The sequence below is a fragment of the Dermacentor variabilis genome, chromosome 9 (genome assembly GCF_050947875.1).
Source record: "Dermacentor variabilis isolate Ectoservices chromosome 9, ASM5094787v1, whole genome shotgun sequence".
In the NCBI taxonomy this organism is placed as follows: Eukaryota; Metazoa; Arthropoda; class Arachnida; order Ixodida; family Ixodidae; genus Dermacentor; species Dermacentor variabilis.
This window is the reverse complement of record NC_134576.1, coordinates 127,622,087-127,693,322: the sequence shown is the minus strand read 5'-3', so window position 1 is coordinate 127,693,322 and position 71,236 is coordinate 127,622,087. Positions and strand designations below refer to the sequence as shown.

Here is a 71,236-nt window from a genome sequence, read left to right as displayed (position 1 = left end):
CATCGAAATGGGGCCACCATGGCCGGGATTCGATCCCGTGACCTCATGCTTAGCAGCCCAACACCGTAGCCACTATAAGGAACCACGGCGGGTAAGCGTTATACATCACCTTCGTGTTCTTCGTGGAATCGCTGCGAAGAAGTCTCCACACTGCGCATCCGTCTAATTTTGCGTTTGCATTTCGGCTTAGCTAGTGCATAAACATGAAAAGTGACCTTTGCGGTCTATAAATATGAACATTGTGTGAAATTACACACTGCACATGATCAAAATAAACACAGTTGCACGCGTCACGGTTAGCTGCGTGGCATTCAAATAACCGCTTGTCAGAAGTTCCGACTCACATAGACGCCAACATGTGCGTTGCATCTGCATAACTTTGTTCGATGTGGACGATTCACTCATGAGTCATCCAGATTGGGTGTTTAATAGAGAAGATTGTTGCGTAGTATGTATGAACTTATGAACTTAAATGTTTCGGGTGACAGTACAAGACGCAGCCGGGAGTTTCTTACAGTGATACGACGAAACTTAGGGGCCGAGAATGAACTAACGAATGAATGAATGAATGAATGAATGAATGAATGAATGAATGAATGAATGAATGAATGAATGAATGAATGCGCTTGTCTTATGCGTGTGTCAAGCTAATCTTTCAGCTGCTTGTGCGGTGAAGCCCGCTTTTGACTGTTCTTCGCGAGCATGTATCATGTAGTCTGTGCACTTTCGCCATCTGTGCGCACGTTCATCACTACGACCGCATCGCCGCCTCACGTACGGGTTCCGAACTCGGTATTCTGTGTGATGCAACTTCTCCTCGCCTTTTGTATTTTTATTGGTTGCAGTGTTTGTGTGTCCAGGAGTGTATGCGCGGACTTTGTTCTTCTCGGCTAACTCCGCTATAGATTTTCCGTACCTGTGATGTCTTTTCTTATGTGACAATACTTTTCTAGTTAACAATACCATTTCGTGAAAAGGCGCATCCATTGCCTTTATAGACATTCATTCATTCATTCATTCATTCATTCATTCATTCATTCATTCATTCATTCATTCATTCATTCATTTGTGTACAACACAGCAATACAATACACAGCGGTGGTCGGACTCGTAGCCTTATCGGCTAGTCCGGGTCTACTAAAGAATAAATATAAACGCGAAAGACGTTGTACCACTATATCAATTCCATACAAATTTTAAGCAGACTATAGTCGGCGGAACTACGAATTACGCATTGTTGAAGTTCACAGATGAAGCTAAGAAAAATGTGCGAAGGGCAAACACACAATGTACACACAATAATACAAAACAACTCGAATATATGTTAAAAAAAACAAAGCGTTTCCAGCAACCTAAGCACACGTTTCTTTATAACGATAAAGCAATTTTTTCCTGAATTTTCAATTTTTTTTTTCGTATTTCATTCCAGACAGTGGCTTATTTTCATTCGAATTAAAACAAACGAATCAACAAAAATTTTCCCGTACGAAACTATGATAGAGTTTCGTTGAAGCGACAAGCGACGCACGTAGCACTGCCAGCCCCGTCGATAAAGCACGACTGGGCGTTTATCCGAAGCAGTAGAAATCGACACGCTGAAGTGGCCTTGCATAGCGAGATTGCGGGCGCTGTTTCTAAAGTCGAAACAAAAGGTTCAGTTCCAGCGCAAGCCAATGTTGTAAGGCTCGCTGAAATCCATCGTTGCACCCTTATGTGACGAGCAAGTGAGCTCAGTTGCAATGGGCTCTCTCGTCTCAAGAGAGAAAGAGAGAGAGAGAGAGAGAGAGAGAGAGAATGAACTTTAATGAAAAGGATGGCTCAGTGGCCTATGCACGGGTGCCGGTGACTGGTGGGGATTATAAAAGAAAGGAATACAAAAAGCAAAAGAAAAACAAAAGAAACAAACAAGCATGATATATAGGGTGTATAAGCGCGACTGAACGAGGACGTCGAAAAAAAAAAACATATACACAGAGACAGCGCTTCCTTTCAACTGTAGGTTTTTATTTTCGCATGCATCGATAAATATATACCGTACGAGCGGAAACAAACGTGACCGCAAAGAATATTCAGTGGTGCATTTCGACGAACCGTACACGTGTGCAAGGCTTGATGAAAGCATATACTGCAACGGTTGCAAAGATAAACTGAGATAAACTCACGGATCATGGATTCTAACCAACTAGCCCGCCGACGTGTTTTAACCAAAAACAAACAAAACACTACACGTTCATAACCTGCCGGCCAAGCCGGCCTCGCGCACGAACTCCTATAAAGTGTTAATAGTTCGCCGGGCGTCGAACTGAGTAGGTGGCATGGTTCATGCCTCCAGTGAAGTAAAGCCGCATCCTTTGTGTTTGTCTCGAGAAAGAGATGGACACACTTGGCTCAGTGGTCACCACAGTCGGTCATGTCGCGCCGTGATCGAAAGCCAGCTAAATGTGACGGTACCTTTTCTCGTACGATGTGTACACTCTTTGTCAAATGTGTACGTTGCATGTGACTGCCATGCTAACTGCAGGCTATTTAACGAAATTCCTTTGGTATGCCGAAAGCTCCAACGCCCTCAGGAACAAAAAAAAGAAGTCTTGTGCTTGCCAGCCAGAGGTCTGGAGTATCAGGATAGCGCCTCAAAAACCACTTTACAACGCGGAAAGACGTATATAGGGTGAAGGCGCTGAGTAGCCCCTATAATTTTGACAAAGGCTGTACGTCGTATTTTTTTTTTGTGTCACGTGCATAAATTGCCTTACCATAAACCCATGGTCCCACTGGCTCGGCACCGTGTTGTGACGCGGCATTCACTCCGATCATCATGACGATGGTCACGCGTCTGTGCTGCTACGTGGTGGGTTCTTATAGGCTATCGTTCCGGTGACTGTATATTCCGTCTGATCGGAACTTACGAATCTCATCAGCTGTGATCCACTCGTGTACTATAGCTTTGTCTTGACTTGAATGATCATTACGTTACTAACCTTACTAGATAAGAATCCTCAAGCCTGAACAGTTAGATCATCCTTGGACAACGTACACGCGTGAGCATGTCCTGGATAGACCAGGAACGAGGCCCGCGATGACCACGCCCCGGATGTAGGCCAGGAACAACACGGCATTCGGTTCACCTGGTTCACCCGCTTCACAACGTCGCGCGGATACCTGCAGGGAAGGATACACGGCACGGTCCACAAACGCGCGAGCATGTCCTAGAAAGGACAAGAACACGCGGCAGACATGATGGAGCCGCACGAGCGTGTCCCCGAGAGACCAGGAACAAGTCGCGCGACAAAAAAAAAAAAAAACGACGATACGCACGGGTGGTGTTGCAACCGCCCCACGTCGATCTCCCGAGCATTGTTCTTCCACCGAGGCGCGCCGTTTCCGCCTCCTCCGCCTCCTCCTCCTCGGATAACTGCGTACGTACAAAAAACGTGAGTGCTCAATATGCATCGCTGTCACGCCCACCGAAAGCCGAGGGGAAAAAAAAATATCAGCGGTACGTGGTCTGTACGTACAAAGAAAAGAAAAAGAAAACACGGAGAGAACGTGGAGAAGGACGGTCGTTTACACCGGCTGCAGCTGGGCGTACGTAGCCACCGTTTTGTGATATCAGCGATGCCCCGCAAAACCGCGTGGGGCGGTGAGCGTGAACGCCTTGCGCTTCTGCGGCCGGTCTATAGTTATTATAATATCGCGTTTATCTTACGCTGTTTTCTACGTTCACTGAGTGCGTGTGTGCGTGGCGAATGCGAAATTCACATATACGCTGTAAAATATTGTACATCCTTAAATATGAAAAAGAGGCGTACGCCGAATGCGTCCTCGGCTTCGTCCGCTTCTCTGCCTGGATTAGAAGCTGCCCAAAGAAAAAGCGTAAATCGGTCCACTGCTCACGCCCTTACGTTCGAGAGGGTGTCAGGGTGTGAGATATAAACAGACATACACCCTTATTCACTTTTAAGGGTGTAAAAAATTAAGTGTCTCAGACCCCGCAAATAATTAAAAAATGAATATGGAACTCCGGTGTCTCACGTACCGAAACTACGATCCGTTAATGAGGCACGCCGTAGTCGCGAACCCTGGAATAATTTTGACCACCTGGTGTCTATCGCGCTATGTGGTGGCATTTCTCAACGTCATTTGCGCTGCTTCTCCTGCTCTAGCGTGACAGCAGGGCGACAACATTCTGCTCTGTCTCAATGACTCAATAAAGTCACAAGTGACGTACTTACGTGCGGTACGGTAAAGTACCGCACGCCCCGTACCATACAGTATCGTACAGTACCGTAAAGTACGATACGGTACGTTACCGTACCGTATCGTTACCGTTATCGTACCGTAAGTCACAAGTGAGTTACGTACGGTACGGTAAAGTACCGTACATCCGGTACCATACAGTATCGTACGCTACCGTAAAGTACAATACGGTACGTTACCGTGTCGTTACCGTTACCGTACCGTAAGTCACAAGTGAGTTACGTACGGTACGGTAAAGTATCGTACAGCCGGTACCGTACAGTATCGTACGCTACCGTAAAGTACGATACGGTACGTTACCGTACCATATCGTTACCGTATCGTCAGTCACAAGTGACTTACGTCACTTGTGACTTACGTACGGTACGGTAAAGTACCGTACGCCCCGGACCATACAGTATCGTACGGTACCGTAAAGTACGATACGGTACGTTATCGCGCCGTACCGTAAGTGACGCGAGTCAGCTTTCGCGCGGTCTTCTCTTCCAAAGCCGCTCGACCAAAGGAGCCGGATTTCCCCGAGGTTGCGCAACAGGGCGCCGCTCACGGTGCATCGTTCTCCACATTCTGAAACGAGGTCGTTCCTGAGAGGGTAGAATTCTCTCACCCAGTTCGATCTTATTTACCGCTTAAAGGATATCCCAGTGATTCCTTCACGTCCGGGGGTGTAGCTCAGATGGTAGAGCGCTCGCTTAGCATGCGAGAGGTACTGGGATCGATACCCAGCACCTCCAACATGACATTTTTTTTTTTTTTGCAGCAACGAAACTGCACCTTTTCTTTAAATATTGTTTTTAAACGGTGATGACTGGAATGCTTACACGACAAATATTGGCCGGACGTTGACTGCCGGAATGTGTTTGTTAGGACGAAAGTCGAGCATCTTTTTGCCATTCGAATGAAACAGTTCAAAGTAAATGAGGAAAAAGACGTGTATCGCAGAGTATTTGCTGACTGCCTCAGGTGTAGCTCAGATGGCAGATGGCTCAGAAATTAGGTACGTGAAATTGTTTAGCTGGCTTTGAAGACAGTGGCACTTAGTGCACTCATTATTAAAACGTTAATCTTCAAAGTAACACTTTACGTTTGAATATATTGCGTCGAGCCATTAAAAGGGTACTTGTCAGCTAATTAAATATAAATTATGGGGTTTTACGTGGCGAATCCCCGATGTGATTATGAGGCAAGCAATACAGGAGGGGACTCGAGGATTGATTTCGACCACATGGGGTTCCTTTAACGCGCATCCAGCGTACGATACACGAACCCTTTTGTTTTTTTGTTTTTTCATTTCAACCCGATAAGAATTCGGCCGCCGCTGCCGGGATTCGATCCCGTACCTTCGGGCTTAGCATCGCAATGCCAAAGCCACCATATGCCACCAGGGCGGGTGTAGCTAATACACGTGGCAAGCGCCACACTCGGGTTTGAAAAAAAAAATAGCGCGAACATCCGGCATGTCGCGTTTACGTCCTTGACTTTTCATCGAGATCGCTTATCGTTTGTATAAAGGGCTTGTTTAAACGGCATGACTTTTCCAGTTAAAATATATGCATGTGTGTAATTGTTTCATCAGCAAATGCGGGTGTAAGAATAGTTCTTTTCTTCTGTCTTTAAAAGATATGAACGGGTGTGAAATTATCCGAAATGAGGATGGACATAGGACAGGTTTTGTTTTGTGCTCGTTCATAGCTTTCAGACATGTACCAACTCGCCCAACGACGTTAGACTGTAAGAATACTTTTTCTTTTATTCGAAAGTTTGCCCTGCGGCATAAAAAGTTCTGTGCGTCCAAGTTGCGTGTATACATGTACGGTTGGCTGTGTCCGATGAAGTCTAGCAAGTATATACGGAGCGGACCATGGGTCCATAGGTGCTAATCACGTGGGCAGCTTGGGTGTTGCCTGTCCACTTTGGGCAGGTAGTAGTGACACCTGGATGGATGCAGCCTGAGACTACTCCGCCAGAGGTGCGGTAGATCTGCAAGGGTGGCTCGGTGAGGGCGGACGGGACAGGTGTCCGATTTGCGGTAATGGAGCAGCTTAATGTAATAGATGCATACAATGCGAATAGCGCGGGTTTCCCTCCTTTGCCCGCTTGTTTCATAATCGCTCACAGTCGACTGCATGCTTCGTTGATGGCCTTATGAGTGATTAGCCTCTGAGGAGATTAGACTTCTGCATAGTTCTACTTTTCTTTTTCTTGCCTACCCTGCTTGGGCCCGTTGAGCTCATGTAGTATGGAGAAAATAAATAAATAAATAAATAAATAAATAAATAAATAAATAGTCGTTACGTCAAGTTTAACCGCACAACAATGTACAGCGACAGGTATAATACCGTCTCGTCAGCGTAAGAACATTGTTTTGCAAGCATTCTTAGACGTCGTGTCGGCTTTGAGATATTACTCAGCGCAACGGACTCCTCGCTGACAAGCTGAAATATATGTGTGTACCCGCTTATGCAGGTTCGAAATGATTTATTGCCACAACTCTTCGCAAAGGACATTGTCGCATACTTCATTACGTTCATCGATACACAATGCTACGGAAGGTCGGATGCTCGCGTGCAAACACGAAGAACAGATGAACGTCAGATTCGGCGTTATACGGCCGTGGGCGCTCGATGAAAAATGTCTCGCAGCTCCAACTGTACTCACGGATGTATTTTAACTATGCCGACAGGTAGATGTATGCGTGTTCAGCAGTATTCAGTCATACGCGTACCTATGTACACAGTTTGGCCCAGCTTTCTGTATTTGCTGGTTGTCCCGTGAAAAACAGTAGGCTGAACAAGGTGCTAGGAAAAAAAAAGAAGGTATTAACAAAACGAAAGGTATTAACAACAACAAAGAAAGCTAATTTTTACTCTAAGTGTAGCAACACACTTGGTGACATGGCGCGGCGTACGCGTTAAGGTCTTGTATTGGGATACAAGCGAACCTCCAGTTCTTCCAAATCAGTGACGTCAGTCGCACACTTAAACTCACACTCTCCTCGTATCAAGTTTATTGCCAAATACAACAAAAATGGAATTCGTGGACTCACTGTACCCATTTTATTTAAACGAGACAAGCTGTTCAAGGGATATATATTGGCTTGAAGCGATCAACAGGGGAAACAAGGGTTGATAATGATGATGATGATGATGATGACGACGACGATGATGATGATGATTTATTGGCAGCTCTTTTGAAACATGGCGGTTAGAAATAGCCGCTTAGCCCACTTGAGCTAATAAGATATTGTATACATGCCTGTCAATGTGGCATCCTGCCTAGGTCTCAGCCTGTCGCAGCCATCTTACGCTACTGAACAAAAAAACGGGTAAAAAGCTTTCCTGGATAAAAATAGCGCGATATTTTCCCTTTCCTGCTCCTTTTTATTACTTGAGACCGGTTATATCTTTGGTACCACTTTTGATGCGTTCCCTTGGAGTGGATCACACCCGCAACTTTTTGTTACTGACTCCTTATTGTGTGCTTTTGATGTGTGTCAGATTAATTTGCCCATTAATGTTCCACGCATACTGGCCACTTTCTATTAACTCCTTAAATCTTTTAATTTGCAAAGGATGTCTCACAGATATGCACTGCTCTATGACTGTTCTATGACACATTTAATAGTTTGTATGCCATGACTTTCTGCGCACACCCTTACACTAAACCCCATATATGGTATGTTTGGTGTATGGCAAATAAATAAATAAATAAATAAATAAATAAATAAATAAATAAATAAATAAATAGAATGTCGACAGTCACATTAACATACGCTAAAGAGGATGAAGGCGAAAGCTGGCGCACTCACGAAACATTAATTAAATTACGTGACATTTTCATTCGAATGCTTTGTTACTTCCTATTACTTGTTTTCGCCCACCAAAGGTCGTGCGTTCGAGTGCCCTAATAGACTCTGTCTTAACTAAGTGTGCCTTATTAACTTCGCGTTAATTAATACCAAAGGTAGTGGGTTCGACTTTACACCTTCGCGATGTCAAATGAAATCCAAATCCAACTTGGACACATGGCCGGTTCGCCCATATCTCTAGTGGGTTGGACTCCCAGCAAAGTTCGTGGGTTCGAGTGCCTTCATTAACTATATCTTAATAAGCTGTACATTAATTAGTATTGCCTTAATTAATTACCGCCACAGGTCGTGCTGACGCTTCTTCGCCTTGGGTTCACGCTTCCTTATACAGAAATTGATGGCCTAATTCGCCCTAATTAGCACCACTAGTCGTGGGTTTGACTCTCACCAATAGACGTAGGTACGACCATCAATGGTGGTATCATCAATTTTGGTGCCAATTAATTTTGGTCCCACCAAAGGTGGAGTGTTTGCCTCCCACCGAAAGGTCGTGGGTTCGAGTGCCTTACTCATCCTTGCCTTAATTAACCCCACAGGTCGTGGCTTCGACTCCCACCAACGGTCGTGGGTCATAATTAATTTCTATTTAATTAATACCACAGGTAGTGGGTTCGATTCCCAATTAAATTCGAGGGTTCGGTCAGCTCCCTATGAACTTTGATGGCATGAATTCTGGTGCCATAACGCCAGACGTGGAATTTCTCGTCCCATGACAGGCTAAGGCTTTCACCTGAATAAATAAATAAATAACTTTGAGCACGCTTAAGCTTCGTCTTTAAGGGTGGAACGCGATAGCATTTAAAGACCCCTGACTGCTTCTCACGCTTCACGGCAGCTGCAGCTCATGTAACGGTAATGTTTACGAGAAAAAGCTGGCGGCGAACGCTATGCACGAAGGCGAACTTTCTGGTGAAAATGCGGCCGTCTGCGTCGGCCGCGATGCGGCGGAGACGAGCGCCATCTGGAGGTGTTGCGAGGCCCCAGGTGTGCCGCTTTATGGCCTTTGAGATTTGCGCGTGCCGGCACGCACAGATCTCGGAGGCCATGGCCGCTGTGTGAATGTTAGGAACGCTGAAAGAGGGGTCTGTGTTTGGCTTTCCGCGTAACAGAATTATGTTTACCAGTATATTCAAATTACACACGGACGCTATCATGTCTGTAAGTTGCGTGTAAGTCATACTTTAAGATTTTTCTGACGTATTTTACCTTGAGAAATTCAATTTGTTTAGTACCTTCCTTGCGCTACATGGAGGGCCTGCGTGGTTAGGTATCCGTAACTAGAAAGGATTTTTTCGAAATGACGGTCGACGCAGACGCCGGTTTTTCTGCGACGCGGGACCCTTAACGCCGTCGCGTTAATAAATTAATGCCAGTGTGTGTTGTTCACGTAACCTGCGGCGGGTTTGACATTGCAGCAGTCGAATATAACCCTAGAGAACCTTAAATTTTATGCGTGTAATACATCCTAGTATGTATATATATATCGTTCATACTCGCCCATTCTACAGTGTGTCGCTACTGGTAACGCTGATGGATGCATTGTTTCCCGTTAATTTTTTAGGCGGCTTAGGACAACGGTGCCACTTCATAAACCGTGCACTCTATTCACCAGCCTTTCAGTTTTGCGGCAGCCAAGCACCAGGTCGGAGGTCTGCTCGTCAGTGCTTCACCACAAGGCACCAGCTTTGCATGCAAAGCAAAGCGGCTGTCGCATTAGGTGTGGCTGAACGCTATAGTGCAAGCAGGCGCTTGCGACACTCCCTATTGAAATCTCATGGAGTAAGAGAGCGTTAGGCCCTAGACGCATGTTCGCCTCGTGAAGCGGAGATCTATTAATTTGTACCTAGTGGTAATCAAATCTCGTAGTACAAGGCGCAGCGCCGCTAGAACGCAACCTGCCACCCGGAATCCCTTGACGCGAATTATCGTATAAATGTGCGAAGCTTGTTGCTCGTCTGTAAGGCTATTGCATAATGCCGTCTGTTGCGCGCTGGTTTAGCGAGCGGCTTTGGCGCAGCGCTCGCTCTTCTGCGCGGTGCCGCGCCTATCACGTGGCACCGCTTGCGCATGCGCAGCGCTGCCACCAGCTGCCTTCGAGGCTGACGACGCGCCGGCGCTACCTTGACGATAAGAAGGCACAGGCGCCTCTAGGTGACCCCGCGAGCCCGAATTGCCACTAAGTGTACTTTGGCACACTAGGGAGAATTATAACTAGCCCTAGCGCCGATATCTGACTCCTAGGTGGCGCCCATACTCCCCACCCGAAATAAAGCCCGTTTTCTACTCTAAAGAGAGTTTTAATTCGTTCTAAAAAATTTACGAGAGCACTTTGGAACGTGAAACTTGCCTGATGCATTTCTCATGACGAATATTTTTATACACTAGGCACTCTCTAGCAACTCTAGGTATGGCTAAAGTGGTTCTTTTTAGGCTGACCAAAAAAAAAAAAAAAGGAAAGAAGAAACCTCCGGATCCCGGAGGTTTCTTTCGGAGCCATATATAACGCTTCGCATTAAACCGTCGAACCTCAGTTAGGGCGAGGACATGACGCTGTTTTCCTTCGGGGCACGCAGCGCGAAGCCTCTTCGTCAACATCGATCGGCGTGAGCAAGCAAACCACACTCCATCCGGGCTCTGAGCCTACCCCTTTTTCGTATGCGCAAACGAAGTCAAATGTCTTTCCACTGGAATAGCGGCCGGTTTCATCGGGTCTCTCATAGGCCGCTTCGCAGTGACGCCAATCGGCCAGCAACGAATGAGGCCGCGAGGACTCACACTGAAGCCTCCAATAGGAAGAAGGCTTGACGGTATACGGAAGACAGGTTACGCAATTCCGTAACAGAAGAGACGTTGAGTGGGCAACTACTCCGCTATAGTAACGGGAGACAGCGGACACTGAATGGCACAATATTTCTTGCTCCCAGCGCATTGATAACGTTCCGCCCTCAATCGTTTCGATACCTAGCCAACAATGTCGAACAGCGATGGCCCAGTGCTGCGAATCACAGGAATGCACGTAAGCGATTGTGATTAGCGCTATGCCTTATGCATTTATCCTTCTATACAAATTGCTGCCCGCAGTTCATTCGCAACATAGCACTTAAGAACGGCTCTCTGTCTTTGCACTTTGCCCTGCGTGTCCAACCGTGTACCGTCAATGCACGTGACTTCGATGCGGGAACCATCTTTTGCATCGTCATCGTGCATGCGACAGAACAAATCTCCTTTTTTTTTAATGCAGAGCGTTTAGGATCGTGCATGTCTGCACCGTACTCGTCTGTGCGCTTGTCTGCACAAGATGCTTCTTGTGTGAAATTAAGCCGACGGGATCGCCACTGTGCCCCGCGTGTAATGCACGTGAGGACATGGCGCACTTAATCTTCTATTTCGACAATTAAACACTTAAGACGACCACCCTAATATCCTCCCTTAAATGTGACTCCTGGATCGCACGCTGAGTTGGAATATATGTATACTTGGACAGTGGACTATGGACTGGTGCAGCCTGTGCGGTCCGCGCTAGGCAGGCGCTTTTACCTTTTTTGCGTGACGCTGGTCTCAACGAGATAACTTTATTTATTTATGTTGCATTTGGTGTCGTTTGTGCGTGTTTGTGTCAGCTGTATGTGGGACGTCCTGTTTGCATCACTTCATTTATCGTCGCATTCACATAAACTAACCTGTTAAAGGCATGCCGCTAAAGGACATCTTGGGTTTTCAATAAAAAAACTCTCTCTCTCTCTCTCTCGCTCTTTCTTGTATATTGCATTAAAGGGTAGTTTTTATTTGAGTTTAATACAGATGCTGTCACAAGCCGTTAAAACATACAGGCGACGTGGATTAGATACCCAGCATGTTTCATTCATTCTTCTATGCAAAGGTATATGATATAGCCTGCTGTTCCTAAAGGCAGAGGCGTGAAAGGAGTATTTGCCGTATTTTTCATTTTGAAAGAACATCTCGACTGCGCTTATCAATGTAGTTTTTTTTCTTTTGTTCCTGTGCCTTGCTGATGGTCAGCAAGCATGATTACGCGCCGTGGTGGCGTTCCGACTTTGGCGTTATTTCTTTGGGTTAGGCTGAGCAGCCGTGCGCATACATAGTAAGCTAACGAGGGTTATATAAGCATCATCGCGGACACATTCATATAACTTTTGCACACATGTATATCCGCAAACACATTCGCTGAGATAGCGACCGACCTAACCGCCATCAGTCAGGCAGCTGGGTACCCACGCAACTACCCCCAAACCCAGGAATTAGGCAAATAAATCGTCGCTTTAAAATGTGGCATTGCCGTCCGAGAGACGAAGCTTCGATTGCGATAGCAAAGTAATAGACAGCTATACAAAGTAAGCATAGTAGCTTTATAGGGCGTACAAACTTGCAAACATTTCCTTATTAACTAAACTTAAAGAAATTACAGGGTTTTACGTTCCATAACCACGATCTGATGATGAGGTACGCCGTAGTGGGGGACTGCGGAATAATTTCGACCACCAGGGGTTCTTTAACGTGCACCTAAATATAAGAACGCGGGTGTGGTTTCGAATTTCGCCCCCATCGAAATGCGGCCGCCATGGCCGGGATTCGATCGGGCGACCTCGTGCTTAGCAGCTCAACACCATAGCCACTAAGCAACCGCGGCGGGTCTAACTAAATTAACAAGCGTGGCGTCAGTGCGCACAGGCAAACGCGAACGCATCACGCTCGGTGAGCGCTGACACTCACTCGCCGTCAAAACACTGGCGTGAGGAAGCGCGGCAGCAGCAGCGAGTGAAGTGACCTTCGTGCTGTTCATTGCTTCGAAGCAAACTGAGACGCCGCACGCACAGAGGTATGAGCCGTTGAAGCGCATGAACTCTGCCCTCAACGTAAACCACTTTCAACATACGGCGTGCGTGGCCGCGGAGTACGCAGCACAGTGGCGCCCCCCCTCTCCTTTTCTGATCCTGGAACTTAGCACGTGATGGAAGACGGCACGCTTCCTTCTCTCTTTCCTCCCTTGCGCGCGCGTGAGACTGAGACGCTTTCCTCTCGCACGCTTTCACTCGCACATACAGCATCCTGTGCGCGGCGATGGTATTATCGCCCCTGTACTTTATACGGAACATCACGCCGACGCCGACGGTAAAAATGCGCCAGGAATGTCCATATGATTGCTGTCGCAGTAACGCCTGCGTTAGGTGTAATCAGTCACAAAAGTGGCCATAAGAACCAGGTTGAGAACTATAATCATACTCCTGCGGTGCTTGATTGCAGCTGCGGATCGCTTCCGCTAATCTAAATACAGGAGCCAGGCTAAGCGTTGGTGCACGTTTCCACTGTGCCATTTGCGATTCGCTAATCCATCTGTGATCCTCGCGTCCAACTAGTTCCACGCACGAGGGGATTAGCAGCCGACGGTAGTCACTCCTTTCTCCTTCGTTTATTTCCTGAAAGGTTGACACGATCTGCAACTTTGGCTGCACTACAAGGGTTTGGTCAAACCGCGAGTCTGCTATTTACTGTCGTAACTGCTTGCAAGGTCAAGCAGTGCTGTTTGACCTGTATGCAATTTTAGCTCAGTGGTAACATATATACACTCAACAAAGAGAAAAAGAAGACAATTATCTATAGCCCAACTATTGTATCTGTCCTGACATACTGTGTTCTTGGTCGTGACCGCAGTGGTCTATACTGGACCCATTCCAGTAAAAAACAAAAAACAAAACGTAATGAAAAATTTGAGAACACGAATTCTGTTTGACGTAATAGTTCTGCAGAAGCCGGCAAGGAGGAGAGGACTTCTCTCCACCTTGCCGGTTCCCTCAGAACTATTACGTCAAACTCTTGCCTTCAATTGCTTCTGAGTTGTTGATAAATTCGACTTCGACCGCCATCTGTAGCCGCCTGGTTAGCTCAGATGATAGAGCGGCTGCCCCGGGAAGGCGGTGGTCCCGGGATCGAGTCCCGGGCCCGGACGATTTTTTCTTCAAGTGCGAAGCTTTTCTTTCGAGGAATCCGTTTGGGTTTCCTATGTAGCACTTGGCTACGTTTGGGTGGATGTCTGATTTTCCCTTTATACGAATTCTGTTACTGCTTGCACTTCGTTTCCGACGTAGTGCTTCCATCTATACCGCATGCACTCGATCCCGAGCCCAGCCATGCCTTCAGCCTCAAACAATGTGACAAATATTTGAAAACGTCTCAAATTTCACATTTCTTCGACGAATCGTCTCATGGTACGAAGGACGCGTGTGAAGTAATACAACGTTTCGTTTTCTCTTCCCCCCCCCTCCCCATACCCCATACATGCCGCAACAGCATCTTCCTCATGCAGACTTCTATCCGAACGGTACCATTAGGACGTACCTGTACGTTACGTCCCTCGTACAGCTCCTTTGGGATACAGCACGGAAGTTTAACGTCAGGTAATCTTTTCATGCATGCTATTCTGTCTTAAAAAGACAAATAGACTTGATTTTCACGTAACTACACGCATTGAGTTTGAAAGTACGAGAGGTAACGCTCAAGCAGTTACTTATATTCTCCACCTACCATGATGGGTAGCCGTAGCGCCGCTTTTCTTTTTTTAACTCATGGACAGGAGTCTTAGACTTGAAAAGCGAGCACATGTAGAGAACCATGAGCTGAGAACATATGCTGCAGCATTGGCTCTCGCCTCTGTCTGATCACACCGTCCGCTATTTAAAACTGCCGTGTAGAAAACACTCTGTGTATCTAGCCGCACATCAAGCATGCAGTGGTGCGTCGTTTCTGGCTGGGTCTCGGTGTCCAAACACTTGCAAAGTTTGAACTAAAGGTGGCCTTGAATATGGTAAAATTTAGCACAGAAGAGAATGCTCTGCGGAAATTGAACCTCACGGATTTGAAGATGCAGTGAGACCACACAGTAAATTAGAACCAGGTGCGTCCGGAAATGGGCCGTTACTGTGACGTAGAACCCATTTTGGCAACATTTTGTTGGCAGCAACAAAATTAGGGGTACGTTGCAAAAGAGGTAATTGACCATCTTTTTAGCATACGCTAAAGAGGATGAAGGCAAAGGCTCCACTCCCACCAAAGGTCGTGGGTTTGAGTTCCTTAATTTGCCCTAATTAGTGCCAAAGGTCGTGGGTTCGACTTCCACAACTGGTCACGGTTCCGGCTGCCACCAGTGGTGGCGGGTTCGACTGCCATCAATTTTGGTGCTGTAATGCCGACGGCCAATTTTTCGAAACGGCCGGACATCGGTTTTCTCGACCCTTGAGCCATTTATGGCTTTCGCCTTAATAACAGTAACGTGTATGTATAGCATATTTATAAAAGAGAGTTTAACAGCACCTGCGTACGGGCTAGACGGTGCATTGCAGATCGACGGAAAATGAGCGCACCAGAAGACACTCACGAACAGCCGAGAAAGACACAGGACAGGCGCTATCCTGACAGGACAGGCCAGCGCCCGTCCTGTGTCTTTCTCGGTTGTTCGTGAGTACCTTCTTGTGCGCTTATTTTCCGTGGATAAAAGAGAGTGTATTATATAAAGGCGGATTGGGCGCCCTGCCAATGTATATTTCTATAATTACCCCGATGAATAAGAGGAACCGAGGGGCTCAATTTCTTAGTAACAACGTCAATGCTCAATACTGCCAGCCACGGCACGCGTCTGAAGGCGGGCGGATACGCCAGTGCTTGATCGCGGCTGCATCAAAGCGCTTGGCTCGTACCACTACGTGCGTGGGCCAGTGCCAAATTAGGATAAAGTCAGCACGAGTCACTTGGTTCGGCATCGGTGCCGATGAGTTAATTTTCATCCCACTGCTACTTGTGGTAATCGATTGTTCAAACGCAATCGTCCACAGCACAAAACACTTAGTGCGGAGTTCCACGGTGCCGTGATCCATAACCCTTCATTTATCGAGGGAAGTCAACTAGGGCCACGATTCGGTTCCGAGTAGTGCTACTCAAGATGGATCGTTACCGATTAGCCCAATTTGCAATCCTAATGACATCGAGTTGTTGATTATTAGAACTCGGGAGCGGCGTGTAGTGGGGAAGATCAGGGTGTGTCTCGGCGCGGCGCAAAGGGGTAGCTAAATTGGAATATTCTACGTATGATTCCTGAGAAGGCGATTGTACTTCACACAAGCGCTTTGTCATGCAGTCAGAAGACTACCATTCCCCCGGTCAACGTCTGGGGGATTCGGCTGCCGAACGGCACCTGGACCGGCTTCCTCGGAGAACTTCAGAGAAACGTAAGTCTGCCTTCCATCGTGTACGCCGAAATCAGTCGCTCGCTCGCTCAATCGTTCGTTCGTTAGGTCAATCGTTCGGGCTATTTCACTTACATTCACGATCGTCGTCGATGGTTTCTGCATATTTTAAGGCGAAAGCTTGAGATGGCTCGTGGGGCGAAAAATCCAATGTCCGGCGTTATGGCTCCAAAATATTTGTGCCCCCAAATGGCACCAAAATAGTGTGCCACCAAAAAGTGGCACCAACCCCACGACCTTTCGCGGGAGTCGCACCTACGACCTTTGGTGTTAATTAAGGCGAACTTATTTAGGACGGAGTCAATTAAAGCACTCGAACCCACGACCTTTGGTGTGAGTAGAACCCACGACCTTTGGTGCTAATCAGGTAGAAGTTAATTAAGGTAGGTGTAGTTAAAGCACTCGAATCCACGACCTTTGGCGGGAGAAAACAAGTAATAGAACCTAGCAACGCACTGGAATGAGAACGTCAAGTAATTTGATCAAATGCCTCGTGAGCGCGCAGGCTTTCGCCTTCACCCTCTTTAGTGTATGCCACGGTGAGTCAAGTGACTCAACGTTTTCTCGAGCTCGTAGCACATTAGCGCCACCGGCTCGCAGCGGAGAGGACTCCGGTCACGGCTCCCAAGTAGCAAGTCGTCACGAACGTGATGCCACATGCTCTTGGTCAGTGATCGGCGATTGAAACGAATGTTGACTACGTTGAGCTAGCAGGCCGTGGACACTGTGCGTTCTTCCGTTAAGCTCCGTGCTTTGCAGCAGAGTGGTATTGTGGCGCCACGTGTGACATGCGCTTGGTGAATGACAACGGTTGCCTCCGAGATTTTGGGGCGCACCTTTCCGTCTCTTGCCACTTTCGAATTGTTTTATTGCGTAATTATACATATGACGCTTGCTAATGTGCTAGGCACTCGAGAAAAGAATTATGTAGGCAATTACGTTGGCAATCGACAACGATTGCCAACGTAAGTATATAGAATGAACGAGCGAACGAACGAGTGAACGAATGAATGAACGAACGAACGAGTGTTATGCAACATAAGGGTATCGTTACGTCATCCATAGCATATACTTGGTGAATGGCGACAGTTGCCTCCGAGATTTTATGCGTACCTTTTCGTCTCTTCCCGGTTCTTTGTTTTGTTTTATTGCGTAATTAGACATATGGCACGTAATGGTATGTTGATGGTGTTGCAAACGAGAAAGTGTATATGCTACACGGCTCTATGGTGGCCTAAAACATTCGCTGTAACTTGTGTAAAATTTCTATATATTAAAATTATGATAATGATATGTAACAATGCGATATTCCACGCATACGCAAAGTATATAACCTGCCATCGCAAGTAAAAATTCTGAGTAATACGCATTTCGGAGCCAAACATGATATGCAAGAAGCTTCAAATATGATGCTTCACACACGCCGCCGAAGCTTAATGCCAATGGCGTTGCCTGGTAAGCTCGAGGTCCCGTGCTGGAAGCCGGCCTTGGTGACCGCATTTCGATGGGGGCAAATTGCAAGAAGGCTCGTGTACTTAGATAGGCGCACTTAAGAGCAACCCTATTGGTCAAAATTAATCCGCAGTCCCACTCAATAAGGCGTGCTACCCTGTAACACCCCGTTTCAGTGTACGTAAAAATCCAAAACTTCATGTGTTTAACGAGGTACATCACGAATGATTGCCAACGATAAGTGCAGCTTGAAGTACTAAAGAACAGCGAAATAGTAAGAACTAGTAATTTTGAACGCCTTCACTAATGTGCTCATTCAAGCAATTGTGAATGTATTTGGGGAGCTCCACTGATAATCTGCTACGAACTCCTCGGAAAACCCAGCAAAGCGACGTGGCGTTCACGCTGTTCACGCCGACTGTGGAGCGGAACGTGTTGGCCGAGGCGAGCGACCCCGTCGGTTACGAGGAGCTGGTCATCCTGGGCGGCTTCAGCGAAGCCGCCGCGCACCAGATTAGCATCACCGGCTCGTTCACAGTGTTCGGGATGGAGGTACGTATAGACACATCCGGAGTTTGAAAAAAAAAAAAAAAAGGACCGGTAGCGAAAAAGTCACGGGCTTGCGTGGCGCAGGCACCACACAGTCACAGCGTAAGCTGGTGGAGCGGCTCCAAAGGAGCTCCGTTTTCGGCAGCACGCACTACGAGGTCTTCGCGGCGAAGTCTCTTGCGTCGTTTTCAACAGAACGAACTGAACTGTCCGCCCGCCGTCGGTCGACGGCGAAACAGCGGCTTGTGCTGCTCTCCACAGCGGTCTGCTGAGCCCGACGCTGTCTGGTCGCAGCCGCGCGCGTAGCCCTATGATTTGCATCTTCAGCAGCGGTTCGCACCTTGCGAGTAGGTTACATGTACCGAAGAGTAAACACAGGTACCGAGACCATGCGGCGCACGTGTGGCACGTGGCAGATACGATGTAACTGCTACGTGTCGTGACGCCTGGTGGAGTGCAACGCACTCGCAATCCAAGGCGTGCACGTATCGACGCTACGCGGCGCGTATTTCACATCGCGTGACTCCTCGCACGCTAGGACGCTCGTGTAGGGCATGTCTCCGCAGCAGCTAGCGATCGCTGGTGTGACACCAGTCCAGGTAAGCCCCACAGCTTTTCGCGTTGTAAAATGAGCGACAGGCGCACTGAACCGCCGCAAAGCACTCGGTCGTTTCTTCAGGGGATCTGTTGCCTACATTCGTAGTGTGTACGCTGCACGGGAAACAGCGCCGGACTGGATGCCTTTATTGGACGCTTGCACGTGCTTGCCTGACTTTTGAACGTGTTGTCAGTCACCTGAAATTTCTGTAACATCTTGCTTTTCTTCATTTGTTGAAGATTCTGCTCCCGTGTAATAAAGAAAAAAAACTGGCGGGGTGCAGTGGTAGAGTAGCTGATTCACAGGCAGAAGGCCTGGATTTCATTCTGGCTCCAACTGAGTATCTTTTTTTGTCATTCCTAGCGATAGCTGCTACGGACACTGGTGGCGGTGGGGGCTGCAAACATGGACAACCTAAACGACTATTGGAATGAGCCCATAACTGCTTACGCTGTGACAATAAAAGCTGCTGAACTTGGCGGTTTCAAAAGTGGCATAAAGTACTATATAAAGATTACGTGAACAGATGAATGACAAATAAGTGGCAGGTTGAAAAAATGTCGATAAGAATACGATCGTCAATTCAGTGAACATTCAGAAATGAAACACATGCAGAAGAAAACGCATAAGTGTTAATGTGTTCGATTTGACGAAGTTCTCGATTTAACGAATTAAAGTTCACATTGCTACTACTAATTATAATCACATGTTCCATGATGCATTAGCTAACGTTGTATAATTGCGAGCTTTATTTGTACGAACTGTACTGACTGTCTTTTTTTTCGTTCAGATATTTCTGTGTATATTGTATAATGACGAGCTTCATTTGTATGAATTAACTGTACTGACGGCTTTTTGTTCAACTATTTTTTGTATAACAACCCACTCCCCTGTGTAATGCCAATTGGCACTGAGGGTAAAATAAATAAATAAATAAACAAACAAACAAACTTCTCGTTTATATTCACTCCATTAAATCGAGGTTCAGCTCTACGTCATCTTCGTCTTGTTCGGATATGGTACGTGCTGTTCTATTCGTGTTCTTAACTCTCTAGGTTTGGCTGACGCTGCTTGGCTCTCTCGTCGTGGTGGCTCTGGTCGCATCCCTGGCACAGAATTCGGAGCACCAGTTCCTGTTCGACTTCAAGAACAACCTATTCCGACTATTCGCCATCTTATTCCTGGAGTGCAAGTATACGTTCACACGTCTGTGCAAAAAAAAAAAAAAAAAACGGAGATGTGAAACTCGGGAACTATCTCTTTAGGCAGCTCGCAAACTGACTCGAATGGGAGTTTTTACCTTTGTTTGAAAACGGCCGGCGCTGAAAACACCTACACAGGAAAATGAACTAAAAGGGAATCACAAATGACTTCCGTTGTACTATCGCGAATGTGGCTGTACTCATTAAAAAAAAAGAGAGAGGAGGGGGTTACTACAGGGGCCAAGGCTTCTTGATAGGCATTAATATATAGAGGGGAGAGGCGCGAATTAAAACCCCGAATTACGATATACAACACAAGCCACATGCACATTACGACACGTTTTTGAAGAGTCATTCGTGCCATCGGCAAGTGCCAACTAAACGACACTTTCATGCGTTGTTAGATATACGTCATTTGATGCTACGTTTACAACATCACTTGGTGGCAAATACTTGGTCGCAATAGTACTGAGGAAAAAAAAGTTCCTCAACAAGTACACTGTAAAACGAGTAATAAGGAAATCAAAGACTTTCACGAAAGAGGAAGCCATTCAGCTTCAGCCCCGACTTCGACGTCGTCTGCCCCTCCTTCGATGCAGCCAGCCCACGAACGCCCCGTCAGTCGTCGGCGCGCATCGTGATCGCTGTCTGGTGGCTGGCGATGCTGGTGCTGACCAACTTCTTCAGCGGCGAGATGAAGGCGGCCCTGACCGTGCGTCAGCCGAGCGGTCACCGCGTCGACTCGGCTGCCCAGCTGGCCGCCCGCGACGACGTGGACGCGTACACGATGCGGGGCACCAGCTATCACCTGGTTCTGGCCGTGAGTCCGTCGTTTGATAGGCAGTTTCGCTCGTCCTGCACCTCTCTCGCAGCACAGCACGACATTCGACCGTTACCTTTTTTTAACCCTTTCGCCACGGAAAACAAGCACAGCTCGTTCCGAGCGTGTTCTAAACGAGCCTAAACTCGTCCGGTACGGTTTTTAGTTCTCCTGCATCCCTCCAGACGATTTGAGTCCGCCCGTCTCTGTGTACTTGTTGTAAACCGCACCAGGTGGCGCAAAACAGCCGGCTGTTTTGCGGTGTGATGTTTAAGGTGTAATGGTTGCAGGACTTACTTTTGGAAAGGCGGTTGTTTGCTTTAAATCAGGGGTAAAATCAGGACTCGATGGGAACCAAAGGTCAGTGGGACGCCTCTCGCATCGGGCGCTCACGGGACAAATGAAGCTGTGCAGGATGATATGGGCTGGACTAGTTTTGAAGTGAGGGAAGCTCGCAGTAAAATTGAGTATGAAGAACGGCCGAGGAATGTGGAAGAAACTAAATGGGCTGGGAGAGTGTTGAGGTATCTGTACAGGAAGAACATTGATTCACAGTGGAGGAAATGAACTGGGAAGCTTACCAGCGAGTATGCGGCCTGTAGGGTGGTCAACACGGCGACAAAGAACGTCAAGCGGGAAGTCAGAAAGGCTGTGATAATCTCATGGGTGGCTGTAATGGAAAAGAAATCTGCTATGAGTAACTAGTCAAGAGGAAAAAACGAAATCAGGAAATAAACAATTTATGATAACTCAAAGGGAAGCTCATTACTTTTCGAAGCGAGATAGGGATGCCCTAGAACATTCAATTATAAATCGAGACATAAGAAGGAAGAAGAAGCATTTGCTTGTTGCGGTAAAGCTAGGGAAACGACAGAGCATGTTTTATTAGAATGTGAAGACGTCTACCCAGCGGTCGATTTAGGCACCACTGGCCTCCTTGAAGCCCTTGGGTTCAGCGAGAGCAGTGGAAAAGTAAACATGTCCGCAGTAGGGATTAGTAAGAGGCGATTGGAGGATTGGTGGAAGAAAAGTAAGGAAACGACAGAAAACGGAGACGTACAAAAATACAGTTCGCATTAGGGGATTAGAAAATTTGGTTGTGAGAGTTTATAGGGTTTTTTGTCTCTTTTTTTATTGTTTAACATAGGTAGGATATTAGGCAGTATAATAGCAAGAGCTTAGCGTCGTAACCCACCGTCCTGTTCCAAAGGGGACGCTCATAACATCCATCCATCCATCCATCCATCCATCCAAGGCTGCAGAGCAACATTGTGAGGCGCATCGCATAGCAACGACTAACTTAAACAAAATTGAGCGCGCGCATGTTATAGCTGACGGTGAAGAAAAAAAAAAGATGTTACGAAAGGCGTTCAGTTGATTGATTGATTGAAAACTTTATTGTTCCACCGAGCTGGGGTGCCGGCCTCTTAACCTACACGTAGGTAGGGGGGGAGGACGAAGCAGTCGCCGCGCGTTGAGGATGGTGAGTCTTCACGGCCTCAACGGTCAGGCGGATTGCTCGACGCTGGTCGTCTTCAGCCTTGTTCTGGAGCAAGGCCTCCCAGGCTTCTCTACTGTCAATGTTTTCCTTGGCCCCTGGGGAGCCAGCACACTCCCATATTATATGGTCTAGCGTACCTTTTTGCTTACAAATTTTGCAGAGGGCGTCGTTATAGTCCCTCGTCTGTGTTAAGTAGATCCAATGTGGTGATGTATAATTGTTTCCCTGGAGGCGTCGCCAAATGCGAGCGTCCTCCAGAGAGAGAGACCGATGCGGAGGCGGAAAGATTCTTCTTTCGGCTTTGTAGTGATCGACAATTTCCCTGTACGTGATCATGCTATCTTTTATCCCTGGAACTGGCTGCTCTAGAGTTGCCCGGTGGTAGAGTGCTCGGGCGAGCTCGTGAGCGGCTTCGTTGCCTGGGACTTCTTCATGGGCCGGTACCCAAATAAAGGTTATGTCCCTCCTGGGAGGGTTTTTTAGTAGAATGTGGAGGGCTTCTTCCGAGATTCTCCTTTGATAAAATTTTGGATAGCTAATTTGTTATCGCATAATATTACTCCCGCGTTTGTACCCGCACAAGCGAGCGCTACTGCAACCTCCTCGGCTGTACAGGCGTCCCTCGTGCACGTGGAGCACGCTATCTTAGCGCACCTGTCGCCATCAACCTCAAACGCTCACAATATTCTTCACAAACGGTTCTACCAATTAGAGAAATGCCCGCTTTTCAGTGTAATACAGGGTGCGCTCTGTGGTAGTTTGCCCTCTTGTTTATTTATTTATTTATTTATTTATTTATTTATTTATTTATTTATTTATTAAAGAGAAGGCCTTCTTTGGCGACTTCGCCCGGGTTTGGCGTATCTGAAAGTTAACATCTTCGTCAACAACAACAAAAAAGAAAACGACCTTTTCGCGCCTGCACAGTGTTCAAGCGAGTCGAGAAAGGTACTAAAATGCAGGCCAATACGAGACAAGAAGCGAGAATCAGTCCAGTCGCACAGCATTTAAGATCACCACTACAGGTGTAATTAGCGCTAATATAGAAAATTAATTTCATTGCTCCATAGAATGCACTATCTCCGGGATCTGCCCACCTAGCCTCTTGATCAAAAAAAGACGGGAGTGTCAAACAAAGTCGACGCGAACGAATACAACGCCGACATACATGCGTGTAAAAAAAAGCGAATGAAAAAGAAAACTCGATATCGCCTCTGCGATCATCATCATCATCATCATAGTCATGATGGCCCCTGTGTCAATACTGCCAAAGAAAACAGGATCCCTAGATCACTATTTTTTGTTATGTCGCCGATATGGATTATTAAGAAAAAGGCTTCTATAAATTCTGCTTGCCAAATTAGGGTTAATCCTAACATCAGAAATATTACTAACTTTCAGTGCGTCAGTTCATGGTTTTAACCACAGAGACCTCTTTGATACCGTTTGCAGTTACGTAGAATCAATAAAACGAACAAGTTTTTGAATGTTCTTGTTTTCTTTGCTTCTTTCTTTTTTAATCGATTATGCAATACTTGAAAACATTAAGTAAAAGTTCAAGCGAGCAATTCTTGGAGAATCACCCAGTGTGGGTACGAGCCATAGTATGAGATCATCATCATCATCATCATCATCAACAACAACAACAACTTCGCATGATGAGCGCTGGAGTTGTAGTATATGCAGTGCTACGGCTGCTGATGATGATGTCTTTGGTGTTGTTACTGTTGATGATATATGGGGCTTTATGGCTTAAGGGTTGTTGCTGTTGCTGTTGTTTTGTTGCTGTGTTGTTTCCGCCCCATTAAACGTGCACGGTACCCACAATGGCGGATGGGCCAGGAATTTGGTTGTCATTGTTTATTAAAATGATGAGGAAGCGGGAAAGTGTGCCACCGAAGGGCCGGCTATCCAATTTCTCAAACAGAAACTCCACCGACTGAGTAACGCAGTGAATAATGAAGACGCGAAAAAAAAATAGTTAGAAAAGGGAAAATAGCGGAGGCATAGAGTACCACATAACTCTGGCGTAGCCTGCTTACAATATAGTCAGGAGCGCATTGTATACCCGCGACATGAAAGCGCCCAGCATATAGGCATACCGAGAGTTACCAACACAGTCATGAGGTGCACACTTCCTACATAAAAAAGAAAAACACGTAGTGACGACTGGTGTATAATAAACATAATAGAAGTTTACAAGGATCGAGCTGTCGTATGCACAGTCAATAGCACCAGAAAAATGCAAGGGCGGTTCCTGTTTATACATTGGATCCTAATTAGAGCTGTAACCCTGTTCCATAAAGCCATCAGTGAACTAGCCCAGCTTTCAGCATTAGTTCATGCTCACACCGACTGCCACTTTCTCTTTTTTTTTCTTATGCTTATGTATCTTCGAACACTTACGCTTCCCCGTGTTTACGGTAGCCTACCGGGCGCGGTTTGTTTTTGTTGTTGTTGTTGTCCTAGCCACGATGGGGGATTGGCCAAGAAATTGGGGGATTCTTCCAAATTAATATGGAGCATAAATTTTTTAATATCTATGGAATTAGCATTGGATAGCGTAGAATTACCTGTTAAAATAAAATCAGGAAGGTCATATGGAACGAGTAATAATTAATTTAAATGTAAAAAAGAAGAGTTTAGCAGGGCATTCGTTTCGATTCTGTAAGGAGTGTTTGGTCAGCGAAGCAAGCATCCCTGTGGCTGAATCCCAAAGTGGACGCCCCGAATGAAAGAATAGCAGGTTCTGTCAAGTCCAAGCCAATTCTTCGAAAAGGTATTTCCAATAGTCTTTTTCTTGCCGCAGTAAAGTGGCTGCAAGATAGAAGAAAGTGCGGTATCGTCTCCTCCTCATTACAAAATGAACAGAGAAGGGAGGGCACCAAACCCGACCTGTGTAAGCAGAAATTCAAGGAGGGAATGCGGCAGCGTAATTTGCCGAGGCAGACCTCAAGCATCTTTGTGTAACAGGATTCGCTATGCCAGGGAAATGCCAGGTGCTTAAATTAGGCTTTGTTTAAACTCCCTGCATTTCCTTCTTCTACTCTACTCTACTCTAATCTATCTATCTATCTATCTATCTATCTATCTATCTATCTATCTATCTATCTATCTATCTATCTATCTATCTATCTATCTATCTATCTATCTATCTATCTATCTATCTATCTATCTATCTATCATCTATCTATCTATCTATCTATTATCTATCTATCTATCTATCTATCTATCTGTCTATCTGTCTGTCTGTCTGTCTGTCTGTCTGTCTGTCTGTCTGTCTATCTATCTATCTATCTATCTATCTATCTATCTATCTATCTGTCTATCTGTCTATCTGTCTGTCTGTCTGTCTGTCTGTCTGTCTGTCTGTCTGTCTGTCTGTCTGTCTGTCTGTCTATCTATCTATCTATCTATCTATCTATCTATCTATCTATCTATCTATCTATCTATCTATCTATCTATCTATCTATCTATCTATCTATCTATCTATCTATCTATCTATCTATCTATCTATCTATCTAATCTGCGTACGTACGAGAGGCGTGTGGTAGAATTCGTAAGACTCAGAAAAAAAATGCGTGCTTGTCTTCATCTATTCGCGGCGTCGTGTTCCACACACGCTCAGCACTCGCCAAGGGAGCACGACCGCCAGGTGGCGAGCAAGCTGAAGCCGAGCTTCCGGGTCCCCTACCGACGGCTGTTCTCGCCGGCCGTGCTGGACGAAGTGGCCAACGGCAAGGCGGTCATCCTCTCCGACCGGACCTCGGCCACGTACCAGATCGCCAAGGCCTGCCACGGCTACCCGGGCCACGAGTTCTATTTCGGCCGCGAGCCGCTGTTGTCGCACATGTTGGTCGTCTACTACGGCCGCCGCCGGGAGCCCGCACTGGAGAACGTCATGAAGCAGTGGAACAAGAGGTGAGAGGCGAAGCTCGGCTAAAGAAAAAAAGAAAGAATAATCGGTGGCGATTAAACGGTACATGCGAGGGAAATGCTTTAGCATTACGTCGCACCTCCATAACGTGTCCCAGATCCGTGATGTAAACCACGGATCCCCAGATTGCAAAGTGTTGCTCCGAAGCTCACTCGACATATGGCCTGCCTATTCGAGGAGCGAAGTGCAGCTGACGGTGGTCTGGATCCATTTAAGCCATTTATGTATAGCAAGGAAAGCTTCTTTGTCAACCTGCAAGTTTGCGCCCCATATATGTTGATACCAGTATAGAACCCAACGATTATGCACGTTTTTTCTTTTCAAGGACAGCGGTATTCTACACAGTCCATACTTTGAATGTTAGTTATTTAGTGCATACCTTCATACAGTACGTCCATGTTTAAGACGCGACCACAACTGCAGGATGAACTGGCTGACCGAAGCGGGTGTGGTTCGCAAGTGGCACGATGACACCGAGTCCCTGGCCGGAGAGTTCTCGCGCTGCCCCAAGATCCGCATGGGCGAGGCGGAGCAGCTCGACTTCGAGCACCACCGGCCCATCTTCGTCCTCGTCCTGGCTGGACACGCGCTCACCTTGGTCGCTCTCCTGGCTGAGACGCTGCTGGCCTGGCGCACACCAGCGCCCTCTGGAGCCTCCCGTAGTCCCGCACGCTTACCTCGCACACACGCGCAAAGAAATAAACGTTAGGGAGAGGGCCTTGAAGAGGCGAGACGTAGGACAGTTGATACCAGACTTGTACGCAGTGAATTGCATGTAATTCATTACTCGTCCTATATTACATTTTGTGGTGATTTTTTGTGACTTACCGATTGCATTTCGCACTCGGTAACGCTCGCTGTTATTCAGTTACTTTTCTCAGCGACCGATCACACTTATAGTTAGTTACTTTATCGACGGGATGAGGAGAAACAGGTGACGCAGTTTTAGGAACCTGATCTTGTCTGGAACTGCAGTAGAACAACCTGAGATCGTGCCACGTAGCAACCTCGCGCATGCGCATGTTCAGAAAGGCAAAACAGGAAGTTCAATATGATATGCTGGCCGACGTGTAGAACCGGTGCTGGTATGTCTCGACAGCGACGGGGCCACTTAGGACGTTCATGCCATTCACCTGCATGCACAACTTTTAAAGCTTTTCATTGGCCCAACCGCGTTGAGCGTCTTCTTCGAGTCCGAGCAACGGTGAAGCGCTGCGAGTCACAGAGGTGAATCCTGTTAGCGGGATATCTGTAGCGCTCAGCACGCACATCGAAGCGAGTATTTTTAAGTGTCGCTGCTGATGTGTTCACGACGAAAACGAGGGAAGACGACCGATGAAAGAAGTCGCAGTTCCGCCGGAAAAGGCGCAGTATCGATTGCGATAGCAGATTACTGGACAGCTATAGGAAGTAAGGGGAGTAGTTTTATCGGCCGCAAAAGCTCGTAAATATTCGCTTACTAACTAAATTACCAAGCAAGGTGTGCCGCGCGCACGAGCACACATGAACGCACCTCACCTCGACGGCCGCTGTAACTCGCTGTCTGAACGCTGGAGTGAGGAAGCGCGGCAGCAGCAGCGAGCGAATTGACCGTCGTGCTGCCTCTCGCTTCAACGCGAACAGAGCGGTGAAAACACAGCGCACACGAAGCTATCGGCACTCGGTGCTCTATGTTCCTATTATTTGGAGTCAATGCGTAATGTGCGCTAGGATTCAATGTCCAGATTAACAGCGTGGCACACACACAGTCGCACGTGCTCGTCTACCCAAAGTGATATCCAAGAGGCTGATGGAACTGTGGCAGGTGCCTAGTTTCACGTACCCAGTAATACAAGTTGGTATGAACGAGGTTCAGGTAACGGCGTCACGTAAGTTGTAGCACACCCCCCAGTAACATAAGTTGGCGGGAAAACGCAGTGTCAGCCGCCCGTGATCCAAGTTGGCCCGACGATTGACTTCAATACCGGATCCCTGATATCAGACAGCTGAGCGATTCTGTGACCCACTAGATAATAGACTACCCAGTGATCCAAGTTGGCGGGAAAGCGGTAGAGACACAGACAGAAAAACAGGCAGCCATACATGCAGACATCCCGCGGAAAGTGCTTGAAGTGCCCCAATGATGCTAATCGCAATAAAATGACAATGGCGTCAAAACAAGCGTACGCAGAGTCCGATCGTCCTACGTCTCACTGTACAGGCGCAACCTGCTGTTCCTGCTGCAACGGTCAGGGATCAGTTCACCCAATCTAAGACCACTGACACAAACATATACCTCCGCTGACTATGAAGTGGTAACCAGCTTCGTGACAAGATGCGATGAATGCTTCTTCCTTCGAATATGGGAGGTGGCGGGTTCGAACACCCTGCGGTGTATACTGTGAACCCACTACCGGTGAAACCGTGATAACGTGCAGCTGTACTTGGTGTCTCTGCGTGGAGCGCGTGATCAGCCGCACGGCGAACTAGCCCTGGAGATAGTTAATCATAGTGGAGGCTGTTCGACACGGCGTCACTTTGATTCCGGCTGCGGAGTCGAATCTCGGCAGAACAACGTGCGTGGCATCAATATGGGCAGGAGAGACTTGGGGTGGGAAAAGGTGTTAAGGGTTTGGTGCCACGCGAACGACAAACGTCTCTGTTGAGAAAAAACACGCAACAACAAAATAATTTGGCTCGCTGGTTCTCCCAAGCCCCGCCAGCGACACACAGGCTAAGTTTGTACGCAAACATTCCAAACGCGGTCTGTTGTGGTGGTTAACAACCGCGCCATTTTGTTTTAATGCGTTAGCATTCTTAGGATGCTTCGTGTATTTTACAGGGGTAAGCGTGCACGCTTGTTACTTTATTTGTTTTGTGCACTTTGGAGGCCACGCTCCGGTTTAGTTTAGTGGCGGCAGCCTTTGTGCTAGATGCGAATTAACAACTGTCATAGGGAAACGTAGTTCCGCGATAGACAGCGCCGCGCAAACGACAAACGCCTCTATTGAGAAAAAAACCGAGTGTTAACCGCGTTCGCCCGTTCACTCTCGTACGCGTTCGCTCATACCTCACGGCGACGGCGACGGCAACGGCAGAAATCCGCCTGTAGTGTCCATATAATTGCTATCGCAATGAAAGCCTGCGAACCTTCGAACTTTTGGAGGAAGTCGAACGCACGATGTTTGGTGAATTCAGGCCCCGTTAATTAAAGCACTCGCAGCCCGGATCTTTGGTGGGAGTCGAACCCACGACCTTTGGTTTTCAATAAGGCAAAGTTAATCAATGCACATTTCATTAAAGTAGTGTGAATTAAGGCACTCTAACCCAAGCCATTTAGTTGGTGTCGAAGTCGAGTGCAAGAACCCTTACTGGTCAAAGTTATTCCGGAACGGTCCACTGTCCCTCAGAACCCACTATCGAGTTTGGGGGCTATAAACTCCACTATTGTCCTTTTTTCTCACGCTGCAAAAAAGAAAAAAAAAACAGTGCTCCAGTAGAGGTGCTTGGTATCAATCCCTGTACTTCTCGCATGCTAAGCGAGGGCTCTACCTCCTGACGTACACCCCTGATTTTTTTTTCATGATTTTTATTGCAGGCACTCCTGACTCCTGCGGGAAACAAACAGATAAACGAGCTAAGAAGTCTATTATAGATGCACGGTGACAAAGAGAAATACACGGAGCACTGTATAGTTCCTCTGAATTTTTGAAATGAGCTGCTCACGTCGCGGTCAATATTCACGAGCAGCACTAATATGAGGCTATGATACGCTCCTTACCAATACAGCATACCCATCTGGACGAAATTCGATTTGTTCGTATAGACCTTTCATCTGGACGATCGTCTGAATAAAATGAGTTGCTGATGAAATTATAGGCTCGATATTGCTATTCAACATGCTTGTTTTTCAGTTCATGCGTTCCAATGACTATTTAAACCTGTCAATCGTGCGATAGAGAACGCGTGGGATTGGAGAGGTAGATCCGACGCTTTCTATATTTATTTTATGAATACTGCGGTGATTTTAGCGGGGTGATGCAGGCTTAATTAATACATATTTATGTACTAAAAGTGCACAGGTTAATATAGTATTATATTAATAAATACAAGGCATAGAGGTTGGGCACACACAAAGTTGCACCAAAGAAGTAAAGCACTCACTGAAAACATGGTAGGAAGGAAGGCAGTTAATGTTGGCGCAGGCACGACGTTATTTCTCAGCTGATTCCAGCCTACTATTGTGCGCGGTGATAATGAACACTTCAACGATTTGCTACGCGAGGAGAAGGGAGGTATAGTGAAATTCTGTCTTTGCCGAGTAGCGTGTCCGGACGAGAAGGATACGATATCAGTTATGTCAATCTTGCAAGGCTCTGTATTAGTGGATATAAGAATTTAAATCGCGAACAACGATTTCTTTCGGTTGGAGAAGGAAGATATGCCCTTTTTAAAAGCTCTGTAACTGACGTTCTCCTAAATGTGTTATAAATTAAACGCAGCGCTCTTCTTCGTACCTGTTCTAGATTGGCGATGTTGGTTTTCGTAAAAGGGTCCTATATTATTGCAGCATAATTTAAAGTGGGCAGGACAAATTATTTGTAAGCCAAGAGCTGAACAGAAGGGAAGAAAGCTTAAGTGCTCGCCTGGGGAAAAAGAGTTTACGGTTCGCATTTGCAGTGACAGAATTAATATGAGTATTCCAATTGGGATCGTTCGAAATCCACTAACCTAAATATTTACAGTTACTAACTTCAGAGAGGAAAGTGTTATTAATACTGTAGTCAAGATCTTTTATGTTTTATCCTTATGAAAACCGTTCTTTCAGTGTTTGTCACCATCTGCGATTCTCGACACCAAGAAGCAATTTTCTGAAGAGAGAGAGAGAGAAATTTATTTACAGAAAGACAGAGAGGTCGGCCTGAGCTATAACTTGCTCTGGCCTACTACTCTACACTGGGGAAAAGGGACGGGGAGGGAAAGGGCTGATGAATGATGATGGTATAAGGAAGAGATGCGTATATACAAATTCAGAGAGTTGTGGTATCTGTAAAGCCGTGTCTCCAGCCCAGTGGCTTGGAGAAAAGCTACAGCGGCTCTTGTTACTAGGGCTGCGCTGTTTGCATTAGGCCAAGGACCTAAAGGAAGCTCGTCTGATAGCTGTCTCTCATGGATCTTTGCAATCGAAGAGACAAGTTGCTGTCGTTCTTGCGCGTACGCGGGACACACACAAAATGTATGTTTAAGTGTTTCTGGCACGTCACAGCATTCACAGTTTGGGCTAGTATCACTGGCACCTATCATGTGTCTATAACAGTTGGTGAATGCGACTCCAAGGTGAATCCCGTGCACCATGCTCGTGTGGCTTCTTTTGAGTTTGTGAGGCATACGAAATTTCATTTCCTGGTCCCATTTGTGTAATCGCTTGTGTCGTCGATCTGGCTGGGCCCAGTGTTCCAACGTAGAGTTGCGGTTTACGCGACGAAGTAGGGCGTTTGTGTCTGTTCGTGAGAACGGAATGCGTACTTCACATGCATTATCTAAAGCAGTTTTCGCTTCAGCGTCTGCCTGTTCGTTCCCGATCAGGCCACAGTGTGAGGGTATCCACTGAAAGGTGACATTGCGGCCATGTGTAGTTGCGGGGTCGAGACGCTCTGTAATTTCTATGGCCATCGAATAATACGGGCTCCGTCTGAGGACAGAGTCAATCGTTTGAAGAGCTTGCTTGCAATCGCAGAATATTGACCATGCGCGAGGAGGCTCCTCGGAGAAAAATCGAAGTGCCTCCCGGATAGCAACAAGTTCTGCCGCAGTTTATGTTGAGCTATGGTCCAGTTTAAACCGCCGAGCGATGGTCATATGTGGAATGACGAAGGCTGCAGTGGAGGCATATGGTGTGACAGAGCCATCGGTATACACGTGTACAGTATCTCCGTACTTTGCAGAAATGTGCAACAGGGTGAGTTGCCTGAGGCCAATAGATGCAACGGATGACTTTTTAGTAATTCCATGGATCTGCAATGTAACGACAGGTTTAGGCAGAACCCACGGGGGTATGTTCTGAAGGGCACTGTTCAGCAATACTTCATTCGATTTGGCATAAATTTCGGAGTTCGAAACACAATCGTTGGAAAAAAGTTTAATACGAAATGCAATACCTCGTACAATATCAATTGTATATAGGAGGATCAAAAGTGGCCCTATCACCGAGCAGTGGAGTGCTCCAGAATCTACCGTTACTGATGCAGATATGCTCTTACCAATGGAAACAAACTGTTTGCTGTGGGTTAGGCATACATCATCCCATTCAATTAGCTGATTATTTTTGAAAACATTATGTAAAATATAGAGTAGTTTTTTTGTGAGGAACCTTGTCAGGTGCTTTTGAAAGATACATGAACATAGCATCAATTTGTGTAGCATTGTTTATTGATGTTTGAAGATGGTTGATTCTTTCTGTCAGCTGAGTACTCGTCGAGAATCCTTTTTTAAAACCGTGTTGTTGTTTGGCTATAAAATTATGGTTATCAAGAAAATTTTGCATTTGATTATGTATAAAGTGTTCGAGTAATTTGCAAGTTGTGGATGTTAATGAAATCGGGTGATAGTTGGTAATGTTGTTTCTCCTTCCACTTTTAGTTAGCGGTTTGGTTGTGGCTATCACCGACTCATTGGGTAGTTCACGGTCGTGTAATGATTTATTAAATAAAACGTGCAAATATTTGGACACCCACTCGTCGTATAATTGAAGAAACAAATTGGGGTTGTTGTCTGGCCCCCGTACGTGACTTCTTTACATTCAGTTTTGAATGTAATTGATTTGGATATTAATTCAAAATCAGTTACTTGTTCCGCGTTAATTTCGAAGGTCCCAGTACAAGGATTTAGGCGAAATAGTTCTTCAAACTTTTCCAGTGATGCTGTAATGAAACTAGGTAATGATTCCCGTAGTAAAGTGTTTTGTCTATGCCCCCTTGATTCTTAATTTCAGAGGACAAACCTGAAATTAAATTTTCACTCGTTGGAGCAATATTTTTCTCTTCTTAAGTCTCTTTAGCCCCATGCGTAATTTCAGTTTCGCCCTGGAAGTGCACGGATTCTTACTTTCGGTTTGTTAACAATCTTTGGCACAAAACGGATACAGCTGTATGAATGCGGCTGTACAGCTGTGCGCTTAATTGAGTTCGAACGGCTGAAACGAAGAAGCTGCGCCCAGACACACGCGCTCTCGCTGTCCGATTTCAAAATCCCGGAAACGGACGACGTCTCGGCGCTGTTGCGACGCCCGTTTCTCGAACCTCCACCGGCGTTACAATTGGGCAGCGTGGCATTGTCGGCGGGCTACAGGCGTCCGATGGACCATGTCAACCAGGCGGAGACGAGACGATTTCAAGTGCAAAACTTGCACTGTTTATTGAATGGTTGGTGAAGTATATGAAGAAAAGAATGAATGAATTCAAAAAATTACATTGCGGGGCCCCTTAAATAGGCCCACTAAAATCTTAGGCGGGATCTTGCTCACGTCAACGTCACGTGACATGCACTGAGCACCCATCGTTGCTTTGCGGCTGCTCCTTTTTCTCCTGAGCGATGTTTCACGTGCTTGCCTCCTCTGGCGGCAACCACTCGAGACAACCATAGCAAATTAGGAATCTATCCTACGTTTCGATTAGGCATGGTCTTTGAGCATCTTTTTTTGCCCGAGGTGCTCCATGCCACCCGTAACAGCGCGCATTCCGGGCAGCAAACACGAGCGCTGAACTTGAAGTGCGTTGAGGTCCTCGACTTTGTGACGCGAGGGAGGAGCACGAAAGCTTCTGCTGAAAACAAAGAGAATAAAACCAAAAATAAACTAAGGCTTTGCGGATGGGCAATGTGCGATAGGACTCAATGTCAAAATTAACAGCGCGGCACACACACAGTTGCACATACCCGTCGACCCAACGTGAAATCCAAGAGGGTCGTGGAAGTGTGGCAGTTTCACATGCCCAGTAATCTAAGTACGTATGAACGAGGTTCATTGAACCGCGGCACGCAAGTTGTAGTACACGCTCAGTAACACAAGTTGGCGGAAATACGGCACATATGCAATGTCAGATACCCGTGATCCAAGTTGGCCCGACGATCGCCTTCGAATCCGGTTCTCTGATACCACACAACAGCGGGATGCTGTGAACCTCTACACTATACCTACCTAGTTATCCAAGTTGGCGGGAAAACGGTAGAGACACAGGCAGAAAGACAGGAAGCCACACAGGTAGACAGCTATCGGAAAGTGCTTGAAGTGCCCTAATAATGCTAATCGCGATAAAATGACAATGGCGTCAAAACAAGCACACGCCGAGGCCGACCGTCCTACGTCTCACTGTACAGGCGCAACCTGCTGTTTCTGCTGCAACGGTCAGGGATCAGTTCACCCAATTTACGACGCAATAAGACCACTGACACACACATATACCTCCGTTGACTATGAAGTAGTAACCAGCTTCGTGACAAGATGCGATGAACGCTTCTTCCTTCGAATATGGGAGGTGGCGGGTTCAAACACCCTGCGGTGTATACTGTGAACCCACTACCGGTGAAACCGTGATAACGTGCAGCTGTACTTGGTGTCTCTGCGTGGAGCGCGTGATCAGCCGCACGGCGAACTAGCCCTGGAGATAGTTAATCATAGTGGAGGCTGTTCGACACGGCGTCACTTTGATTCCGGCCGCGGAGTCGAATCTCGGCAGAACAACGTGCGTGGCATCAATATGGGCAGGAGAGACTTGGGGTGGGAAAAGGTGTTAAGGGTTTGGTGCCGCGCAAACGACAAACGTCTCTGTTGAGAAAAAGAAGACACGCAACAACAAAATAATTTGGCTCGCTGGTTCTCCCAAGCCCCGCCAGCGACACACAGGCCGAGTTTGTACTCAGACGTTTCAAACACAATCTGTTGTGGTGGTTCAGCAAAAGAACTGCACCCTTTTGTTTTAATGCGTTAGCCCTCTTACGGTCCCTCATGCACTTTACAGATGCTCTGTATGTATGCGTGCAGGCTTGCTTGTTTGTTTTGCGCATTTCGGGGTCCACGGGCCGCTTTCGCGGCGGCAGTGCTACATTGCAGTGCTAGACTGCAGTGCTAGACTGCAGTGCTAGACTGCAGGGCTAGATTGCAGTTTTTCACGTCTTCGGTGTGGATTGACCGGCTCAGTCTGACAGCAGGTGACTAATTCTGTGCCGTCTCGAGAACTTGGTTTCATTTGCACTTTAAATTGAGTCAGCTTCCACAAGAAATGCTCCTCCACAGTGGCTCTGCCGGAGAGGCCGGTTTTGCCCGAGATTGTGCAGCAGGTCGCCGCTCACGGTCCATCGTTTTTCTACGTTCTGAAACGAGGTCATGAGAGCGCGTGGCTTTCTCTCTCCCAGTTTGATCTCGTTTACCGCTTAAAACTATGCGCGAGTGCTTCTTCGTCGTCCGGGGGTGTAGCTCAGATGGTAGAGCGCTCGCTTAGCATGCGAGAGGTACTGGGATCGATACCCAGCACCTCCACTTTTTTTAAATTTTCTTTCTTGACTACTGCATGATCTCTCTTTCTTCTTCACGCGACCATTTCAGTAACCAATAAATTATTGCACATTACACACATTATAGAATAGATTTACAGCTTTCTGATGTAAAGTAGGTAATTTTATTAAAGCGAGATTGTCTAGTGGCTCGATCAAAGTGATGCTTAATGCCTTCTCCAAGTTTAGCCCGCAAACCACATTTGTTTTTTTGAAGCACATTGCGTTGAGCCATTAAGAATTACTTGTCAGCTAATGCACGTGTCATCCGTAGCCTCGTTTAAATATACCGCTAACATCCCGCTTGTCACGTTTTGTGTCCTTGGGTTGTCGTTGCGATCGCCTATCAGGTGCTGTGGGGTGCTAGTGCAAACGGCAGAGTGCCTGGCCACAAAATATTCACACCTCTAATTGTTGCATCAGCTCATGAGAACTTCAGAATAGCTCAAAGATTTAGACTAGCACAAAATTATCAGTGCCGATGAAACACACAGGAAGGTCTTAAATCTTGTCCTTGTTTTTATATTTCAAGCGCGCAAATTGGTAAGAATTTTTTTTGCAGAAATTCCGCGCTGAAATGTATTAGATTCCGACAATTCAAGTAGTGCGAGATTCCCTGTTTGTGTCGTAATGTTTGACAGCTGTATTCGCGCTACGTTGATGACATAAGCAAGGGCCAAACACTGAAGCGACTAGAATGGTAAGCGTTACTTCATGTTTAAACACCGTATTGTACAGCGATGGGCGTAGTGTCACCTTGTCGCGGTAAGAACATTGTTTTACAGGCTTCCTTGACGTCATATTGGTTTTGTGACATTAATCAGCGGACTATTTTCTCACTGACCTGGTAAAACATGTATGTAGTAGCACATGGAGGCTTTTGACAAAGTGTAGCCGTAACTCTTTATAAAAAAAAAACATTGTCGTATACTTCATTACGCTCATCAATAAATAATGCTACGAAAGGTGGGGGGGGGGGAGGTCTGTGTGCAAACGAGAAGAACAGATGGACGTCAGGCTGTACTACTTCTGCGGCCGCTTAATGACTAATGCAGTGCGCACCCCAACGGATGCTTTTTTAGCTCTACCGTCACGCTGGAGTACATGTTTTCAAAAGTACACAGGGATACACGGTAATATGTACACAGTGTGGCCGATTTTCCTTCATTTTTCTATTCCCTGAAAAATCGAATGCTTAGTAGGGTATCCGTACTATCGTTGGTTGAAAAAAAAAAAACCTACTTTGTATTCTAGACGTAGGAACGTATGTGATCACTCGACGCGGCGTGTTTGTTCAGCTCCTCTAGGGAGACAAGAGACTGTCAAGTTTCTGGAATTCCGTGACGTCAGCCGGATACTCACATTCACATCTTACCGAGGTTTTGTCGAAATACAGCATAAACGTGATTGAATGGAATAGCTACCCGCTTTTATCGAAACAGTTAAGCCTAGTCCATGGTTAACAGGAAGATGAAGATATGAAGGGTTCAAGAATAGGCGACAAATAGAATCTCCAATGAATGAATGAATGAATGAATGAATTATTTAATCATTTTTATTTACCATATCTCAGTATTCTAAGTGGAGCCAACGTTTCGACAAAGACATTTCTCAGGATCTTGGCAGCAGGGTGAGGATTCTCTTCTTTCCCGCATTTTTATCCTGCAGGACAAAAATTTGGCCCGGTATCTAACCGCTGTCTGCCAGTAAAGATAAAACGGCATATAGATTTCGACGTGCTATGCATATCTTCAGCGTGTTTCTACACATTACAGCAGAGGAAGATAGTTTGCCGAGGAGGCCACCGTCGCTCTAGCGGTTGCCGAAGACAGCAGGGCTGGGCGCTCGCTAGTAATCACGGACTCTCAGGACACCTGCCGGGTGGTAGTACCAATCGTACCAGTGGTAGTATAGGGACACGAGCAGCCGGCATCTTAAAGTCTGGTGGCGAGAGCAAAGAAAGACGCCAGATAATTGGCGCCCCAGTGCATGAGAGCATTGCTGCGAATATGCAGGCCGCTCTCATACGCCAGCCTAGAGAGATCAGAGCATTCCTTTTGATCCTCCAGGCGGGTTCTTGCAGCGGTTCCAAACCGGCGGCCATCTTCGCCAGCGTTTCAGCTTTACGGTGGCCGTGCAACCAGATCAGAAGTTCGTTCCATTCTTTCAACAGAAGATACCCGAATAAAGGCAGTGAGGTTTAACGAGACACTAGTCTGGTTTGCTACCCTGTACTGGGAGAGAGGGGGTGCAGGGACAAAACGAGAGAGAAAGGGAGAAAAAGATCCCCGACCACGCTCACGGGTGAAGAGGTGCGGCAAGTCGACACGCGGTCGCAGAGATCTGTCAGTTAGTGGTTCTACGGTAATTATCTCGCTGCTTATTGCGCCAGCGACGCTGACGACATTGGTCCTTCCAACTTACATGCCGATTCTTTTATTCCAGTAACAAGCACTGTACGCCACCACCTGCCTGCCCTCATCGCTTCAGTCACTCACGTTACCACCTTCAAGACAGCCCTTGATAATTAATTTTGGGCCCATTATCTGTTGGAATTATTTGTCATTTCCCCCCCACTCCTTTCTACAATGCATATGCCTAGAGAGTAAACAAGTAAATAAATGTGTATGCCGATGACAGTTTGAGAAGTTGGGAGAGCACTAATAAGTGTGTGTCTTACTTCTAGCCTGAAAATAACGTCTTATTCCAGCGTCGGTAATTCTACCCGAATACCCGACAGTATGCTAAGCGAAGTGGCTTCGGACACTACGTTTGGCTGACATGATTGCATAGAAGAGTCTATGCCCTACTCTTGAGTGTGCGGAAATGTCACAGGAACCATTGCGTATTTTCTGGTAAGACGTGGCAGCATCCATCCAGTGATAAATGTAGAAGTAGTTAGCCCTCCCGATGTTTAGGGTTTCAAGAAATCTGCACCGAAGACTGGTGAAAGAGGGCCGGAAGAATAGTGTCGCAAAGGATGGGACAATACACAATGATGCAAACTTTCCATTTTGAACAACATAGAGTATGAATATAAAAATAGATATGGATAAAGGTATATACGTTCGGCAAAGGCACTGGCGAGAGGACAAAATCAGGGAAGAAACATGTATCAAGGACAAAAGTTCACGAGTGACCGTAGACAAGAAAGAACAGTGAAAAGCTGTGGGTGCGTTGAGGTGCAGTGAAGCGAAAATTACAAACGGCGGGATTTCAGCCCAGCTTGTGTGTGTGTTCTGTTGCACATGTAGATCCTGTCCGGCAGTGTACGTGATGCTTATGTCCGCCAGATTGCATCCACGAAGACCAGGACGGAATCATGCGCCGAGCACTCAAAACGTAAAAAAAAAAAAAAATCGAAATCGCCGAGGCTTACATTATGGCGGCGAGGGGGCATTATTTGCTTGCGTGGCCTGCAGAACGAAGCATTTTGTCAACATCGATTGACGTGAGCAAGCAAGCAAACTGCGCCCGCACTCTTCGCCCGTCATTTTCGTATGCGCAAGCTTTTCCAAAGCCAGTGCCGTTCCATCCAACTGAATGCCGGCCGTTGCATCAGGTTTCTAATTGGCCCCTCAGCGGTGACGTCACTCAGCCAGGCCCGAATGAGGACTCGCCTAGAACCTCCATTAGGAGGGAAAATTTACGTTAAAACAGGCTATGCTATTTTAAGGTACAGCGGGTGTGGCGATGCAACCGCTTCACTCGTAGAAGTGAAACAGGAGGCACCGGAGAACGCAATATATTTATTTTGCTCTCGACGTGAGGATAGTATCCGCCTCGGTTGCGTCTAAACCTAACCAACAATGTCGAACAATAATGGTCCAGTTCTGCGTATCACCGGAATGCACGTGAGTCATTGTCATCGTGCTGCGCCTTATTCTTAGCAAGCACGTGGCGAAAGCTATGCTCAAGTGTAGTGTGGCTCAAGTGTAGTGCGGCCCCACTCCAAATAACTACATACAGCAATACTGCTACAACTTGTGGACGTGGTTACGTCAAATCACGCAATATTTGTGCGCATTTGTGCTTCCAGTACGCGACGCACTATCGTTTTGTCGCGATCGCATGCGGTGCGTTTCGGCTGCTGGCATACAGTTAGTGTACGGACTCTATAGTCGGTTACAACTCAAGTCTGCAGTGAAGCCCCGCCAAGGCCCTCATAACCGCCAGCCGCTGTTCCTCCGCGAGGCTGCAAATAGCTCGTGCTTCAAACTTTCCCTGTTACCTAAATAAGGCGGTAACCACAAAAATAAAATTATACGCGCGTAATCTTATAGGTTTTCATTCATCTATTACAGTGGCACGGTGAAAGCCTAAATCCTTATTGAACTGAAATAAAACGTTTACTTCGCTGCATCTATTTATTGTCAAGTTTCACTTCAGTTGACAGTGAAATTTCACGAGTAAAACGGGACCAGTACTGAAATGAGCTGTACCGCGGACTTTTGAAGAGTGAAATGTTCAGATTCCATACACTTTGTCCGCTTCTGTTGCACACGTCGTCGCTTCCGCCGATGAAAAGACTCTTGACGAACAGCAGACGCTCCGGAGGTGCCAAGTACGACGCCATTTTGAAAAGGTCGCATGACGACGACTTCGTTTGCTTCCGTGATTGGCTGGCGGAGTAACACAATCCCGCGCGGTCCGTGTGCCTCGGTTGCCAACGTCTGTTTCCTTAAGTTGCATTCTACTATAGAGGGAAAGCTAGACGAAAAAGAGTGACTACCGCAAAGGTGCTGCCACGTTGCTAACCTTTTCATTTTTGTAACTCTAAAAATTGTCTGAATGTGATGTAAAAAGAAGCATTTACGCGTAACACATACGTATCGACAATGTTCAAAATTCATTTCACATGTTTTTCTGAAAGATCCGATAGCTATTTAGAAAGATCTTGTGTAAAATTTAGGGTGCGTGAAAGGATGCTTCTACAGGATCCTTTGCTTCTAATTGGCGGTGGACAAGTGGCCGATCCATACGCCCGGCTCTCTTTCCTGATTGGTTGAGGCGATCGGCAGCTACTATTACGTTGCAACGCTTTGTTCAGGTGGTGTATGAACTGTTCCCGTCATAGTTGACATTTGCGGAGTTAATCGGGGCTGTTTGATCTTTATATCCTGTCACTGCAATTACCATTTAGTTGCGAGAGAGGAAACATTGCAAGTTGTAACCCAATCTGTCCAACGGCCCTATTTCGATTCATTACTGCCATGTTGACCGTGACCACAGCCGTCTGTACTGCCCTGTTTCAACAAAAATGCATCTTAAGAAATATTTTAGAACATACATTTAGTTACGGCTTACGCTTCGTTTCCCGAGGCAGTGTTTCCATTTCTTTATGTATTATTTAATATTAGGTGAAAGAAAAGTAGGAATTGTGTTTCCATCTGCATCACTAGGACTCGTATCCGCCGTGGTTGCTTAGTGGCCAATGTGTTTGGCTGCTAAGCACGAGGTCGCGGGATCGAATCCCGGCCACGGTGGCCGCGTTTCGATGGGGGGTAAAGTGCGAAAACACCCGTGTAGTTAGATTTAGGTGCACGTTAAATAACCCCAGATGGCCCAAGTTTCCGGAGCACCCCTACACGGCGTACCTCATAATCAGATAGTGGTTTTGCCCCGTAAAACCCTGTAATTTTAATTTTGTTTACTTGATCGCGAGCGCAGTTGTGCCTTCAACTTCGAAAAACGTGACAAATGCCAAGTGATTTTCATCATTTAACAATCGGTCACAGTTCATCACTTGGGATGAAACAGGCGTGTAAAGTAATGCAATGCTTCTTTTTCTTTTGTCCCCCCAACCTTTCCTATCTGTGCGGCGACAGCACCTTCCTCATGCAGACTTTTATCCAAATGGAACTGTGCGGACCTATCTGTTCGCCACGTCCATCATCCAAGTCCTATGGGATACAGCTCGCAAGCTTAACGTCAGGTAATCCTTTAATGGATGTCCTTACGCGTTATAAGAATAGATGTGGCTCGTTGACGACACAGAAACGTAGAAAGTATTCCCGAAGACGTTGAAGAAAGGGCTCATAACCTGCATATTTCTGTATACTGACTCTCTTTCTCAAGAAAACATTTAAGAAGAACCAACCCCGCTTTGCAGTTACAAAAAATGCGCTTAGCATGCCTTGAGAGATGGTTAACTGTGACACTATGTTGCGCTACGTGTTGGCGTGTTGATCCCCTCACCACCGTGCTTTGCCTTTGCGCGGAAGCCAGGCAGCGCCTTGAGCGCCACTTCCTCAAGGACCCGTGTTCGGAACCCCCGTACGGCGTTTGCAAACCAGAGGCGTGGCGTCTCGACGACAGCGTCTCAAAACGCTAGGTGTCGCGAGAGAAGAATGCCAGAACGCTCCCGATACCACGTTGCTGTTTTTAACGCGATAGTGTGAAGGGCCCCGTGTAGGAGAAAATCCGGCGTCGGCGTCCCGCATCCGGCGTCCTGCGTCGAATGACCACCGTCGGACGGCGTTACAGCAAAAAGAACTTCGAACCACGCCTTCCCAATCACGAGGGCCCTCCATGTGGCGCAAGGAAGTTACTGAACAAATTGAATTTCTCCAGGTAAAAATAGGTAGAAATACCCTAACGTACGACTTATTTACCGCTGCGATTAGACAGCACTATCTTTGGGACCCCTCCACGAGAACGGTTAGACACTGACCAGAAATCGTGGACACTTGCCAAAGAAAGCTACACGGATTAAAAAAAAAGTTCTGAACATTAAGCCCAGAAAACCCGAACACCATGTCACATCAAGGAAAATTTGAACAACTTGATCACCTTTTTTTTAAAATCCTGGTTGAAATGCTATGTAAGTCATAAATATTTCTTATAATAAGTGATTGCTTAGTAATTTATTCGCTAAGCTATCCGCAGCTTAAACTTAGCTGCAGCTTGTCAGAAACGCTGAGCTCCTATCTAAATACACGGGAACGGGAAAATCTATTTTTCTCAGCAACCACTACATCGATATTGATTAAGTTTGCTGCATTTAAAAGAAAACTTTTATGTGTATATGCAGTATGGGAGCATATTTCTTAGTCGGTCAGTGTTGTTAAGCGAAATTCCTTGTAAAGTTAATGTTTCAAGAGCTAAAGTACCATGTCGATAACTCTAACTCGGCAATGAAAAACGATGTCACAACTTTGTGAACTAAACCTAATACATCTAAAGCGAACAAAATTGACAAGTGATACACAGCTCTGAAAACTGGGACTCATTTGTCAGTAGGACTTTCGCAAAACTCTCGTTAACATTGTAAGAATTTCTCGTAATATATAAATTCATGTATCAAAGTTGTTCGCTGTAGGCGCTGTGACCACATGCGTTTAGAAAACTGCTATCTGTTTTTGATCGATGCTGAGTTAGGTATTTGTAAACTGCGTGCTTCAATTTCCTTTTAAGCTTTCGAATATTCGAAAATTTTAGCAAATAATTTGAGGCTCTAAATCAAGATTTTGCGTCCTAGATTAACTGAAATTTACCTTTCTTTTTGAACTGCGGCAAATTTCATTCAAATCGGACGCGAATGCTCCTCAAACGTCCGTATAATTTCTATGGTAATAATTAAGGTATTCAGCCGGGGCAATTACGTCCGAATAGCCCTACTCAAAAGTGCGAAGCACATTATGTGACTTTCCGAACCACAGTTTTCCACGCGCAGTAACATCGTTTGGCGAAAGTGTAGGCCTAGAAAAACCTGTCGGCAATAATTAGGAACCACACTAGCGAGCAGTATGCTGCCGATTGGCGCTGACTGGCCGAAAATAGATCGCTGGTTCGGCACTTTAAATACCTTCTTTTCTTTTCACTTCGTGGCTGCATATGGCCGTTGATACGTAAGATTTCCTCCGTCGTCCGTGCGCTTAGACCAACTTAAGTGCGCCTTACCAACAAGTAAGGCCGTACGCCAGCGTTTGTCAATGGCCATAGAGTCGTCAGACGCAGTGGCGGCGTCGGAGCGGAGAAGTTAAGCAAGAAACGTTAGGGATTTTTACGTACGACGAGTGAGAAGGCGACGTTAAGTTTGAGATCCTCGAGCAAGTATAGTAATTAGCAAGCAAGTAATTGCGCGCCTCAAACACCTTGTGATGCAGTCACCGGACAACCATCAACCCGGTCAACGTGTGGGGGAATCGACTGCCCAACGGCACCTGGACGGGCTTCCTCGGAGAAATTCAGAGAAATGTAAGTCAGGCCCTCTCTTCATGCACGCAGAAATCAGACTCGAACAAAGTTTACCTCACGTCGATTGCCCAAATAACTATAAATTAGCCACTCCATTGCCGCACAGAGGGTTGATGCGCACTGACGAACCAGCGAGCCCTTCTCCGTTTTCTTTTTCTTTCTTTCTGTTTTCTCGAGCGCGTAGAAAACATTAGCACCACCTGCTCGAAGCGGATAAGCATTCCGGGCACGGCTCGCACGTAGCGATTTTAAATTTGACATTCATTTATTCGTTATAGATTACAGGTTATAAAAAAGAATAATATACAGAAGAAGGCCTAATAGTCAAAGACTGTATCGGGACCTCCCGTTATCTATAAATATGCATTTTCTAAACCAACGAGGAGAACTACATTAAAATCATATATAAGGAAACATGGAAGAAAGTAAGTACTGGAGAATGCAAAACAAGATCAGGAGTTACAATAAATCTAACGAAGGAAATTATACAATTGCAAGGAGCAAATGCAGCAAAACTAAATGAACTAAATGAAATTGACAGTAACGGACAAAAAATTTTACCCCAACATGCAATACAAAAAATGAAGAATTTCAGAATATACATGACCCTAAATGCAACAATAGAAACAAAGAAAAACTTTTAAAAAATTGAGTCATTTTGAACGCACGAGACGTGGTCTTCATTTGAGCACTCGTGCGCACTTCTTTTTTTTTTGAAAGCTCCGTAATTTAACCGCTGCATCTCTCCCCCTTATCACTGTTTCCCTTACCTTCTCACTCCCGCCACTTCCCGAGCCAATTCACCGCAGCCATTTAAGGGGAAAAATGCGAAGAATAAAGACGTGCAAACGACAACATCTCTCTCGCAAAACCCAGGAAAGCGACGTGTCGTTCACGCTGTTCACGCCCACTGTCGAGCGGAGTGAGTTGGCCGAGGCGAGCGACCCCGTGTGGTTCGAGGAAGCGGTCATCCTGGGAGGATTCAGCGAGCGCGCCATCCGTCAGAGTAGCATCACCGGCTCTCTCACAGTGTTCGGGATGGAGGTACGTGAATCCTGCCGGTCTTAAGGCTTGGTGCCGAAGGTACCCGGCATGTTTCTTTACTTTCTCTCTCTGCCCCCCCCCCCCCCCAATCGGTCTAAGGTTTGGTGCCGAAGGTACCCGGCATGTTTCTTTACTTTCTCTCCCTGACCCCCCCCCCCTCCCATCGTCGGTCTAAGCCTTGGCGCCGAAGGTACCCGGCATGTTTCTTTACTTTCTCTCTCTGCCCCCCCCCCCTCCCATCGTCGGTCTAAGCCTTGGTGCCGAAGGTACCCGGCATGTTTCTGCACTTCCTCTCCCTCACCCCCACCTCGCCACACGCCTCGTTTGCGCAAAATATTGACAGAGATTCAAACAATTGAGTTTTCACGTACTCGTTTGTTTGTAACACAATCATATTGCATGGTAACTTCTATCGTTGTTTTTTTTTTCATTAATTTGCGGTTCTTACGCAGTATTATGCACGCAGAATGATGGTCGTACAGATTGACGGGGATTCTGCGGCGTATTGTGCGATATTTGTGCCATTGATGCCTGTCGCCGAGGGCCAATGTGCAGAAAACCTTGATCCGTCAAGCTTGTCCGCGCATCCTCCCCCCCGCCCCCCTCCTTCTGGTTTCCTTGCACAATACAAGCGCGTGCATCGCATAGAAAATAAAACAAAAATGGCATCCGCTTAATCGGTGGTGATTACGATTTTGGTCTGATGGCTTTCAAACACGAATTAAAGCTACGTAGAAGGAATCTACAGTAAAACTAAAGAAAAAAATGGGAGAAACGTCGAGACCTGATCCATAATATCCCGGCACATTTGGTGAACATCTCAATAGATATGTTCACCAAATCAAGCCACCAAACTTGCCACTGGAACGCGCGTCTTGCACATCACGACGACTTTATAATGATTTAAGTCTCACTCGCATTTATGGCAACACTAACGCATTTAACTTCTCGGCTTTACCACGAGCGATTCGGTTATGGAATTCGCTTCCTAATAGCACTGTCGCTCAAATGAGCAATGATAAATTTAGACAACTACTGAACCTACAGTCTTCATCATAACAAATATCTTCATCTGTACATATGTCATGTCATATAATACGTGACTTTCTTTTTCTTGTTATTGTGGTTTCAATTTTGTTTGCTTTATGTACTCGCGCTATGTACGTTATTTTGCGCAAGTGTTACATCGCCTTTTATGTTAGGGTGAAATGTACTTTTCATTCCTTTCCCGATAACTCTTTGTATTGATTTAGCGTTTTTTTAACACTGTTTTGGAAGCATGTGATCATTACAAACATTTTTGACTCTCACATTTTTTAGCGCTCATATATCTGTTTTCTCTTGTCATTTGTTCAATGACGCCCCCCTTACTCAATGCTCCCGTTGGGGCCTGTAAGGTACTTTGAAATAAATAAATAAATAAATATCCTAAATGTGTAAATAAAGTAACTCAATTTAACGAAAGGATGATTTATAGAATGTTCGATTTAACGAAGTATCTTGATTCGCCGACTCATTTTCACACAGCTTGCAAACATCGAAGCGAGAAGTTATCTCGCTGTCTTGCAATATGGCCCTGAACTATGGCCCCTAGAAGGAAGATGCCGCAGCCTATAACAGAAACACTTGTTTCTCTCTCTCTCTCTTTCTCGACGTCTTGCACAACTTAGCAAAATTGATGCTTCCTCTTTTTCTATTATGGCTGGTCTCTCTCTCTCTCTCTCTCTCTCTCTCTCTCTCTCTCTCTCTCTCTCTCTCTCTCTCTCTGTGTGTGTGCGTGTGCGTGTGCGCGTGCGTGCGTGCGTGCGTGCGTGCGTGCGTGCGTGCGTGCGTGCGTGCGCGCGCGCGCGCGCGCGCTATTGGCAAGTAAATAGATAAGAGGAAACCATCTTGTGTTAGGCATGCATCGAAGGTTAATCAAACATTACCACACCGATTTCATGCGGGCCATTTATCTCTTAGGAAGCTGCCGTTGCAGTGGTTCGGCACATGGCAACGAAAACAGGGCCAAGGGGAGGTTTAAACAAAAAAAGAATTTGCGACCTCCTTGGACAGTGCACGCCGCCCGATTTCCGGTGTTATGCTCGGAATTGCAAGCTCAGCGTCGGCTCTACCAGATGGCGCCAGCTGCTATGACTTACGAGATTTGAAAAGTGTTTTTGTTTCTCTTAGCGCAGCTTTAATCGGCAATTTCTTAGCCCAACAAAGCCCATAGAGACAGAAACTACGTTTTTTTTATTTTTTGCTCTGGAATAACTGCTTTACTATTTATTTAAATATACCTTACCCGTAATGAAGCATTAAATCAGGGTGTGTGTGTGTGGGGGGGGGGGGGGTTAGAATAAGTTACACAAATTAAAGAACATAGGCAACCTTATTAGCCCATATAAACAAGCAAATATTGAACACATCAAAACAAATTTAATATAACCCTAGCAGATAGGGCAGTACAAAACACGCAAACATGTCAGTTACAAACAGCATGCATGTTAAAACTGAAAGCAACGCAGAAACACAGTATGGGAAACAATAAGAAAACGCAACACATGAATGTTTTGAGTGCGTTTGATTAAATTAATTTCTCCATAACTTTCCATTTACATCGAATTCGTTAAATAGAGGTTTAGCTGCGCATCTCCTTCTTTATTCTTAACACCCCCCCCCCCCCACCCACTCTTTGTTTCCGATATTTTGCGGGCTGTTCTACCCGTGTTCATAACTTTCCAGGTTTGGTTGACCTTGCTCGCTTCTCTAGTCGTCCTGGCGCTGGTCGCATCCCTGGGGCCGAATTCCGACGGCCAGTTTCAGTCCGAGTTCAAGAACAACGTGTTCCGCCTATTGGCCATCCTGTTCCTGGAATGCAAGTATAATTTTCTGTGAAAACTAGATGTGATACCCAAGAATGCCCTATGCACCCGGTAATCTCTCTCAAATGAAGTTTATTTACCTTCGGTTTCCAAAAATGCACGCGCAGAAGACACGCACTCCGAAGGAACTAAAGAGACATCGCAAACGCCTTTCATGGTATACTGCGCACAATTCGGTTGTATACCAAATTTTGTAGACAGCGAAATTCTGCATACTGACAATGCGATGGGGAAAAACTGCGCAAACCCGACGCCTGTGTCCCAACCGACGCCTATTTCCGTGCCGGAAAGTGCTTGCTGCATAGCGGTGACGTTTTCTGCCCGGCATTTCACCTTTTCGCTCCTTCGAATTTCTGTGTAGGGATCTGTGGGAGTCTCCACCCACGACCACTCGAATTCATGCCACAAGTTGGCCCGTAAACGCTTGTGCTCGAGATGGGCCAGTCTCCAGGGGCAACCACTACAAGTAGACCCGGTGAATTTTCCCAAGAAAGCTTCGCTATATATATTCTTGTGCTGTTGCCTGCATGTTCTGGCCTTAAATTTGCTCCGGAGCCCCGACCAATCACGTATTGTCATAACTCACAATAAATCTCAAATTTCACACAGGGATTGTCAGACTTGAGTCGACGTCTTTCGAAAGCGAACGTGCGTGTTCGTGGCTGAACATTTGGTGCAGCTGAAAATGAAAACACCCTGCGTAGTCTCGAACAGAACCGCGAAAAAGAACATTAAACAAGTCAGTTATAACATCAGCACGAATCCAAACACGAATAAGCCGAAAAAGTGACCATAATGCGTTCTGTGCGTTTCGAGGCTCACGTGCACGGTGGCTTGGTCTTTCGCTTCAGAACGTATACATTTAATGCTAACTACAACCACCCTAGAAATCAGCTACAGAGCGATTACATGTCGCAGTGCAACCTAATTGCGCGTCATACGTGTTCTTATCCCCCCTCTCTCTCTCTCTTTCTTTCTTTACCCGTCGTGGTTGCCGAGTGGCTATGGTGTTGGGCTGCTGAGCACGAGGTCACAGGATCCAATCCCGGCCACGGCGGCCTCATTTCGATGGGGGCGGAATGCGAAAACAGCCGTGTACTCAGATTTAGGTGCACGTTAAAGAACCCCGGTGGTCGCAATTTCCGGAGTCCTCCACTACGGCGTGCCTCATAATCAGAAAGGGGTTTTGGCACGTAAAACCCCATAATTTCTTTTTGGTTTCTTTGTTCTGTTCGCGTTTCATTTTAAGCCCGTACGGCACACCAAGAAATCGGAAAGTCGAGGACGATCGAGAAAGAGACGGCGACTTACGTGCCAGCGTAACTTCGACGTCGTCTCACCTTCTCTGACGCAGCCGTCCCGCGAACGCCTCGTCATTCGTCGGCGCGCATTGTGTTCGCCTTCTGGTGCCTGGCGATGCTGGTGCTGACGAACTTCTTCAGCGGCGAGATGAAGGCGGCCCTGACCGTGCGTCAGCCGAGCGGTCACCGCGTCGACTCCGCCGCTGCGCTGGCCGCCCGCGACGACATGGACGCGTACACGATGCGTGGCACCGTCTATCACCTGCTTTTGGCCGTGAGTCCGCGGCTTGGTAGACAGTGACGCTCTCTCTTGCGACTGTCCCGCAGTCGCGGAGCGTAAGACGACGTTCAACCGTTAGCTTATTGTGTTGCTCTTAAACTATTCGTTCGAGCACAAAGGCAATTTTTGCCCCAACACATTGAGGAAACTAGATATCGTCCTCTCGAGTGAACAGACCGTATACTAGAGCACCGTCCCCACCCATCATCGGCTCAGAAGGCAGTGAAGGCACTTTTGTGCTTTCTGAGAACGTCTGGTGTTGTGCGAGCGGCTGTGACTGGTACCGTCCCCCGTGCAGGATTCTGTACTCTCTCTCTTTCTCTCTCCCCCTTCTCCCTATCCCCAGCGTAGGGTAGCCAACCGTACTAACTGGTTAACATCACTGACTTCGTTATATCCCCATCTCTCTCTCTTAAATATAGGAGTGTGCGAACGGTAATTTTTGAGACCGAATCGAATACGAATCGAATAATGCCAGAAGCGAATCGAATGTTGAATAGTTTTCTAATAGTCAATACGCTGTTCTCGCTAATATTATAAAACAACGGTCAAATGAATACTGTAGCAAATTTCGATCCTTACACTGCAAGTTATTATGAGCACAAATGATTGCTTATTAAAAGCGCGAATGCAGCATTAGGAACACGTTGCGTGTAGTTTGGTCGCATGTTCGCAGTTATTCGGAGAGTACGAATGATCGTGGTTTAACTGGTCAGGTCTCGCTCTGTGAGCGACATAGCATGTCAGACAACGTGGCTTCTCAAGTTTCATGCTTATTATGGCTGCGGGGATAAAATTCGTTGTAAATTTTCTCCAGTGTTATGTTTAATTAGGCGCAGTTGACGAATTCTTCATATTCAAAAACTATTCGAAGAGTATTAGCATTTGCAAATAGTGACTATTCGACTCTAACACCGAATAAGATAGCGCAATATTCAATTCCTCATTCAATGGATTTGAATATTCGCACGCGCCTGCTATTTAGCGAGCAAGCACTCGAGGATTTAGTAAGCTCCCAATCAATGTGGTACAGTAGCGTGAGCCAAAAAACCATCTCCCTATGTCGGAGCAAAGTTAAACAAACGTATATGGGGTTCTCAAAGCAGAAATGCTTTGATGAGGCAACCGCTGCACCGATTTGAATGAAGTTTCTTGCATCTGCACGAGTCCATAGTCAAGATAGCGGGCGACAGATGGAAACACACTAAGGGATAAAAAGTTGGACGCACGTGGGTAAGGTGCCTGGCACAGGCCGGCCGACGCTTCGATAGGTGGACCTATCTTTGTCGAAGGCAGCCTTGTCGTCCTAGACGTGTCAGTTTCAAAGGGTCTCTTAGAGTGACGTCACAGGGCCTCGTCACTGCCGACTATCTGCAAATGAAGAAACTGAAAAGAGAGTGAGGAATCATTTTTCTCTTTAGTTGTTTAATTGCCTCCAATGCCGCAGGCCATGGGTAGAGCTTGTACAAGTTCAGAAATATACATATGTCGGCTACTGCTTCAACTATTCACGGCCTCGTGCACCGTACACCGCAGCACCGCAGGTGCACGGTGTAGCATCAGCCCTGCTGTGGGCGTAGCCAGGCTGATGCTGCACCATACACCGCAGCACTCCCCTCGGAGCCACGACCGGCAGGTGGCGCGCAAGCTGAAGCCGAACTTCCGGGTCCCCTACCGGCGGCTGTACTCGCCGGCCGTGCTGGACGAAGTGGCCAGCGGCAAGGCGGTCATCATCGCCGATCGCACGTCGGCCCTCTACCAGATGGCCAGGGCTTGCCGCGGCTACCCGGGCCATGAGTTCTACTTCGGCCGCGAGCGGCTGTTCTCGCACATGCAGGTCGTCTACTACGGCCGCCGCCGGGAACCCGCTTTGATGAACGTCATGAAACAGTGGAACAAGAGGTGAGGAAGCGCGCGCGCTCGTTTTTAACAAAAAGAAGGGGCCGAACGCCGGCTCACTGTGAAAGACGGTCGCGAGCAGAATCGAGTGCGCGAGAAATGCCTTCCGAGTGCACGAGTCACACGCGTAGTGCGTTGGATCTGTTGTTCTGTTCCGTTACGTTACAATTCAGTTGATGCGGAGAAGATGAAGTAGAAAATGACTTGGCTGCTCCATTTCTGTCTCGCCTGCATTAAAGCACAAGAAGAAATATAGTAAGAAAATACGCGGGCAAATAAATCAGTCGACAAGTGACAAACAGATAATAAAGATGAGGCTACCACGAAGGACCGTTTAATTGACATTGGCCTGCTGCGTACGAACGTGGATGGAGGACTCAAACGCAAACCACATGCTGTACCCGAGTCTGCAGAATAGGACATAAAAGAAGGTACCACTCCCTGTATTCCAAATTCGTTCAGGTGGGTTCCCGAGATAAAATTTCCTTTAAAGGGACGAAGAAGAACGAGATAAATCTGCTTGCACCACGAAGGCCTCCCGTCTTCACGCCGTCTTGACAATATTTTTATTTATTTGGCGGAAAAAGAAAAGAAAGGAACGCAATTACCAGCAGTATACATGGGGAGGGGGGGAACAAAAGCCCCCTTTTCAAATTCCGCAGCTAACTGGAGCCCCGCTACGCCATTGTGGCGTCAAGGCCGTTAAAGTGTATTTCATCGCATTGGGCCATTTTAGGTGCATGAAAAGTTATCAGTGCTTCCTAGTTTGAACCAGTGGCTCGCTTAGAATCGAGCCACATTCCGTCATCATGTATAGACCGTTTTACTGGTGAGGAGGAACGTAGTAACGAACCAGCGCCTCGGCGCCCCTCTCCTCTCAATGGTATGTGCTGATCGCTGTTTCTACCAGCGGCCGCTTGGAACGGTAGTGATGTCATCCCGAATTACTGCGATCCTAACGTGTCTAGTGTGTGATCTGTGCTATGTCAGATGAATCAAGGCGAACGGGCAACCGCTGTGCTGTAATCGGCTGGAAAAATAACATTCGGAAGCGAATGGTGACGTGCGACTTCAACCGCGGTTACTCTGAGCAGTCTGTCGCTGCGGTTGCGGACAAGCGTCGGCTTTGGATTGCCAGCGCATTACAGAAAACGGTTGACGCCATCGGCTGCGTCGCATGTATGTCCACAAGATTTTGTTTCGACTCAGTGCACATATGTGTCGAACTCGGTACTCGTGATCGACCTGCGGTAGTTATGAACGAAAGGTGTATACATTCGAGTCGATCAACTAGTGCGAATGGACTGAATCAATCATTTCTTCGTGCACGCGCGTTAATCTGTTCGAACGTAGTCTAAGGGCAGGCGACACCCTGTACTCAAACATTTTAGGAAGACGAGGGGGGGGGGGGGGAGTGGAACGTTCCTTGTGTGCCTTCGAGCTCCCCCCCCCCTTCCGTTTGGCTACGCCCCTGGTAAAGATTCATGCCACGAGGTCGCCTGCCGTCATGTATTTCTTTAGAAGTGCCCAGGAGGACATGGGGGACTTATTTCAGTATGTATTTCTTTCTTGAATTCACGTTAACGTAACGCTACCCTTTGTCGAACGTGCTTACCCAGCTCTAAGGCAAATGGTACACTGCGGCACCTTCACGACGAAGTGATCCGTACAACGAAGGGTTTTGGAAGTCCCAGTACTTCGTCGTAAAGGCATTTGACTTTTAGAGACATCCATCCTAGAGCAGGACTAAGTGACAATCTGAGACTTGCATAGATCACATCATTCACCTTGTACGAAACTTTCTCCACCTTGCGGGCTTCCGCAGAACTGATTGTTCTTTTATATCTGTGGCTTCGGAGATGGCACCATCTGCGCCGTTGCGAGCTCGGAGGCTTCCTCTTAAGGCGTCCTTACAAACGCGACCACAACTGCAGGATGAACTGGCTGACCGAAGCGGGCTTGCTTCGCAAGTGGCACGAGGACACCGAGTCTCTGGCCGGGGACTTCTCGCGCTGCCCCAAGATCCGCATGGGCGAGGCGGAGCAGCTCGACTTCGAGCACCACCGGCCCATCTTAGTCCTCGTCCTGGCCGGACACGCGATCGCCTTGCTCGCTCTTCTAGCTGAGGTGCTGCTGGCTTGGCGCGTCGCAGCGCCCTGTGGAGCGTCGCGCAGCCCCACGCACTTACCTCGCGCATATTTGCGAAGTAGTAAACGTTAGAGCGAGCGCTTTAAAAAGTAGACCGAAGAGCGCGACCTGTAAGTGAGACTATACGGGTGTAGTGTTAAATCGACACTTTCAGGCACGTATTCAATGGAGCCTAAAGGAAGGTATTACGTGAAACTAGACTGAAAGGCTAGACAATCATGAATTTGGGATTCCTGGCCACAACGACGCCTTTGTGAGTGCTAGAAAGGCGAAAATGGCAAGTCGCAGTAAACCCACTTATTTTGCACTATGGCACCTCACATGTGACGTCAGCACTGGCTCATTCACAGAGGGCGGTAAAGAGGGAGGTCACGTGGGGATTACGGCAACTTGTCCCATTCTGGCGCGGGTGGTTCAAATTGAGGAGCAGCACCGGAACCTTCAGTGGCAATTTTCTGAGCAACAAAGTACTGACACACAGAAAACCTTCAAAGACCTCTAGATGAATACTCTAACTCGGCTCAATATTTTTCTTTGGTGTCGTTTCAATTATCTCCGTTGAAAATGTCACTTTAGCGCGTCTTCTGCATCTTCAGAAGCGTTAAAAAAAACAGCCGCAGGAAGGACGAAGAATTTTCAATTCTTCAATGAGTTTCGTCAAGCTTTCACAATGAGGGCTCGTTGTGACAACTATCGAAAGGAACGTCAGATAGGAAGACGCCAAAGATTTCACGTCTAGCACATTTCTAAAACACCAGTCCAGCCACTTGAAAAACACGCTTGACGTTAAACATTGTGTCAAAGAACGGAAGCAACGAACCCACTACGTGATGGCATACGTCGCCGTAAACGTGCAGCTCAGTTTTGCTCAAGCACGTCACACGCATTAGTCGAACTTGCAGCACATTCCAAACCAGAGATATTTCAAGACGTCTACGATACATTTCATATACTCCTATTTTCGTCAGTGATTTTCCTTCTGATACAATATCTTGACGCGCATGATCGTGCCCGCAACGCCTGCAGGGCTTAAGAATTTTGTGTTCTTGTTGTTGCTGTTGCTGGTGTTACTTTAAATGAGATGTTAGTGCCTTCAGTGGCACCGGCTACTTTTCGTCGCAGGGCAAACAAACAACAAAAGTTAAGAAGAGCAAATAAAAATAATAACGACCGTCTATAATAGCCAGAGAATTTGCAAAGTTCTGTATACTACTAATGGTAGGCGCAGAATTGAGAGCCTACATGAAGACTCCGAAACACACACCGTTCCGTAAGTGGGCGAGTGAATAAGTAAATTAATCAAATTATGGACTTTATCGTCGCTGAGCAATGCACACGCTGTTAGAGACGCCGCTGTGGAGTGCTCATGATTAGTTCCGTTCATATGACCTTCTTCTTTAACGTGCGCCCAAATCGCAGTTTGCCAGAGTTTTCACATCCTCCCTACAGAGGAATGCTTGAGTCCTATGGCCGGAACAGTGCCGGCGGCCACGCTACCTCGAACTAACGACTCGCTCGCTCACTCGTTTTTCTCACTCACTCACTCACTCACTCACTCACTCACTCACTCACTCACTCACTCACTCACTCACTCACTCACTCACTCACTCACTCACTCACTCACTCACTCACTCACTCACTCACTCACTCACTCACTCACTCACTCAGCCTTGAACAAACGACTCACGCATTTACTCACACATTCACTCCCTCGCTCACGCCACTCACTCATACACTCACACCCGCCGTGGTTGCTTAGTGGCTATGGTGTTGGGCTGCTGAGCGTAAGGTCGTGGGATCGAATCCCGGCCACGGCGGCCGCATTTCGATGGGGGCGAAATGCGAAAACACCCGTGTATACTTAGATTTAGGTGCACGTTAAAGAACCCCAGGTGGTCGAAATTTCCGGAGTCCCCCACTACGGCGTGCCTCATGATCAGAAAGTGGTTTTGGCACGTAAAACCCCACAATTAATTAACTCATACACTCACTCATACACTCACTCATACACTCACTCATACACTCTCCCACTCCACCGAGGGTGTCCCACTAATTCCAGAACTGGTGTACCTAATAAACCATCTTCCTAGTCTTTCTGGTCTGTTTACCGTTGCCACTACAAGCTTTGTTTCTTTGTCTCTCTTGCTATCACATCTCATAACGAAGACTACACGCCACGGTAGTTAGCCCTCCTGGAACTTTTGTTAGCATGGTCCCTTGAAACGTTTCTGGGTAATGTCGCAAAATGGACCATGCTCTCTTTCTACTTGTCCCGCAACAAGTAAAGATCCTATTATATATATATATATATATATATATATATATATATATGTATATATATATGTATGTATGTATATATATATGTATGTATGTATATATATATGTATATATATATATGTATATATATATGTATGTATGTATATATATATATATATATATATATATATATATATATATATATATATATATATATATATATATATATATATATATATATATATATATATATATATATATATATATATATATATATATATATATACGGCAAAATGCAGGATACTCTGCCAAGATGTGTGCATATTACCGTGTATCACTATGTACTCTTGAAAGCATACACGTCAACATGTCAGTAGAGCTAAAACAAAGCATCCGTTAAGAGTGCACAGTACATTAGTCATCGAGCGGCCGCAGAAGTGGTGCAGCCTGACGTTCATCTGTTCTTCGCGTTTGCAAACAGACCTCCCATCTTTCGTAGCCTTGTTTATCGATGGGCGTAATGAAGTATACCACAATGTTTATTTACAAAGAGTTGCTGCTATACTTTGTCACAAGCCTGCATGCGCTACTACACGCATGTTTTAACAGGTCAGCGAAGAAAGAGTCCGCCGATTGATGTCACAAAAACAAAATGACGTCAAGGAAGCTTCTAAAACAGTGTTCTTACCGTGACAAGGTGACACTACGCCCATCGCTCTACAATACTGTGGTCAAACATGAAGTTGCATTTACCATTCTAGTCACCTCAATGGCTGGCCTCTGGTTATACCATCAACGTAGCGCGAATACAGCTGTCATTCATTACGACACCAAACAGGGAAGCTCGCACTACTCGAATTGTCTGAATCTAGTATATTTCACCGCGGAATTTATGCAAAAAAATATTATTGTTAATAATTAGCGTTGTTGGGTAAGCTGGGTCCAAGCTTGTACAATAAAAACGAGAACAAGATTTAAGACCTTCCTGTGTCTTTCATCGGCTCCGATGATTTTGTGCTAGTTTAAATGTTTCAAAAACTATTCTGAAGTTCCCATGAGCTGATGCAACAATTAGAGGTATAAATATATTATGGCCAGGCGGTCTGCCCCTTGGACTAGCACCCAACAGCACCTGATAGGCGATCGAAACGACAAACAAACGACACAAAATGAGACAAGCGGGATGTTCGAGGTATCCTTAAACGAGGTTACGGATCACACGTGTGTTAGCTGGCAAGTAATTCTTAATGGCTCAACGCAATGTGCTTAAAAAAAAAAAATGTAGTTTGCGGGCTAAGCTTAGCGAAAGCACAAAGCATCACTTTGGTCGAGCTACTAGGCAATCTCGCTTTAATAAAGTTACCTACATTACATCAGAAAGCTCTAAACCTATTCTCTAGTATGTGTAATGGGCAAGAATTTATTAGTTACTGAAATGGTCGCGTGAAGAAAAAAGAGACCGTGCAGTGTTTGAGAAAAAAAAAAAGTTTGGAGGTGCTGGGTATCGATCCCAGTACCTCTCGCATGCTAAGCGAGCGCTCTACCATCTGAGCTACACCCCCGACGAAAGATCTCTTCCTTTCGAAAGGCATTTCAATCGTGAAATGAGATCGAACGGGTGAAAGGATCCCTTGTGCTCTCTCCCTCTCTCTCTCTCTCACACACACAATCCAGTTCTAAGATTACGGAAAGGAGCGGATGACTGCTCGGCGTAAGCGGGCGGCAAACAGGTACGCGATATCGAAAAGACGAGGGGGTTGTGCGGTATAGTCCCATTCCAGTGCCGTCTTTATCCTACTGCTGCAGACAGTCAAGTCGATTCGAACTACGCACGCCTTAAACACGACTATAGTGACGTCTCGCGCTTGGCTAATCGGTTAACTGCCACAAAATCTCTTAACAATAGGAGTGCCCTAGAAGTGAAATTTCCGAGTCGATTGCCGACCTTTGGGTGTCGACCAGCGATTATCGAATCGATCGAATGGCGAATGTTTTTCTCATTTCCAAAGAAATCGAAGTATGACATTTGCGTGCAGTATGTTTGATTAAAGAAACAGCGTATTTCCATTGTTTGATACTAGCACGATAGTGATGCATAACCAGGAAAAGTTCATTTTTAGAGCTTTTTCTTCTGTTCGGTCACGGACGTGACCGGATGAGGGATGGCTAGGCAGGCGGGTGTGTTCGTATGTTGTTTTACGCTAAGTATCCTGGTATACACCGACGTTTCGGAAGGGGCGGTGTGTGTGCGTGAGTGGTTGGGGGGGTGGGGGGGTGTCACGTGCCCTGTGTGCTCCCTCCTTGGCTACGGCACTGCACGCATGCAACGCACTTCACGGCTGGGCGTCCAGTCAATCGAGGCACCTGTAATTGACAAACATCTTTCAGACATCTGGTGCACCGTTTACAACGACAGCGACGAAACGAGGGAGCAGCAACGTCACCAAATGCACGTGGAGCGACTGCCCTGCAATGCTGCCGAATCGAGCGGAAAGTCCGCACCACCGCCAGTCTTCCTCTCCCGAGGCTCCAACAAATTATCACTCCGTATTATATGCGGCGAATTCGAAATAGCGAGTTCTTGAATGGCATATAAATCGAATAGCAACGACTTTTTCGATTATTTTCGATCACATTCGATTACAACGACGATTTCGATTGTAACATTCGCACGCTCCTTACCTATCTGCTAACGATCCCTGTCGGAACTCGTCGATGTCTTTCTGAGCAGTTGTGACCCGCCGCGGTCGCTCGCTGGCTATGTCTGGGTGCGAGGTCGCGGGCTCGAATCCCCGCTGCGATGGCCTCATTTTGACGGGGCCTGAACGAGGAATCACTCGCGTACTTAAGTAAACATAAGTGCATTTTTAAGAATATCGGATGGTCAAAAAATATATTAATCTCTTCTCGACATACCCCGAATGTGGGCTTACCAGTTCAAAAGTAGGGGTTAAAGCTCATCACAGAGCAATCAGAAAACAATCCTGATTTTGACGAGTTACTTGCAGTCATTCAGAAAAATAAACATGTCAGCGTTGTTGTCATCTCTATCTCAGAAAACAACGATCTCTTAGTGCTTCCATCGAGGATGAACACTCAAAGAAACAAGTGCGGCTGCATAAATTCAGGTGCATAACTTGAAGTCGCCGTCTCTGCAATACTGGCTGCGTTACATAATGCCACAGTATCCCAGACGATTGAACGGTCAAGGCCGAGTTTCTTAAGCACAGAAACACGCGAATATAAAGGCATGTTTTTGTGCTAGATGACCGTTTCGGTTTTCTTCAAACGAGTCTACAAACCTCACCCGAGGTCGGAAATGGTGCGAGCGTCATTTTGGATGTTCTTACATCACATGCAAGTATTTTTAACCAAAATTTTAAGTGCATTTCGTCAGGACGAAAAGATTCTCGCTATAGAACGTTAATCATGAGCCCCCACTACGGCTTGCTTTATGACCGAATGTTGCACTGGAAGGAGAATTAATCATCATTACTTAATCATCATTAAATAATCAGGTCACATATCCAGTTGCCTAAGTCAGCCACATCTGTCGCCAAACGTATCTGTCATCATTGTTTAAAAATAATACAAAGAAAACGTGTGCTTTCCTTTATGCAGAAAAAAGGAAGCGTCTCAGTGGAGGTGTAGGGTATCAATCCCAGTACCTCTCGCATGCTAAGCGAGCACTCTACTGTCCGAGCTACAACGCCGGACGACTAGCCGTTGGAACGCAATGCAAATAATTTACAGCATGCCTTTGACAGTTTCGTATGAAGGAAAAAAAAAATGTGCATGTCTTATCTACAAGGGCTGCAGATTCACTCGGGCGTAATTGCAGTTTAGTGATTTCTGCCGTTTTTTTTTTCTTTTTGCAGAAATCACACCTGTTGCTATTCACAAAAACGAAGAAAAGGAAGCACACATATTCTTTGCAGCAGGAGACCATATCGCAAATGGGCTTTCATCACTGAGCCGTGTCATAATGAAAAAAAAAAAAAAAGTGGAGGTGCTGGGTATCGATCCCAGTACCTCTCGCATGCTAAGCGAGCGCTCTACCATCTGAGCTACACCCCCGGACGAGAAACAAGGGGCACTCGAATCGCCTTTCAAACGGCAAAAGAGATCGAACGGGCGAGTGAAACAACGCGTCTTTCTTCGTCGTCCTCGTCGGAAAGACACGGACGCCAACCAACGCCCGCTCGCACGCCGCGTCTTCAAGGACGTCCGGCTGGATGAGGAGCAGTGGTGCTCGCTTACACACTGCTCCAATACAGACACTGCTACACCACACTGCTCTAATACTGTATATTAGGTTACAGAAACGACAACATGGGTATGAGGCGCTCGCCGTAGCGGGAGACTCCAGATTGTTGCGACCACCTGGGGGTTCCTCAACGTTCACCTTAATCTAAGAACACTAGCGTTATCGCGTTTCGTCCCCGTCGAAACGCGGCCGCGTGTACTTATCGCACTGATGGTGTATTTGGCAAACTGTCACGAAGGGGTTTTACGAAGCTGTGTTATTAGGGAGTTTCTGGAAGGTTCTGTGCACCCCAAGCTTGGGGGAACCCAATACGTCAAAGAACGAAAGCAGGGCATTGGGGCTTTGGGTACACGAAGACGCCCTTGTGTGCTGTTTCCAAAACTCCCTATTTTGTGTATTTCCCCCTTTTTGTTTTCGCATTCTTCTGCCTTCCTTCATTTAGGTCATTTATCGCCCTTGCAGAGTAGCATCCAATGCACCTGCGTCCATAAACCCCGCTGTTATTTAAATAAAGTGATCTTTCTCCAATAAGTATGCGTATATTCCCTCTTTGCTTAGCCGATAAACAAACCCCAAGCGATATTAGCAATGGTAATCAGAGCGAGAGACACGAACGAATTTCCCGCGACGATTTAGCGGTAAGTGCGAGAGGAATGGGTGAGCGTTACGTCGCATCTCAGTGAGGTCACGAATCCGTGATTTAAAGCGAGTTCACCACGTGGCGAAATGTTGTTCAGGAGCTCACTCGACATATGTCCTACCTCTTCGAGGAGCAAAGTGCGATTGACGGTGGTCCAGAGCGGACCAACGTCGCTATGTATATCCACCACGTAACCGGCTTCCCCCACTTCACAGGCGTACACTTTTTCCCCACTTTGACACTCCTAACGTTAACGCATTAAAAAAAAAGAATGCACTGCCACAGTGGAGGTGCTGGGTATCGATCCCAGTACCTCTTGCATGCTAAGCGAGCGCTCTACCATCTGAGTTACAACCCCTTTTTTATTTTTTTTTATTTATTACCGACATGGCAACATACAAAACAAGACATTTTAACAATACACAACAGTCGCGACAATATCTCTGCCATTGGTTGGCGGTCACAGGGCTAAAAACGCTTGAAATTCGCTAGCTCAGTCATCACACTGAGCTATGTTGGTTTTTCTTTTTGCAAATTATACATTTACTTAATATGACAAATGCTTTCAATGAAGTATTCTTTAACAGGCCGGGCGTTTATTTCCGCATGTCTCACGGCCATTCTAGTTTTCCATAAACTATGTAAGGACACCAGCATGAACATGTCATAGGGTACTTTGTCTTCATTTAGAGTAGGCAAGAAACGAATCCCACATGGTGTAGTCGGCAAGTCCTTCTTTAGCGTTCTCTGTAAGATGTCCCAATGGAACACAGCATCCCAGCAGTCAAGAAAGATGTGTTCTACTGTTTCGGGTTCCCTCACGGAGCAACCAGCGCAGTCTTACTCATTTTGAGACACATCTCCGCTTTCCTTCGCCTCAGCTCCTTTCTTCGTCGACCCCGATCGAATCCGGTTTCGCGGTCATTTGAGGTTGCGCAACCGAGAGAGCCGCACATCCTGGACGACTCCTTCCAGCGTCAACCTCCTCCTCCTGCTTCTTACGATACTGCGCGACAACCACGTGATAACATTCGTTGCCACCCGCCGCGGTGGCGTTCCGTTGTTGATCTCGAGGACGCGGGCTCGACTCCCGGCCGTGGCGGCCGCATATCCATGGAGTCGAAATGCACAAACGCTCGAGCACTTATATTTAGGCGCACCAAGGGGTCAAAGTTATTGCGGAATCCCCCTCGCCGAATAATACATCGTTTCCAATGCACGGGTAACTCGACGAGGAAAAAAAAATATTCACTTCAAGTTGAAGTTACTACGGCTTCTCAATGATTGCGTGAAATCAGAAATGGGCGCCACAAGGCTTACCTTCAGGGTGAGCTTCGTGTGACTCAACGAATAAATATTTGGCTATTATAAAACATCAACCAGATTATACATTGGATTAATCACGTCTTGTACTGCTCTTAATGCAACTCGTTATTGACACGTGTTCGTTAGTTGTACAAAGTTCAATGTATGTGCAATGTGTTCTCAGCTTTAGTACACTTTTCGTGCTGACGTAAAACGCTTTGTGCTCAAATGTTACTGGATTACCTTTACGATAAAGTGGAATCGAGGTGCGCACAAACCATTGTGTAACCTCTTTCCTGCTTGGTACCGTTTTATAGTACTGCTATGTTGTGATGAACCAATGAATGGATATAAAATTAACGCAGAGGGGCACACAAATTGAGAGCCATATTCGAATACTATGCCAGCAACAAGGCAGCGAGAACATTTTTACTAATGCCATTTAAAGCACACAAACAAATTGGCAGTCGGCCCGAAGGGTTGAAGCATTGACAGTAACAGCAAGCTCTAGAGCGGCGCTTGAACACCTCCGTGTGGGTTTTAGGTATACGCTGTAAACTAATTTACTACCTTTCAAGTGCAAATGGGTGTAAATCTGTCTATAACTCACTCTTCCACCCCAAAAAGAGTGTAAGGGTGTCATATTTAGGCGTAGTTACGCCATTATCCACACCTAAGGATGTAAATTAGTTTACGGTGCCACGGGGCGCGGCATTTCGGAAGGACGCCGCACGTAAGGCAACCCTTGTTGTGCAGAAGGAACAGCACCCTCGCAGCTACCAGGCGTCTCAGAACGCTGAAGTAGTTTTGGAGCGCCGCCGACGGCGGTGCCTGGTGTGGCGCCTCGATGGTGCACGAGATGAGACACCGACTGGAAGCCGTGGGCGTTAGTCAGTGCCCAGTGATAACGCTAGCTTGACGTCTACTGCCTGTCCTCCTCAGAGCGCGCGCATAAACACACCGGCACAGCAAGAACGTTAATGCGCACAAAGGCTCATGCCAGTGTAACAGAAGGCCAGAACGCTGCTCTGACTCCCCCACTGATCGAGGCGGTTGAGCGCAGCGTTGACAGCGCGTCGAGTCTAAATTTCTTTCGTCGTTTTATTAATGCAAAAGCATTGTATGGTCCCATGAGCCAGAAAAACCTGCGTTGTCCGCAACGAGTGGCAGGAAAGATCATCAGTGTGGATTAAGGTAGCTTAAGGCAGATTAAGATGGAATAAGGTTGGTACAGATTAGAGTAAGACAGATTAAGGTGGGATTCAGCTAAATCAAGGTAGAGTTTTAGATATATGTCTTACCAATGAAGTGATAACGCTGAGAAGTCATCAAGCTTTCGCATTCAAATCACCTAAGGATACTTAAGTGACTGTCGATTTTGTGACAGCAATTATACCGATGCTCGAGGCGCATGATCTGTGTGCATATGTATGCATCTCATACTTGTTATCTGACGTATTAGAAGTCAAGTTTTTTTTTCCATCTTGGGCTGTACATTGAGTGCAACTGCAATTTTCATATAATATGCACCTCCCTGTATACGTTATTGTGCGCGCAAATGCTGTATGAACTGAACGGGTGCAGGGGCCCAGTCAGGCTGTTTCAACCTTTAGTCTCTGTCTCCGCAGGAAACGCCCTGAAATAAAATTATTTTGATTTTGATTTGATTTGATTAGCGCCGTCGGTGCCCTGCTATCGACGACGTATGCGTGACCCGCGCGTCGAGGTTTAGAATGCACCTTAGAGACGAAAAAAAAATGCGTTTAGCGCCAAAAGTGGCAAATCCAAGTAGACGCACCCGTCCCGCTCCTCCGCTCAACGGCTTCGACGGTTCTTGGCCAGCGTTCCATAGCTTCCACTGGTAGCGCGAGCATATGCGCGCGCACATCGGCGTTCCTGTTTGAGCAGCTGTTTGCATACCAAACCCGAGGTAGAACCTCAAGCTAAATTTGTGTAATCTTTTTCTCTTTGGACGCTCATCAACGCCGACGGTTTTCCTCGTCGGTCTCATCCCGTGAACCGTTCGATATACTTGAAGAGCGCTTTAAAAAGGCGATGTGTGCAAGACCACAGCGTGACAAGGAACGAAACAATCCGGGCACTTTATAGTCCTGCTACTTTTTTTGTCCTCGCCTCGTCTTCTTGTTTCGTTTTTGTTGTTCCTCAGTTAGATGACGCAGCCCACTCTGAAGGAGGATCGGCCTCGAACGCTCTATCGTTGCCATACCGATTCTTCGCATTGTCCAATCGACCTGGCTTGCGCGTGCGTCAAAGAATTACGCGGGGGAAGACCCATTCATCGAGAGCTCGCGTGACGTAATTCTTCTTCTTTTTCTGCTCCTCCACATTGGTTTGCGCGAGCAACCCTTCTGCTGAAGACGTGATGTCGACGCTGTCACAGCGATTAACGCGATTTTGTTAACGAATGCTCGCGAAAAGTGTCATGTTTCGGTGAAAAAAGAAATAAACGTGCATATATACTAGTCAATTTGTAGGTGGAGCTTCAAGCTTGGCTTTATTTTTTCCTCCGAACGATGAGCTGCTATACTTTTTTAGCCCGTCTGCGCGTGAAGAACACACCTACGCGTGCCACGAACATCACCATCATCAGACTTTCTCGTTCGGCCACGTTCTCCATACCCGCCGAAACGACTCCGCAAGCTGAACGCGACCGCTGCAGTGGACGGAGGCCTGACACGCCACCTGTGCTACTAGCCCCACGTGCTTGGCGCGAACCTCTCTCTTCTGAAAGCGTCGACGCCTGACGCCGTTCCTACGCACGTCTTCAAGGCACCGCACATATAGCTTCGGTAGGCAGAGTATGCCAATGAGGGGCCAGAAAACCCGCGGTCGCGCTTCTGCTGGCACCTGCAGGAGTCCGAGAGGCACTCCGCCGTACTTCACGGAACGGCAACGCGGCGGATCTCAACCCAGCCTCGGGGACGCCGGCGAAGCTCCTCCGCCGGTGCCAGAAACCAGCAGAGAGCTCTCCGTCTCGGAGCTCTTTCGCCGCCTACCCAGCCACTTCGTGTCCAAGCCCGGCGTTACGACGCACGTCATCGATGGGTTCGTCATCCAGGAGTCGCCCGAGCCTTTCACGACCACCGCCGAGACGACCAGCGCCGTGGGCGTGCAGCACAACTGTCACGTGAGTTCGGACGCACCGCCGTCGCCGTCACATCCGGCTCCTGTAACGACGCCGGACCCGAGTCCGTCTCGAGCTCGCCCCGCGAAGTCGACCCCCTGCGGTAGGCAGGGTCGGAAAGCGGCGGACACGTTTCTCGTCCAGACTGCGCAGCCGCCGGTCACGACCCGCACACCTGCCGCCACGTCGACCGCGCACTCGACACCCGAACGGACTCCGACGTCATCAGCGAGCGAGAAGACAGTAGTACTGGTGCCGATGACACAGAGCGCAGCTCACGTGACCGCCGCCAAGTCCAAGGGCACAAGTGCGTCGCCATCTAAGCCTCGCCGAGAGACGGCTTCGCAGGTGTTCAGTGCACCGCTGCAGCAACCTGCACCTCCTCCCCCGCGGAGTATGAACACCCCGGAAGTGTGGACGGTAGAGGACGTGGTCGAGTTCATCGCGGAACAACCGGGGTGCGAGCGCTACGCCGAGAAGTTCCGCTACCAGGAGATCGACGGCGAAGCGCTGTTCCTGCTGAAGGAGCACCACCTCATGACGGCGATGAACATGAAGCTGGGGCCAGCGCTGAAGGTGTGCGCCATTATAAGTTCGCTGAGGGCTGCGCCCTGAACTGAACTCGTGCTTGTTCATGGCAACATCCGTTGTGTTCGCGTGGTGTTCGTTGTAGCGCCAGCAGTGCTTTTCCCACAGGTCTCACTCTGGACTGGCGTCACTGCAACGAGTGACATGTTGTGCAGAGCGTTGCCGAAAGCAAGAGCGACTCTTCTCTTTCTCTTTCTCTTTCTCTCTGCCATTTTTTTTTATTCATGGTTGTCCAACAAGAACCTAGAATGTTATTCTTGTTAAATGAAAGGGTTTGTACATTTTCCCCCGTTGTTTTCGTGATCTCCTGACTGCCTGTTTTAATTGTCACCGCCGGCGGTTCCTACGTGGTACTCAGTACTTTTCGCACGTTGCAGATTCAGGTAAATGTAGTAATGGTAGCGCCGTAAGAATAGCGAATGGTCAAGGTTGTGCATGCGGCACCTGAGGTCAATATGTAGGCGAGGACAACCTGAAGAAAGAATCTTGTGCGCTGGCAGTTATCAACTCAAAGAGCAAAAATAAAGTGAGGCAAGAACCAAATTAAGTCGAGCAGCGTCTGAATCGTTATGAGCAGTGCCGACATTCTACACCGGCAAAATATAATTTTGTTAGAAATGTCTTCGACGGTTAAATCGGCAATGCAGGTATAAATATTCCTCGTTCGTTCACTTTCCCAGTTTTGCGCGGCAGGGTTATGCAGTTATCTGATTGGCAGTGATGTAAGTACTTTCCAGCGCCACAACAGCGCATAATGTGTGGCATACAGGCTTTCTCGGGGTACATTCAACATGACTCGGCACCAATTTAAATTAAAGGACAACTAACGTGCACATTTCTCCGTTTTAAATTTTTAACTTAAATGAAAGCGCTCGATTTCGAAACCTTGAACAAGTAGCAGCAAGCCTCACAGCGGCGTTAACCTTTTCAACGTCGTTTTCTTCTTTCTTTTTCTTTGGAGGTGACGCACCCCCAGCATCGGGTTTTCTCTCGGATATTATAAAACGAACAGAACGGTTTCTTTTTGGTTGTGTAAATATGCAAAATTGGCGCGGACAATGTCAAATACTCTCCTGGTATGACACTCGCATTCTTATCTGACAAAAGGAATATCGAAAGGAACATGGCGGTACAGAAATGCGGAAACGTACCGGTACATCAGTGACACTGGAAGCGTCTAAAGCTTTTGTACGACCACTTTCAATCTCGCCTTCCAGAAGCGTGTGGAGTAGGTCTCTGTGACGCTACGACGCACAAGGGGGTCACGTGGGAGCAGAACAACCTGACGCTTTGGCACTCGCTTTGGCACTCGCCCCGGCTCGCTCGGTTGTCCGGTATCACGCTACTGGCTGCGCCGTTTAATGTAATGGCATATCAGACGACAGTGCTAGCAGGAGGGAGTGCCGGAACGCCGCCATGTCTTGCTCCCACGTGACCACCTTCTGCGTCGTGACGTCACGACACGTAGAACTCCTGACAAACGAAACTGAAACTGCAGGTTGTAGAGAAGCTTCAGTGGTACAATAATTATGCCGCTCGCATCCTCGTACTTGTTCTGGAGTTTCGAGCTCGAAGACTTGCACTTAGAGAGGCCCTGAACCGCTCTTCGGACTTGGCGAAAAAAAGCAGACGCCACGGACAGCGTACGCTGCTGTGAACATCTCAGCCAAATTTCGCAGTCATGCGCGGATCTCGCCATTGGAGCGCCAAGTCACCTTTCTCTCAAACGCTCCCTTTCCCACCGAGGCCTCCTCCTCACTCTTTTCTGGACGCTTTATTTCGCTGTCACAGGGTTCGTTCGTGCTCGTCTCTCTTTCTCTCCTGTCTCCCCCTTGCACCCTATTTCTCTTTATATCCCCCTTGACGTTTTCCCCCGTGCAGGGTAGCAAACCGCAATTACCTCTGGTTGACCCCCTGCATTGTATGCATCCCCTCTCTCTCTCTCTCTCTCTCTCTCTCTCTCTCTCTCTCTCTCTCTCTCTCTCTCTATTTCGTAATATAGCAGATTCGTATACGCGGCTGCCATTTCCCAATAGCTGGCAACAATCAGGAAGCGTGTTTGGGTCAATGCGCTTCTGCCTAATGTTACTGTGTGTATTTATTGACGCAGTTTACTAAAAAGGCGGAAGTAAGCGAAAATACGCTTTCGAAATTCGACAATAAATACGTACTTCCGGAAGAAACTGATCTGCTCAGGCTCGGCCGCGGCCGCCCGCGTAGAAATTAAACTTTGGCCGGTCTGCTTATCGGTGTCGCTGCCATAGGGTCTCGCTGATTTTGACTAGTTTTGAACATCAAGATCCCGCAGTGAACCTGGCGCAGAACAGAGCCGGTCCGCACCACGCAGCACAGCAAGACAAAAGCATCTGAGCGTGAGCGCGCGGACAACTTTCTGTGTCTGTGAGGTGAAAGCTACGGAGGCAAAGCACGCACAAGTGAGAGCGCTTCAGAATAGAGTCCCTCGTTTTCATCCATGTAAGTTTAGCTGGGGAGGAAAAACACCTTGTTAGCAACAGTTCAATAAGACAAAACACACCTCCGAGTGTAAAAGTTTACTTATTTTGCGGCTCTTCCCTTGCGCGTCTGGACAAACGCGAAACCGTCGCACGTGGAAGCTGCGTCGATTCAGCGTCTGTCCCGAGCAAACAAAAGCACTGTCAAACGCTGGCAGACTACTCAACGCGGTAAAACATCTGCAGAAGCTCCGCAGAAGCTCTTCAAGAACAGCAGACGCTCCGGAGGTATCAAGTACGACGCCATTTTGAAGAGACCGCATGATGACGATTTTGTTTGCTTCTGTGATTGGCTGGCGGAGTAACACAGCCCCGCGTAGTCCGTGTGCCTTGGTTGTCAACTACTGCTTCTTCTTTTTTTTTTTTAAGTTGTATGATACCATAGAAATCTTTATTTTACACTTTCGCTTTTTTAAATTGTTCTTGGCAGTGTTCTTCCTGCGCTTCTTTCCTGCGCGATTCCATTTGCTGTGGTTCCTTGTTTGCCTAGTAAAGAAGAGGTGTATCTCACAGGCGTACCTGTGAGATACACCTTATTTCATTTCTCTTTTGCGGCTTTGCTCGTCTTTATGGCGAATGGCGAGCGTTATTCACATTTGTACTAGTAAAAGTACCCCCTCCCCTCATTTGGATAGAAAAGCTACTTTGGGTTGCCCCCCCCCCCCCGCCCCCCCAAAAATCCTGGGTACGTGCCAGACCGCATTCTTCGCCTTTCGTATATATATATTTTTTTCTCCCACTCCCTATACGCGAACACCACTGAAAACTGCGCTAAACCGATTCCCATAGCACGTGGGATAAGCGTACTTGTTTTTTTTTTTAATTTTATCGACGTAATTCCAAACCCACAACCCTAGTTTTTGAGAAACTGGCTCTGCGGAAAGTGTTACAAAGAGTTGACCCGTTGAAACAGAGTATGTAAACTATCTCCTGAAACCCTGCGATATTTGTTCACTAGCTCCTCTCATTAGGGCGCAGCACGTGGCCTCATAACGCCTGCTCATTAAAGCGCCGATTGTCTTGCTCAAGTTGTCGAATAACGCTTTAGCAGGACATGCTGAAAGAAGGAAAAAAAAAAAGAACAACAGCGCAGACAACAGGACCACGAGAACAGGACAACACGGGCGCTTCCTTTCGGTGCCTCGATGTTCAAACAATTTGCCCAAAGTGGCACTCTTCTTGAGTAGTATTTGATAGTAGTAGTAGTATTTAATTGGTACTGGTTCAACGCGGTAGGAGCGGCATACAGGCGACGAGACAAAGAAGAGTAGGCGACTTCGAGTCGCACGCCCTTCCATAACAACGCGTCCGCGTCGCAAACGGAGTTGTGTTTCGCAATGTCGTGTTCAGCTCTTCAGAAATTAGCAGGATGTCGAACTAAAATGTTTTTTTTTTTCGTTGTATTTTCAGCTTCGTTCCACTGAAAAAGTTCCCTTCCTGTTCTGCTACGGAACAAAAAAAAAAAATGACCCGTAACGTTTCAAAACGGATTTTTGTTTGCACGCAAAAAATTTTCGAAGCAAAGTAACGATAAAAAACATTTATTTTTCTCACTAAGTGCATTATGAATTCTGAGATCATGCTCAGTGCCTTGAGTCGAGGCACCGAGCATGATCCCAAAAGCAGCACGTCATCCAGTGTACGCGCGTAAATGCGTCAACACTGTTCCGATAACGTGAACTTAAACAAACACAAACGAACGATTACACTTCGTTAATAAAGCGTTGCACCTGTAGAAAACGAAACGATAAGCTCTTCAGCGAGCAAGCCCTGGATTTTGCTACGACGCCGACCTGCTGGTGCACCGAGCGACAGGCTTAGATTAGTGTAACTCTGGACGGACTGTCGCTCGCACTGTCCCTGCTTGAAGTACGAGTTAATGCTGACGTTGCCTGACGTCAGTTGTTTCGGATCGCCGAGTTTCCCCTTGAACCGAGAAGCGATAAAAAATGTTTCGGTTTCACTCCGAAACAAAATAGTAAATAACGTTTCAATTGCGTTTTCTTTTCAGTCAAAAATATCGTTTGTTTCGTTCCATTCCGATACCCTCGAATTAACCATAACGAAACTAGTGCGGCTGCGACATCACCACCAATATTAGCAACTCAATGCGCTACAGCTGAAACCTCTACAACTTCTGTCATCACCCTCGTATAGGTTGTCAGGGTGTATCAATCAATTAATCATTGAATAAATATGTCAATCAATCAATCAATCTACAAAAAGTAGACACCAAGAGAACGTACACGTGCAGTTTCCACTTCGTGATCGAGCGCTTCATTAAAAAACGAAACCCAGTTACACCCGAAACAAAAACCTCGGCGCGCGACGGTGTCATCGTCATCAGCAAACGGTTCATCCGGGTAATCCGAGCGATTGGCTCCGTAAACCGTACCGCTGCCGTGCTCGCACTAACGAAGAGTCACTGTCGGTTGACTACGGCGTCAAACATCGTGGCTTGTATGTGTGTAATCGTCGAAAGGGTGTTAAACTTCGTCATCATCGTTCAAGTGCCGTCATGAGCACCGTTAGAACCCGTGGAACGAAGGCAGGCCCGCGCGCCGGCGGCGACGTCGGCCGAGCTGCGACAAGCATGGCGCACTGTGGACGACAACGGGACTCTAGCGTGTCTTCTCGCCGAGACGCGGAACGCTGGCTCTCGTCAGAGGCCCCGGCGGCGAGACGAGTAGGCTTGTCGGTGCGCTTTGGACGCGGCTCCCATCGAATGGTGTGCCAGGCGGTGGCCGGTACGCACAGTTTCGGCTGGAGAGTCGTGCAAGAAGAGTCCGTGCAGTCGACGATCGGTTTGCGAGCACGGCG

The 71,236-nt window shown here is 47.0% G+C and overlaps 3 protein-coding genes and 4 non-coding genes across 7 annotated transcripts in view; 5 read left to right on the top strand and 2 right to left on the bottom strand.

Moving 5' to 3' along the window:
- Positions 1 to 4,918: 4,918 nt before the first annotated feature.
- TRNAA-AGC (transfer RNA alanine (anticodon AGC)) lies at positions 4,919 to 4,991 on the top strand. The gene has a single exon. It is a non-coding gene; the product is annotated as a tRNA-Ala (tRNA).
- Positions 4,992 to 11,013: 6,022 nt separating this feature from the next.
- LOC142558179 (glutamate receptor ionotropic, kainate 5-like) lies at positions 11,014 to 27,254 on the top strand. Its single transcript, XM_075670338.1, has 8 exons — positions 11,014 to 11,141; positions 14,432 to 14,538; positions 16,272 to 16,362; positions 18,217 to 18,384; positions 20,035 to 20,167; positions 20,781 to 21,001; positions 26,131 to 26,423; positions 26,863 to 27,254. Exons 1-8 carry the CDS (start codon positions 11,097 to 11,099, stop codon positions 27,146 to 27,148), a joined length of 1,344 nt encoding a protein of 447 aa, XP_075526453.1. The 5' UTR covers positions 11,014 to 11,096; the 3' UTR covers positions 27,149 to 27,254.
- An 8,623-nt stretch (positions 27,255 to 35,877) lies between these two features.
- On the top strand, positions 35,878 to 35,950 carry TRNAA-AGC (transfer RNA alanine (anticodon AGC)). The gene has a single exon. It is a non-coding gene; the product is annotated as a tRNA-Ala (tRNA).
- A 3,836-nt stretch (positions 35,951 to 39,786) lies between these two features.
- Positions 39,787 to 54,154, top strand: LOC142558540 (uncharacterized). The gene is made up of 7 exons (XM_075670672.1): positions 39,787 to 39,818; positions 44,073 to 44,163; positions 45,040 to 45,207; positions 47,935 to 48,067; positions 49,429 to 49,649; positions 51,265 to 51,557; positions 53,489 to 54,154. Exons 1-7 carry the CDS (start codon positions 39,787 to 39,789, stop codon positions 53,772 to 53,774), a joined length of 1,224 nt encoding a protein of 407 aa, XP_075526787.1. The 3' UTR covers positions 53,775 to 54,154.
- Positions 54,155 to 57,447: 3,293 nt separating this feature from the next.
- On the bottom strand, positions 57,448 to 57,520 carry TRNAA-AGC (transfer RNA alanine (anticodon AGC)). The gene has a single exon. It is a non-coding gene; the product is annotated as a tRNA-Ala (tRNA).
- A 2,442-nt stretch (positions 57,521 to 59,962) lies between these two features.
- Positions 59,963 to 60,035, bottom strand: TRNAA-AGC (transfer RNA alanine (anticodon AGC)). Its single transcript has one exon. It is a non-coding gene; the product is annotated as a tRNA-Ala (tRNA).
- A 10,760-nt stretch (positions 60,036 to 70,795) lies between these two features.
- Positions 70,796 to 71,236, top strand: part of LOC142558178 (uncharacterized) — a 1,195-nt gene continuing 754 nt past the window's right edge. Inside the window, exon 1 of the mRNA XM_075670337.1 lies at positions 70,796 to 71,236. This exon is cut by the window's right edge and continues 754 nt beyond it. Coding sequence (XP_075526452.1) covers positions 70,935 to 71,236 — 302 coding nt within the window. The 5' untranslated portion in view covers positions 70,796 to 70,934.

Excerpts from the sequence above, each read along its gene's own strand:
- LOC142558179 (XM_075670338.1), top strand. The coding sequence starts at position 11,097 with ATGTCGAACAGCGATGGCCCAGTGCTGCGAATCACAGGAATGCAC. Across the intron at positions 11,142-14,431 it reads TGCGAATCACAGGAATGCAC|CATCTTCCTCATGCAGACTT; the intron begins GTAAGCGATTGT and ends ATGCCGCAACAG. Across the intron at positions 14,539-16,271 it reads GCACGGAAGTTTAACGTCAG|TCAGAAGACTACCATTCCCC; the intron begins GTAATCTTTTCA and ends TTTGTCATGCAG.
- LOC142558540 (XM_075670672.1), top strand. The coding sequence starts at position 39,787 with ATGGTCCAGTTCTGCGTATCACCGGAATGCAC. Across the intron at positions 44,164-45,039 it reads TCGGAGAAATTCAGAGAAAT|GAAAGCGACGTGTCGTTCAC; the intron begins GTAAGTCAGGCC and ends CGCAAAACCCAG. Across the intron at positions 51,558-53,488 it reads ATGAAACAGTGGAACAAGAG|GATGAACTGGCTGACCGAAG; the intron begins GTGAGGAAGCGC and ends CCACAACTGCAG.